This window comes from Balaenoptera ricei, chromosome 11 (genome assembly GCF_028023285.1).
Source record: "Balaenoptera ricei isolate mBalRic1 chromosome 11, mBalRic1.hap2, whole genome shotgun sequence".
In the NCBI taxonomy this organism is placed as follows: domain Eukaryota; kingdom Metazoa; phylum Chordata; class Mammalia; order Artiodactyla; family Balaenopteridae; genus Balaenoptera; species Balaenoptera ricei.
Genome location: NC_082649.1, coordinates 10,022,509 through 10,094,597, shown reverse-complemented (window position 1 = coordinate 10,094,597; position 72,089 = coordinate 10,022,509). Strand labels below are relative to the sequence as shown.

Genomic DNA, 72,089 nt, shown 5'->3' with positions numbered 1-72,089 from the left:
AGTAAACTGTTATTACTTCCTTTCCTGTAATTATCCCATGTGCACCACAATCCAAGCTTATCAAAAGTAAAATGCTAGATTTATAGACTTAGGTGGAAAAAAATTTATGCCAGTCAATATTTTTATGAAAAACCTTAGCCACATCCGCAATATTACAAATCTTTATGAAAGCATTAGAAACTGGATTAGAAACACAAGCTGGATTGTATTTCTTCCTCATGAATACAGTCTTCTTATGGTCTGACATTATACCGGAAGGGTCAGTCATGGTACTTGCCACATCTAATGTGCTTTCTGAGGACATCGGTTGCCCACATGCCCTGCTGGAGAAAGCAGCCTTAGGCAGTACCCTGTGCAGGGGCTCACGTTCTGTGCCATGTTTTAAATCTCCAGATCTAATGAATTGGACCAAGTAGGGGAGGCTGACTGCCAAACCTTAGGTTGACCAGAAACCTATGAGATGACTTAGTACCGAAGCTCAGCCCCAGTAGAGTCAGTATTCACGTGTTAGGACAAACACGTTCTTTCTCCTGGGATTTTGAAAAGAAAAATTTGAAATAAACAGCCAATTGGTAATGAGAGAATAATAAGAATTTATTGCCTAGCTCCCTCCAGGAAGAAGTAGAGATGGCCAGAAGCAGGGCACCAGAGAAAAGGCTCATGAATGCTCTTGCAGCTGAAGTGGCAATGAGATGGGAAAGAACTGCTCTGTCCTGGAGGACCCACCATGAAGATGCATAGACAGTGATTGATCTTGGTCTACCTGCCTCCCTATACCTATGCTTTTCGTTAAAATAATCTCCCATGAATTGACATTATCATTTTGAGCTTTTCTGTTCCTTCCAAATGAATAACCTAGCTAACAGTGGACAGGCTTGATGAAAATGTTCTTTTGAACAGGGCAACCCTAGAACCTTTGTGGACCTGTTTGGGAAAAAGCTTGCCAAACATCTGAAGGCAGCAAACAGTTCTTTATGAGTGAGCATTGATTTGAAAATGGTTTTGTCATTAGAGGCTCATATGCTGGGTGGAATGACTATTTAGCAGTGAAGGAACAATCACAAACTTGATCATCAACAGCAGGTGCGCAAGGGGTCTGGATTCTCCACCCGAAAATTATCATGGGACTCACAGTGAAGCCAGAATCATCCCAGATGCAGAATGTGGGAGACAAGGGGAAGACTTAGAGCCACCAGCCTCTAAGTTCATGTACAGAACATAGTAGGGGGGACTCCAAAATATTTGAAGAATTCATTAAAAAAGAATCTCCTTTCTTCAAGTCTCCCAGTCTTCCTGAGAAGAGTTACAAGGAATGGGAGGCCTCTACATCCCTCGTTGGAATGAAGAATTTCAGTTTTTCATGAGTGACTTCCAGCAATTGCCTGAGAATAGTGTGAGTGTCAAACTGTGCTAAAGGTCCTTCTGTAGCTAAGGGGGAAAGAGAGCAAAACTATGCCTTTCCCTGATCCTTTCCCCAGTTTATCTGTCCTCCAAAACCATCTGTCACATAGGGGATGACAAGGATGAAGTTTGGAGTCAGTTTGCACTCTAGTATTTCAGAAATTATCCATTTAAGATTTGTATACCTTTTTAAAGTTTTGGAGATCCCTTTCCATAACTTTTGCTTAGGTGTGTTTAGAGGACCTTAAGGTACCTTGAACGAATGTATGAAAACACCAGGAAGGCAGCATGTAAAAGTACCTGCCTTGAGTGTGCAGGAGTGTGCAGTTGTTTATTTGCTCGACCCAAGGAGGTCATTATGTGTGCAAATGAAGGTATCTGGGATATAGCCAAGGCTTTGACTCTACATGGAAGGCAACTCCTTGTGCTCTATGCCTTATGAAGGGATCTGGCAAAGACTTAGTCTGTGATAAATGGCTATAATCCACTAAGTAAGATTGCCTCTGCATAATTCTGCTGGATCTGAAGCTTAGAGAAGAAAGGATTTACTATATAAACTCACAATCGCATAACAGCAATTATCTGTTTCTGTATATCAGGCCCTGATGCTCATATATAAAGTTGCCACTGCAGAATGTTTAAGTATGTGCACATACACACACACACAAAACGGAATGGCTTCTCTCTCCCCAAACCCCCTTCCCCATACAAAGTGGAATGCCTCCATTGCTCTGTCTTCTAGATATTGGGCTTTTATTAGGCATATACCTGTCAAAGATTTTAAATATTTAAGCAACAATAACAATAATTTTTATTATTTTAAAAATATTTTCACAGTCAGCTTCTTGAAATCCTAAATCCTGCTAAACTTCCTGATTTCTATCCCCAAGGTGTCATTTGAGGGATCCCTGCCTCAGTTTCTTGATACGTTTCTCTCTTCCCTCCTCTTGTCTGGGCTAGAGCAGGGTGGGAACACAAGTGGGTTTGCCCATTGAGAAATGACCTGTAAACAGCACTTAAAAGCTCAGTGAGTAATAGTCAAGATAACAGTATTACATAACTCTCCATGATGCATTCCTGTTCGAAATGCTCTATCTGTATGAAAAGGCCACTTTATTTAAATTAAGCTATATATATATTGAGCAAATGAGAGAAAAAATATGTATCCCTGTATTGCTGCTGAGAAACATTGTCATAGAAGATAGTAAAAACATTTCTTTCTAGCCCCTATCATATAATAAATCAGTGGTCTCATGACCAATTCCAATGTGTGGAAGGGGGTTCCCCACACCAACAAGCGATGCTTGGACACCAGCTGGGTGTCCTACAATTCAATTCAATGTTGATACTATCTACCCTGGAGATAGCATCAGATCCCACAGGTTAAGGGCTCAATTCTACAAGACTGCCCCTCCACCCCTGTTTCCCACCAACTTCAGAGGGAGTCGCAAGCCCAGGTTGTCACCTGTGTGTCTGACCGACTGGCTATAGATTGGAGAGTCCAACAACCCACTCCTTGGGTTCAATTTATTTGCCAGAGCAGTTCACAGAACTCAGAAATATTTTACTTACTGGATTACCAGTTTATTATAAAAGGACATGATAAAGGATACAGATGAACATTCAGATGGAAGAGATGGAAGGGCGAGGTATGTGGGAAAGGGTGTGGATCTTCCATGCTCTCTCTGAGTGTGCCACTCTTCCCAAATCTCCATTCTCCCCAAGTCTCCTTCAACCTGGAAGGTCTCTGAATCCTATCCTTTTGAGTTTTTATGGAGGCTCCATTACATAGGCTTGCTTGACTAAATCATTGGCCATTGATGGATTCATTCGATCTCCAAGCCCTCTCCCCTTCCCAGAAGTGGGACTGAAAGTTCCAACCCTCTAATTACATGGCTGGTTCTCTTGGCAACCAGCCCCCATCCTTAAGTTACCTAAAGACTTTCCAAAAGTCACCTAATTAACATAACAAAAGAGACCTTTATTGCTTTTATCACAGGATATTCCAAGGGTTTTAGGAGCTATGAGCCAGGAACCCTGAACAAAGACCAAATATATATGAGAAATATATTTTGGCTGTCTGAATGGCCAAATATATATTTCTTATAAATCACAATATAACAGATAGCAAGGAAATAGTATCTTCAATAAATAAAAAGCAACCAAGAAGGTGTGGGGAGTTTGAAATTACGGTTTGGCTACTTGGTCAATTATATCAAACGGAAAAGAATGGGAAGAATGCAACGAAATTAGGGAAATTAGTAGAAATGGATCTCACGGGTAGAGGTGTCTTTTATTTGAGATGAGGTTACCAAGAATAATTTCCTGAAGGAAACTGCACGGAGTATCTCCCAGTGCATTTGCTTTAATTAACTGAAGTAAATATGACATTACAAAGAGGTTTATCTTAGCTAATGAGTCAGTTTGAGAGTCAGGATTTCTTTCTTTGGAAAATAAAATGAAGAAGAGGCTTCTTGCTTCCTTAGCTTTTTAATATACTGGGTCTGCCATGTACAGTCGTGTAGGTTGTCACAGCACGAAGGCATGGAGCCAGGGGGCAGATCCTGTTGAGATCCTGCCTGGGCCCTGTAGCTAAGGCCCTGCCTGGGACTATGTCAGCTGGGAGGGGCACCCGGTTCTAATTTTCACAAAGGAACAACACGGGTTAGTAGTCAACCTGCAATATACTATATAGAAAAATCAAACTTCATTTAATGCTTTATAACATGACACTGAATTTCAAACTTTTGTGCTATTCTTACAGAGACTACCCTTTCACACAGTACAGGTTCAGAACAAGTTTACTATTGTTTTTAAAAAAAAGGACTACAGGCCCAAAATGGAGTCACTTGTGCTAAGCCCCATGTCAGCAAACCAAGACTTAACACCTAACCTAACTGCAGTTTCAACCTCTCCCAGGAATGTAACCTTTAACCGGACAATCTGGAATTTCTTGGTCAGCACTAATGAGGTACCTGCCTGATAGACCCCTTTTATCCCCCGAAGAAAGATGAGGGGGATAAAAGATGAGAAAAAATATGTATCCCTGTATCCCTGTATTACTATAGAAGATAGTAAAAACATTTCTTTCTAGCCCCTATCATATACTAAATCAGTGGTCTCATGACCAATTCCAATGTGTGGAATGGGGTTCCCCACACCAACAAGCGATTCCTTGTCCCCTTTTGCCTATAAAAGTCTCCCTTTCTGCGTAGCTCTCTAGAGCTTCTTTCTGTTTCCTATAGGGGATGCCGCTCAACTCATGTATTGTTGAATAAAGCCAATTAGAGTTTCAAACTTAGCTGAATTTTGCTTTTTAACACTATCTTCTAGGGCACTGGTTTCAAACAGGTGTCTGTGGTCATGGAGAATGGGGATGCAGGAGTTCTTGGACATGTTTTTAAGATTCTGCAAATTTTCTATAGGAATTGATTTGATTTGATGCTTTTATTCAGATGATAGTCTAAAAACAAACATAATCTCTTCTGCAATAGTAAAAGGTAATACTAAAGAGGACTATAAGATAAACCTAATAAGTCAATGATTTATCTGCACCAAGTAAATCCAAAGAAGAAATGAAGACTTTACTATGTTCTACCAGAAAACTATCACCTGGCCCTTGAAATACATAGGCATTCTGAAATCAAAATCCCCGTTGCTGTAATAGTTAATACCATAGTCACGTTTTGAGTGGTAATTTAATTTCAGCCCAACAACATATTTTGCCACATTAAATTAGTTTTGTTAATTTGATCTTAATTGATTTTGCATTCTCTATTTGATTGTTAATTTGTTTTGATTTTATGGTTGGACAAGGGCTCTGAGTATAAGGAGTTTACAACCAGGTTTGCATATGTACAGGTTGAACATGGCTATTATGTTGCGTGTGTACATGTCAAAAATAATTTAAGTCAATTCCAGTAATTTTGGTCCAGTAATCCAGTGGTCCAGTAATTTTTTTTCTTTTGAAAGGATCCATACATTACTCAACCTTGAGAACCCCCTTATACCTTCCATACTACACCTGGGCCTTTTGAAGTTCTGTGGGACCACAGAGTTATTACGAGCAGTCATCCCATCCATGTGTAGGTACCATTCATTAACTGTAGTCTGAATTATTCTCCAAGATATCCATGCTATTATTCTTCAGATGTACACAAATACTCTTGTATTGAATGAAGCACAAAAATGTTTGAGTATTACTCAATTCTCCATCATTTTCACAGATCAATGGATATTAAATACAAATGCTATATGCATACCATGCACATTTTTACAGTGGGAGCAGGGGAGAGTATTTGAAATTTTCTAACCTCAAAAGTGAGCATTTTTACTTAAAAATGAATGAAAATTATTATTCTGTGAGCCCATTGGCTATTTTGTGGAAAAAGTATGGGTCATAACTTCTTATTTCCAATAAAGATGATACTTTGCACCAGGCTGTATCATGTAAAGGACCCTACCTGGTTTTCCTCCTTTTCGAAAGAATCTAAGAATCTTTGATATTATTCTACAGTCCAGCATCTTATTTCCTCAATCTATGAGTGAGCAGGAAGAAGAAGACCAATTTGATTACATAACTAGTACTTGAAGTTTCTTATGTTCTTAAGTTAGAGAAGACAGTATGAATGATTAATGAAAATAAAAACAAACTTTAAAATAATATGTTCATTCTGTTTAAATAACTCTATTTAATGGTTGGGCAGGATTTTATTCAGACTATGTGAAAATGGAGTAAAAGAACTGATTATAATATACACAAGGCATTTCTGATTTTCCCTAGAACCGGAGCCCACATCTGCCCAATGACAACTACTGTTTAATGCTTTTCAAAGCTGAGTGGAAACCTTTGCAGGATGGGGCTATGCAAATGCCAGGACCACTGGGAGTGTCAGCTGATGGACATGGTCCAGCACCTGGTTTAACAGAGGCTGCTGAAAGCAGTGATTCAGGTTTTACAGAGTAAGTTTTTCAGCAGAAGTAGAAAGATTGTTTCCTTATGTTGGACTAACTTAAATCTGTAAATGGTAATGAGGCATTTGTTAAGACAACAGAAGAAATTCTCACTTTTTCCTTCAATCTATAAGTAAACAGGAAAAGGAAAATAAAGACAGTGTTGACTACATAACCAATACTTTCTGTTGATGGGGATATGTATAGTTAAAAGAAAAAAAATAAAGATTTATGGCCAAAAGATGGAGAAAAATACTCATGTTTGGTTAAAATAGTGTATATGCATTTTTAAGAAAAGAAATCTTTAGACAACAGCTCTTTTTAAAAACAATTTTCATACATCACTTGAGTAAAATTTGACTAAGGTGACCTTTAAGATTGTAAGAGCCATTAGAACAGGGAATATGGGGATAATGTTCATCACTGTTTTTCTACCTCCTAGAATAATGCCTGGCATAGGCTGGGCATGTAATAAATAATTGTTGAAGTAATTATTTTTAATTATTTAATTTCAATTGATTTTAACATAAAAATTGATGAATGGTTTCTTGTCCCAAGAATCTATGAAAATAGTTGAGAATCTCCTGTCTTCTATTAGATCTGGAAGTAGGTAAGCCTGGTGATACAGTATATTCTAGTCAAAACTATTGGCAGGAGAAACTCTTAGACTCTGAGATCTTAAAATACCAAGCTTCTAAAAAATTTGCTAGAGTAAGAGCAAAAGAAAACCACCTGCTCCTGGATTCCCATATGTACAACTGCATTTCATCCTGTTTTTCATCTCACATGAATTTGCATATTTTCTCCAACACAAGAGATTCAAAAACCCCAAAACATTGAATTTTATTTTAATTTGTTATTTGGCAATCACAAATAAATGACGTATCCCAGAACTAGCCTTTACCATCATAATCCAAATTTAAACTGCGAGTGGCGCTGTGCAGTTACATTAGGCCTCATGATTAATGAATTCAGTGAACAGAAATAGATTTATGTCCTCATATTGCATTTACTACATTACGAGTTAACTATGTGGCAACAGATGGCCAGATCCAACTTCCTCTAAATAAACGTTTTTTAAAAAATTTAAAACAAAACCACTAATTTGAAGAGATTCGTGCACCCCGATGTTCACAGCAGCATTATTTACAATTACCAAGATACAGAAACAACCTAAGTGTCCATCAACAGATGAATGGATAAAGATGATGTGGTATATTTATACAATGGAATACTACTCAGCCATAAAACAGAATGAAATTTTGTCATTTACAGCAACATGGTTGGAGGGCATTCTGTTAAGTGAAATAAGTCAGAGAAAGATAAATATGGTATCATATCACTTATACGTAGAATCTAAAACATACAACAAACTAGTGAATATAACAAAAAAGAAGCAGACTGACAGATATAGAGAACAAACTAGTGGTTACTAGTTGGGGGGTGGGGGAACGATATAGAGGTAGGGGAGTGGAGGTACAAAAAATCGGGTATAAGATAAGCTCAAGGATGTACTGTCTAACACGGGGAATACAGCCAATATTTTGTAGTAACTGTAAATGGAAAGTAACGTTTAAGACTGTATAAAAATAAAAATTAAAATATTTTAAAATTTAAGATGTTTATTGTAACTTTTTAAAAATAGTAGGTGTCATTTCATTAGGGGTGTTTTTTGGGAGCAGAACGTTGGTTTATCGTAGGATTACAAATATTAGGAAACTGGTTATTTGAAAAATTGAATAAGATGTGATGTAGCATGGGAGTTCCTGAGTAATTAATGTGTCAAAAAGTTTAAGAGACTAGGTTTGTCCTGGGGAGAAGGACAGTGAAATCCCTTGCCCATCTTTTTAACAGGCTACTCGGGCTGGTGAGGACCTGGGAGGCTCTTGCCTGGCACCTTCATCCCTTCAGCACTTCCTAAGTGGAAAGTCTCCTTGGAGAGACAATAAAAAGTCATGGGTCCTTCAGTTGCAGACACACACTGTAACAGTGACTCAGGAACTTCTTAGCAACATCTGCCCTTACTTTATTTGGAAATGACTTTGTTTTTGAACTAAACTGGATCTGATACCAAGGCCAGCACCTCTGTCTTGCAGCCTCCACTGAAAACTGACTATAATATGTCTGTGTTTGTGGGTGAGATATTGCACTTAAATACCCCACAGATACCTAACTGCTCAAAGAATTATCAGTCTGGTTACATTCAAATCTCTGTGATGTGTCAGGGAAATACAGACATGCCTCGGGGTTGTCAGGAGTTGACACTGCAGTAGATAAGATGATAGGATAAAATAGGATAAGATCTGAGAGCAGCTTTGTAAAGTGTAGGGGGTTATGCAAACATTCATCAAGAATATTACATACAGGGGCTTCCCTGGTGGCGCAGTGGTTGAGAATCTGCCTGCTAATGCAGGGGACACGGGTTCGGGCCCTGGTCTGGGAGGATCCCACATGCCGCGGAGCAGCTGGGCCCGTGAGCCACAACTACTGAGCCTGCGCGTCTGGAGTCTGTGCCCCGCGACGGGAGGGGCCGCGATAGTGAAAGGCCCGCGCACCGCGATGAAGAGCGGTCCCTGCACCGCGATGAAGAGTGGCCCCCGCTTGCCTCAACTAGAGAAAGCCCTCGCATGAACCGAAGACCCAACACAGCCAAAAATAAAATAAAATAAATAAATAAAGTAGCTATAAAAAAAAAAAAAAAAAAAGAATATTACATACAAAGAGAGCTAATAATACCAAAAAATAGGTAAATATAATACACAGAGTATTCCCAGTACAAAAATATGTATCCATCTAATCTGGAAGAAACGCTACTGTCTCAAATATTAAATTTTATTAATTCTCTCACCTTCCAGTTGAACCTCTTTCTTTTTACCCACCACAGCTTTCTCTTGTCCTTTACTTCTATCTATACTCTTTAATTTCCTAGAGTGAAAGTCTTGAGCAAAAATTCTAAGAGAAAAATGGTTTTTGTGTTTAGAATGCATTTTTGAGCAGTAATTTTGATTACCTAATCAATTAACCAATCAATATAAAATGGATGACAAGTGTGCTCTAGCCTAGAAATAGAAAGAAGAAAAACAAACTCCCCAAACAAAAAGAGATGTCTGACTCTCGGAATGTGATAAAATTGGATGTTTTAGTTAAAGTTTGATATTTGTGAGCATTATATGAGAAGTAGATATTCTGGCAAAGTGAAATGTCCGTGTGGTCTTAAAGATTTTTTTTTAAATGCCAAGTTGATGCCTAAAGCAAATATTCACAGCTCAGATATTATGAGATCCGTGAAATCTGAGGTTTGATATTAGAATTGAGATGTGACTTTAACTGACAGCATTCTGGTTCTGTTGCACATGGGTCTTAGGGCTAGTTTGAAATGGGGTGTTTTTCAAGCATCTGATTTAAAACAAGGTAATAGAATTAATAAAATTGCATTTCCTGTCCCTCTAAAAAGGTGACAAAATTGTGTAAGTCTGAAAAATACACTAGTGATTCAAATGAGACTAAATGGTACAAGTTATATTAACTGGAAGTTAATTGGGGAAAGTAGAACCAGTCGTCACAGCACTCAAAATATTAGCCGATGCAGAGTATACAAGTACAAATACAAGGGGCAACTTCCAGATACAAAACACCGTTAAGAAACCTTGGCATAAAATGGAATTTGACTGAGATAACCAGTCTTTTGATTGGCAGATTTAAGCATCTTTTAATATCTACCACCAATTTCATTTCAGGAAAATGCAAACAGAAACCGCCACACATTAATAACTATGTACTTTCAAACTTCTACTAATGAGAGGCTTCCGCTATGTATTCAATCAGTTCACCAGATTTTAAAGTTCTTTTTATTATTTTAAAGGGCATATTTTCTTACTTAAAGGTCTCTTTCTTATCATGTCCATATTGTACCTTTATATGAATGTCTGGAAATCCTACAAGATTTGGTACAAGCTTAAATTAAAAATGGGACTTGAAAATAGAGTCCATTTACTATGATCTGTAATCAGTTCTAACACTTTTCTGAGCTTAAATGACACATCCTAGTACAAACAGAAACTTTAAACATGTTTTGGGGGGCACACTTTACCCAATATAAACCAATATATAGCTTTCAATTTAAGAGCGAAGATAGGGTGTTATTTTTGATCAACAAATTGTTGCCCAGGAAGAGTTGATTTCGTGCTTAAGACCAATTAGTATAGTTACTTGGTATCTGAGAATGATGAGACCCGCCCCCAAGTACCATTTACCCCACCAAAAATAAGTCAAAACACTGCAGAAGGGGAACATATGATCCAAGCACTATGGTAGAGAAAATGTTACTTAACAGATGAATGTAGGAGAAAGGCCAGTGTGTAGAGAAAAGTGGGCACAAAACATCTTGTTACACCTTCAAGTAAGTCCAGATAAAAGAAGAGAAAGAATATAATTATCTATTGAATCACAATACTTTTGATAGATTCATTATTGTTAGTTAACTTCACAAAATCTGCTTTCTCGCCTTATGAAATGTTTCTATACATTTATTTGTAAATGTATTCAGAAATTACACTTGAAACTGATGCACACATAATTAATGTTGTTTGACTAATTCTGTGACAAAAATCAGCATGTAAATCTGCATATCCTGAATTAGCATCTGGACCATGCCCAGCGCTGTGGGCAACGCGGTTGCTTCTTTGGGGAGCTTGTAACCTGACCAGGGAAATCAGATTAGCGACAGCTCTGTGCATGACTGAAAAACAAAACCAGACCTCTTTGACGTTTGTCCCACTCTCGCTAGCTAGGGTACTTGTTCTCACCTTTCTTTCTTAGCCAACACCTTCGAACCACGAATCAATGTTTAGTAACTGCAGGTTCTCACCCCTGTTCACTCTTCCATGCACAGCAACTGGGCTTCTATCACTTGATAAACAACCTTTGATAAAGGCCGCAAAGGAAAGGACCACAGTCAGTCCTCCCTGGGTCTCTCTGCTGCGTGTGAACCTGCTGGCCACTGCATTTCCCTAGAAAACCCCTTTCTCCCCTGGCTTCCTCTTGATTCCCAGTCTGTCCTTCTGTCCTCCTCAGATGCTAGTGCTGGCTCCTCTTCTCTCTGAACCCCTTTAAAATGGATGTTCCTGGGGGGTGTGTTGCCAATTCTCTTCTGTCTCTCACCACGGCTTCCCTAGCATAAGGCTTCCTAATGTTCTGCTAGGTCATGGCAAATATAGAAAAGAATGGTGACGGACTAAACTTATCGTGCTGATCATTTCACAACATGTACATGTGTCGAATCATTATGTTGTACACCTAAAACTAATACAACGTTGAGGGTATCCATACTTGGGCACAGTGCAATCACTGATGAGCCGCTGAACAAGAATCTTTGACCTGGGAAATCTTACCCACCTATGAATTTAGTAAATATGAACATTTCGCCCTAGTTCCTGACCCATGTGTTCACTTCCTGAGGCATCCTCCACTAGGATGCCACACAGACACCCTAAAACACACCTGCGTATGTATAAGCCCCTTAACCTGTCCCATGAGTATCTGCCCCAGCCTCTGTTTCCTGAAATGGTGAATAGAACTTAGTAGGTCAAGGGAGAAACTTAGAGGGCCTCCATTCCTCTTCCTATAGTTCCATAATCAATTGGTTACTAGGTCGTGGCTATTCCACCTTTTAAAATATCTGGATTGTAAATCGATTTTCCATCCCTGCTATTACTGCCCCAGCTCAGGCCTCTATCGTGTTTTGCCAAACCCTAAAGATGAACTAAGTCCCTCCCTGCCTCCAGCTCTGGCCTTGGCCAATCCTTCGTCCTCATTGTTGTTGAGTATCACAGGGAGCCCTGCATTCTCTGATCTTCCCCAGTCTCCCCTCTACAATTTCAAGCTCACGTAATGTGCTCCGGTCCCACCCATCTTCTTGCTCTTTGTGGTGTGTGCACACAAACTGCCTTCGTGCCTTCACACACATTCTTTCCTCTGCCTTCCTGGGGGACACCACTCATTCCATAAGCCCTACTCAAGTACCACCTTCACTGTGAGTTTCCCCTGGATCCCAAATGCTCTGCTGGCTGATATCCCTACTTCCTGCTGACAGTTGGAGCACTTACGTTATGCCACAGTCTCCTTCCATAGCCGTCTTCTCTCTAGTCTGTGCTCCGTAATGGCAGAGGTATCCAGTTCAACGCACTGCAGATCATATGTGCGTATTTTAAGGAATACATATGAAACCTAAAGGCCAAATGTTACTTTGTGCAGACTGTTTCCTCTGATTAGAATGCTCTTCAATTCTGGAAACTCTTTCCCCGCCACGTGCCTCCACACCTGGTTTCATCCATGAGAAAAATCTTACTCATCCTCTGAGGATCAGCCCAAGTGTTCTCCTCAATAAGGGTTTCCCAACTCTCCCAGGCAGGGCTGGTCTCTTCATTGCCTATGTCCAGTGATGCTTTGTCTGTGCCCAGACTATGACACTGCCTCTTTGCATTGGAACCATCTGTTTACTCTTTCTCTACCTAAGGAGACTCAGGCTCCTAAGAATAGGGGTCCGCCTACCTATCTTTTTGTTCCAAGTGCCCAGCCCAGGGTCTGGGTGTTGGGTATGCTAAACAGAGGTAGGATGTAACACCTAGAACACTGGCCCCACTACCACCCCTCCGGGGTAATCGTGAAACCAAGTTTAAGAGTCCGCACGGTGGGAGGACACACCAAGGAGGCTTTCCAAATGAAAGGGCGAGAGGACCAAGTCTTCACCGACTCATACCCTGCTTCCCACGTCTCGTGGCATTTCGAATTGCATAATCATCTCAAGCAGTTAGAAGTGACTAAACACTGGTATGTCACATCTTTTACCTGCCTACTGAGTTAAATACTTAGCCCCACAAATTACCCAAATTACCTAAAAGAGGCTGGAATTCTGAATCTGCTTAGTCACAGCCTGAATGGCTTGGGACAGCTTGCCTCAGCCAACACTCAAACTAGGGGGTTAAAGAGGTTTTCCTCTGAGTCTCTAAGCAGATCTGTGCAGAACAGGGAGGCAAGCAAAAGCATCGACTCACAGAGGGAACCCACAGCTGAGCCAGCTCGCTCCGCTCACCCCAAGTCTGTCTGTGCTCCTCCCCCAGCAGGTGCTGAGGCCCTGAAGCTGATTAGCATCCTGGGCCAGCAGTTCCTACGAATAATACTAGTGAACCCTTGCCAAGTGCTTACTATGTATCAGAAACTCTTTAAGAACTTTATACCTATTGCCTTACCTAATCCTCACAACTGTAAAATAGATACTATTATTATTATCCCTGATGTATTGAAAAGGAAGAAAGGCATAGAGGGGCTCAGCAGCTAACTCAGGGTCCCATACTTGGTGAGGCCAGAATGGGATGCACACCCAGGGGGTCCCACTCCACAGCACACGGTCTAACCCACAGACGCCACCCAAGACCAAGATCGGAACTCACTGCTTTCTCAAAGAGAAAAGAAATTTTTTCAAAAGGTGAAAAGAAATTTTCTGGCCATCCATATGAATTCATCCTACCAAGATCTTAAACAAGGAAAAATCCAATCTCTTCTCAGGTTCTTTTGCCCAACAGGGTTTGATGGTGATAATCATTTTTCCCAGGATCTGTTCCCTAAAAGGGGTTTGACAGCATTCTAAGCAACTGTCCCTATAGAAAGAAACACTGTTGTGCCAAGTCGCATCAAACTTGTCAAAATCAGGTAATTACAGGTCCCAGCTGACGTATCTATAGTTCCAATCCACCAGGTCTCCCTCTTTATATCAAAGAAAGATGCCAAGCCCATTATGAGATCATTTTAGTCCACATAACACTAACGTTTTCTGCTTGATTTATGTATTCGGCTAGAATATGTTAAAGTAATTCAAACAGGATTTATTAATGCCTTTTGTCTTTTTTCCTGGAATTCTCCATCCTTTGGCCATTTTCTTAATTAATGACCTCTCCTTCTGAATCCCTTTATACGTTTTCTTCTATATGTCAGAATGCTCGGAAATGGCCCAGAGAGCTTTAAAATACACCAAGAGCGCAAACGTTCTCATTTAATACCATATACCACTCTGATACATAAATTGCAAGGTTCTAGTTTGATTTCTTAGTGTATGCACGCGTACTCCCTTATGATTGTCATTGAGTCACATTTTAAAAAGAAAGAAGGGTGTAAAGGGGGTTGTTCAAATTCCCTACCGCAAGACAGGTGTTCCTCTGGGACCCTCATTTCATCTATAGCTGCATTTACTATCCATTAACAACTATTCAGAAGACAACAGAAAAGCTTTCCCTCCACTGCTTGAAAAATACATGTGACCTGCAGAAACCGAAATATATTTTTAGAAGTGTCTCTTTGGAAAGCCTACATGTGATGACTTTAAAAAAAAAAAAAAAATTCTGATGCATCTAGCAATTGTGCTAAGGACAGAAAAGCTGGGAGAATTCTAAATAGCTGTTGACTCTTGCTTCAAGATGCACCTTTCCAGTTGGTAAGGCTGGTATGGGGACATTATAACTGATTCACCATTTGTTTGATTGAAGCTGGATTCCAAATCGAGTTAATGTATTACATTAGCTGGGAAATATGGAAATGCTGCATAAAATGTTGGAATGCTGACCACGTGATCTTATTATTAAATGAACTGCAAAAAAAAATCCACTTTCCTCTTCATAAGTGTCCAAATGACAGGGTAACAAGATAAAATATTTTCTATGAAAACCTGTTAAATTGTATCATACATATTTATATCTAGTTTAAAGATGAAAGCATATTTTCAATAGACATGCTTATAGCCTTCACCGTAGCCATATTGATTATTCCATATTTAAATAACAGTAAAGCAATAATATAGTAATTTGACCTATCAACATGTTCCTAGAGCCACTGAAGTAAATAAACATTTGAATGTTAAAGTTGTCAAATTAAATTGATCAAGCAAAACCCGTCTGATACTTTTCCTTTGATATTCTCAGCATCTAATAAACCATGCCTAAACCACTTATGTATTATACTTAGATGGTGATTAAAGTATGCCTATCAAATATTAGGCTCAGTTCTGTGAGTTGAGCAGTGGTGTGCTGGTAAATGTTTAACAACCAGCTCTCTAAAGAAAGTTCTGATTTGTAGGAGTGCTTGCTGATTTCCATGGCTGTAAATACTCCCTCCAAGGCTGATTTCAAACTACTGATATGATGTCACTGAACGTGGAGTTGGGAAGACAGGTGCCTAGTTGGCTCTCACGACCCTACATGAGCTGGCTCCAGCTCTCCCCTGGGACTAAGTTATTTTTAAATGTCTAGATTCTGGGGAATTTCACGTTCACTGCCTTTTTTTTCTCTTCTTGGGCACCACAGAGTTCTCTGGGATGTAATTTCCTTACCTGCAAGATATGTTAATTGGAATAGATAACCTCTAAACTTTCTTTAAGCTCAATTCGTTAAATATTTCAATAATTTCCCTGCTCTGAATTTAAAGGCAGCCTGAATCTGACTCCAAAATTTAAAAAAATTCTGTTGAGTCCAAGTTTATTCTCTAAGAACTTGGAGATGAAGGATGACCTCCAACACAGAACATGTTATTCCTATTTTAGTAAGGTTTATTTTATAAAATTTAGGTATACTTTTCAGAAATATGTAAAAAGGGAGGATCCTATGATCTTGTCAGAATGATGTCAGTTCCTATAGTTCGGCTCAAAAAGAAAAAAAATGCTGGGTCAGTGAGGAGAAACACATTAAGATTGGCTGTGCCTGCTTCATTTCTACTTCCGCATTTTCAAAATCGGCAAAATCAAAGGCATTCCTATTTCTGATGCATGCGAGAAGAGACAGCTCATTTCCTTTGCAAGAACTGCACTTTAAACCTTTCTTCCTGTCTAGGGAATTACTTGAGAGGGGACCATGAACTGAATATTGATGAGAAAGTTAGTGGTATCATCACAAGTACTATTGCAATGACAATGGAGCAGGAGTAAAAATCAACATAACCCTTTTTCCCACATTTTTCAGAACCCAGACATAAACTATAGAGAACATCAGGCTTCTGGACCTTTCTCCAGAGGCGGAGGGGCTGAAGAGTTGGATATAGCAAGTCTGAGAGGCCTGACTGGTTTGGAGGCAGCTCTGGGGGGATAAGTTAAGGACCCGATATTTGAAGATGTGTATAGATGTTACTAAAAAAGGAAAAGAAACTTCATTCATTGTGGACGGGAATGCAAAATGGTACAGCCACTTTTGAGGACAGTTTGGAAGTTTCTTATAAAACGAAACATACTTTCACCATATGATCCAGCAATCACACCCCTTGGTGTTTGCCCAGAGGAGTTGAAAAATATGTCCACACAAAAACCTGCACACAGATGTTTATAGCAGCTTTATTCATAGTTGCCAAAACTTGGAAGCAACCAAGATGTCCTTCAGCAGGTGGATGGATAAATAAACTGTGGTACCTACAGACAATGGAATGCTACTCAGTACTAAAAGCAAATGAGCTATCAAGCCATGAAGAGCCACAGAGGAACGTGAAATGCATGCAAGTGAAAGGAGCCATTCTGGAAAGGCTACACACTGTATTATTCCAATTATATGACATTCTGGAAAAAGCAAAACTCTGAGGGCAGTAAAGAGATCAGTGGTTGCCAGGGGGTTTCGGGGGGAGGGAGAGAGATGAATAAGCTGATCACAAAGAATTTTTAGGGCAGTGAAAATACTCTATATGATACTATAATGGTGGATACTTATCATTATACAGTTGACCGAATCCATAGAAAGTGCAACACCAAGAGTGAACCCTGAGGTCAACTATGGACTTTGGGTGAACATGACGCATCAAAGTAGGTTCATCAGTTGTAACAAATGCACCACTCTGGTGGGGGATGTTGATGATGGGGGCATCTGTATGTGTTGAGGCAGGGGCCATAGGGGAAATCTCTGTACCTTCCCTTCAATTTTTCTGTGAACCTAAAACTGCTCTTAAAAAAATAAAGTCCTTTTATCAACACCTTGTACACCTTAAACTTACATGATGTTATATGTCAATTATGTCTCAATAAAAAAATGAAAAAATGAAAAAAATAAAAATAATGTCCTTTTAAAAAATATGTAGAAGAAATCCAACTAGTTTGGTATAAAGATGACTGACTGATAGCAAAGTGGCCATTACCCTGATACATTTCTTCATGACAAGTACTTTTTGAGCACCTCTTATGGGCCACGGCCAATGCTAGGCACCAAGGATTCAGGAGCAAATCAGGCGACACAGTTCCTTCCCTCAGAAAGCTTGGAGTACAGCGGATGTTAATGTTCCTACTGATGGATTTAGTGTTTTTTTCCTCTTTTAATAAACTTACTTATTGATTTTTGACTGCGTTGGGTCTTCGTTGCTGCACGCGGGCTTTCTCTAGCTGCGGCGAGCGGGGGCTTCTCTTGTTGCAGAGCACGGGCTCTAAGCGCATGGGCTTCGGTAGTTGTGGCTTGCAGGCTCTAGAGCGCAGGCTCAGTAGTTGTGGCACACGGGCTTAGTTGTTCTGCGACAGGTGGGATCTTCCTGGACCAGGGCTCGAACCTGTGTCCCCTGCATTGGCAGGCGGATTCTTAACCACTGCACCACCAGGGAAGTCCCGGATTTAGCTGCTGATGAAACTTTAAATCTATGTTGAGCCTTTGATGAATGTTTGTTTTTTTGTTATTTAATGAAATAAGTCACAATAAACTATAACGAGTCATCCTTTCTTTTTCTAAAATTTTGTCCAGGTTTGAGAAGGGGTCTTTGGTAATCTAATAAAATATTTATCACTGTGATACAACATCAAGATTTTATGTTAATAAACTAAACTGAGCATGTTTCTGGCTTGAAATGTTTGAATGGTGTTTATCGAGCACCTACTATGCCAGGTACTTTGCTTTATATCCCCCTTTCATGTAATTCTCACAGCAACTCTGAGAAATTAGTATTCCCATTTTATAGGTAAACAAGCTGAAGTTCATAAATATAATAAACTTGCCCTAAAATTGCCCAACAGAGTCAGAATTCATACCTAGGTCTGTCTGACACAAGTCCATGGTTATTCCTCTACCCGCAATGTTTCAAGAGCTGTCAGAAGGGTTGTTACATCTTACCTGACCTGAGGTTCCCATGGGGACCAATACTCACTAGACATTTTTCTCCTTCTATGTATGATGATGTATTACAAATCTGTAGGCACTCTAGGCAGTTTACCCCTGGGAAAACCAGAGCTCTACCTTTTACTTGCCACCGTACTTTCTTTATCTGCTCCTAACTGTACGGCCTCTAGACCTTCATGACAGTGAGGCATTTTATTCTAACACTAGGCAGAGATAGGAATGTAATGGGAGAAATTATGTGGACCTAAGGCCTGAAACTGTTTTCCCACTTAGGGGGAGAAAATAATGAACTCCAGCAACAGATTTATGGAAACTGAGGCCTTACAGAAAAAAATTTATGTTTTTACGAACTCACATAAATAACACAATTGTTTTTCCTTAGGTCACTAAAGAGCAAGGATGAGAGAGATGAAAGGAGTTATAATCTTAAAAAGACACTAGCATGCACTCAGGATTCATTGTGGTTACTGGACCGTAGTTGAGGTTTCTAGAGATTGACAGAGAACAAAGTCCACTGAGAAGCAGCAACTGGAAAGAAATTGACACCAGCTTTAATATCCACCGGTGTTGAGTGTTTCTGCGCACTTGCAGTGAATGCACCAAATATTTGATTCAATGTACTAGTAGCCATAACATGCTTCTCATTTTTCCCCAGTTCTGAAAGGTGAGTCGTGCTGCAGAAAAGCTTTCACTTGAACATTACATCTGTTTCTCTACTTGATCCCTTTCTAGGCTTTATTATAACATATGTGACTTCTTCCCAAAACCAGTATCACCATTTCAACTGTTTGAGATAACAAACTGAATATGAATCCCTGCTGGTCTGAGCCTTGGTATGAAGTTAAAAGGAATTACATCTTTCACAATTGGACTTTTTTTCCCCAAACAATATATTTTTATCAATTTTTAATTAATGATATGTTTTATTAATTGTTATTCTTATTTTGCTCTCTGCCACTTGCCACCAAAGATCTTAGTTATCAAAGTACTATGATGGTCGAATGGAAATGAAATAGCCAACTAATACTTTTGAATTAATCATGTACAATTTTTTGCAAATAAGTCAGTGAGATATTGAAAATATGTTCATATTTGTGTACAAAGGGCCTACTTATAGTTTTTCTTTAGACAAATCACCTATTATAAATGAAGCTGACGACATGGCAATAAGAGAGAACGAAAGTTATGCCTGATTGAGTGATTATACCAGCCTTTTCTGTGTTGGCTAAATTCAGTCATTGTTTCTTTCCTCTACAATATTTACAGTTCAGTGTCTTTAATAAGTGGAATCAAGAAGGAGATAGAATGCAGATCCTAGTAGCTATAACTCTGCTGAATTGTTCCTGTAATTGGGTTTATAAAAGGAGTCTGTAGATGATGTATTTCTTTATGAGGTAACATTACAGCAGAAATCTTTCATACAGATCATATTATATGAGCTGTAACCGAGAGGCCAATGAAGTGACTTTAAGGCTGATTTGAGCTTACTTTGGGTTGACCTGGTATTATTTTTATGGATGGTTCTAGTTGGTCTGAGACTTAACACACACTTCCGTTTATGTGGTTGCCATCCTCTGAGACAAGTGGTGACACGGTTTGACTCAGACCTGGTGGACAAGGAAAATAAGAGCATATCTTCTATTTTGAGAGATACAAGTGTTCTTAAGATACCTGAACGGATATGATCTGAACTACAGATGCAAACATATGAATAAACTTTGATAAACAAAGACAGATTTTCAAATCAATTAAACAAGCAAATCAAACGTTATTTACAGTGACCACTGCCCATGTTCTCTGTTTGCTTCATAAAATGGGGAGGATTTTTGTGGTGAGAATTGAGTGGTACATGGGGTTATAAGGGCCATCTTTGGCTAAAATGTCAGAAACCACACTAATGATTTATTCCTGAATAATGAGAATGAACTACCTACATGAATGGATAAAAGAAAACTACCTCAGGCACTTCACAACCTGAAGAAAGATTTAGTCACTGTGAAGTTTTACAAAACTGTAATAACGTATCAAGCATTCAATTTGCTTAAAGTCTATTAGCTAAATATCTTTTCAGGTCAAAATGCAGTAAAATACACTCATGAAAGTCATGTGGTATCATAAATTATGTATAAAGGGAAATCTATGATTAACCAAAATTTGGTGTGGTCTGCATTACCCATCATAGCTCCAGACCCAGATATCGGCTGAAAAATTTTGCTTTTATATGAATGAAATCCATAGCTTAGAAGGAGCCTCCAAACTGTAAGAGTCAAAGACAAAAAAGAATAAAAATAAAAACTTTGCCACTCCTAATTTTGTTTCTGCCTGTTCTATTTCTATTGAACAAATTGAACATGGAGAAATTGTTTCTAGAACTGAGAAGTTTCCTTGCATGTAGGGCAGCTCTGAGCCCAATGCCAAAACTGCTGGTAGAAGTCACTTTTCTTACTGAAATAGTTGCCTCTTAGCTGATGACTACCAGCGTCATGACCAGATATAGCAAGGATGTTGCTGGAAGGCCGCCTGGTGCGAGGTCTGGAGTGAATGCGGAGCAGCTGGTCTCACAGCTGTGCAAACTGTAATTCTGTGGTTGGAGGGGGAGGTAAGGAACAGCCCTAGACTTCCAAGGGGAACACTGAGGACATTTAACCCCCTCTCTCTCTCTTAGAAATGAAGGTTTTGCCTTGAAACCTCTGGTTGTATTTTTTAAGGTCAAAACAAATAAGTAGGACATTCACTTGGGGGAAGAGGGAGAGGGTGAAGAAAAGGGGAGAGGAGATTGTGAAAGAAGAGCTATTTGGCTGAGAGTCTGCAGAAGGCCGAGGTGACCTAATACCCCTGGCTAGCCCCTGGCACTGGCTAGCAGTTCTGTGCGGTACAGTTACTTGTAGCTTGAATACGACAGGTACCTTCTCGAGAACTACTATCAAGTGGAAAGTTGAAGTGAGCCTGGGACTACACTAAGAAGTGAAAAACTTCTGCAATTCACCAACACTTGTAAAAATTCAAGCACTTTGTTTCTTATGGATGGATAATAGTATCCTAGAGTGACTGCATTTCATACGATAATGAGATTGACAGTGGAAGCATGAACAGAGCCTAAATTTATAAATTGGTAGATGCTGTATTCAGTCTTTCTGGACTGTTAGGCTATATTAAATTTTTGGCCATGGCAGAGGCATTATTTTAAGTAGAATTAGTCTATTGTTCATATTTCTATTCTTGTGCTTTTTTTGTGTCAGAGCTAGGCATTTAAGCTGTCCCATTCACCCAGACTACATCTGTTTCTTGCCTTTTTAGAGCACTTTGCTATTGGCAAAGCATTTTCACATTTGGTCCTCAAAGTAACAATGGGGATTAGGCAGAGAGTGTTATCCCCATCTTACAGGGTTCAAAGATTCAGAGATGATTCAGCTCATAAGCAGCAGACTCAGGTTTTGGAACAAGCAAATCTCCAAACCCAGCACAGAACCCTTGTGTTGATTGATTACTCAAAGAAGAGAAGATATTCCTCTTGACTCTCAAAAGTCAAGATTCTATGATTTTTGATGTGCTCTCCTGACCTATACGGATGCCTTTCTCAAACTGAGAAGTTTTGTTTTCTCTCTGTCTCCCTCCTCTTTTGTCCCTGTATTTCTCCCTTTGCTCTTCTTTTTTTCTCCTCCCCTCACACCACCTCCTCCAAGTTCAGAGGATTGTTGGAAAGTCCAGTAGGTTTTTCCTCAGGTGGCCATTTCCACGTGGCCATTTGCCAAAGACATTTCAAAGATGACCCATTTAACTCTAGTTGGACAATAGACTGTCTTTAAGGTAAATTTCCTTAACTTTCAGAGTTTGAGGGTGACTTTCTCATTTTGGGCAAGTTCTATTCATTCTGTAGTGTAAGCAAGAAGGATTGAATAGGGGTAAAATTTAGTAAAGAAAATTTTTTCATTATGTGAGACTTTCTGAATCTGTAGCTCATTTGGTCTTGTAAGATGTGGTACCTAGAGAGGCATTTTTTTTTTTTTTTGGTAGTATGTTAGAAGAATAGAACAAAGGTGAGGCAGAACACAGAAACAGAAAGGAATAATGGAGTTCATTCTTCACTTTGTGTAGTGAATACTCACTATGTGGCAGGAATTATTCTAAGTTTTTCCACGTTTTTTAAGTTAATTTATATTGGAGTATAGTTGATTTACAATGTTGTGTTAGTTTCTGCTGTATAGCAAAGTGAATCAGTTATACATATACATGTATCCGCTCTTTTTTAGATTCTATTCCCTGTAGAGTATTACAGAGTATTTAGTAGAGTTCCGTGTGCTATACAGCAGGTTCTTACTAGTTATCTATTTATGTATAGTAGTGTGTATATGTCAATCCCAATCTCCCAATTTATCCCTCCCCCCTCCAAGTTTAGCAAACCTCCAAGGTGGTCTCCATTATTCGTCCCATTTTACAGGTGAGAAAACTGAGGCAGGGTGAGGTTAAATGTCTCGCCCAAGGCCACACAGCTAGTAAGTGATAAAGTAGGAATTTGAACCTAAAAAAGTCTAGCTCCAGAGTATATCCTTATAGCCACTATCCTACGTTGAAAAACAATTTTTTTCTCACTGCTTCTCTTTCCACCCTTTGTAGAGCTTCATTATGACTTTTGTGGGTCCTATGCACATTTGTCTTTTACCACAAAACATTTTTAAACTATACTTTATAAGTATTACAAAATATTATGTGTTTGTAAAGACATATGTACAACAGGCTGGATTATATTTATTTTTTCTTCTGACTTTAAAAGAAATTAAAACATTTTTGTGGGCCTCTAAATGTATTGTGAGCCTGGGCTCTGTGTCTACTGTGTCCGATAGCTAAGTTGGCCCTGACCTTAGGGTTTTTCTCTTTTAACTTGATTCACATCCAGGTAAGAGAATGAATTGACCACACTCTTACGGGGATAGTGGAAGTACTAAAGAGGGATTTCCTTGCAAAAGCTTTTTCCGAGTTCAGAAATCACTCCGAGAAAACTATCAATTAAGTAATGTTTTTTAAACTGGGGGTTATAAAACCATTTAGATGAGTTAAAACTAGCATTTTTATAACTAAAATATGTTAGAATAAAACAGAGTGGGAAGGGATGGGATAGGATAATATAGAAAACATCAGAGTACATTTGCAACTTATAAGGGTATTTTGAGGAACATTTTATTCCAATTCTCAATATGTACGTGAGGCGATATAAAATGCACTTCTTATAGTGAATCCTAGCCAAACGTTTTATAAAATACTGAGCTAGGATGCACGCCTAGTTCCATCTCTTTCTTTCCCTTAGCCATGTTCAGCTTCAAATGTAACCTCAAAGCAAAGCTGATAACATAAGCTTGCTCTCTTGTAATAAATCGTGTCCATTAAAAATACAGATTTTGAAGTCATATAAAACAGGATGTGAATTCTAATTCTTCCTCTTACTCCCCTTATTAGCTTAAGTTACTTAACCTCTTTGTGGCTTAGTTTGCACATGGATAAAATAAGGAGAGTAATAATAATGTCAATCTCATAGGGTCAATACGAAAAATAAATGAGCAAATGCTGATGAAGGCCTCTGTAAGGGTTCCCTCTATATATGATGACAACTCAAATATTTATTTCTGGGCCAGACTTCAGTTTAGACCTGTATAACTGCCTGTTGGATACCTCCACTTGGATGTATATATAGTAGACATGTCACACTTGCTATGCCTGTATTTGCACTCCTGACCATCCCCCATGCCCCTAAATGGCCCTTTCTATCCTTTCGGTTGCTCAGGCTGAACCTTAAGGTACTCCTTGCTTCTCTCCTGCTCTCACAACCCACATTCAATCCACCATGAAAGCCTATTGGCTATACCTTCAAATACCTATAGAATCTGACCACTGCTCACTGCTTCTGCTGTACCCTGCTGCCGAGCCAGCACCATCTTTCTGGATTACTGTAATAGCTTCCAATCCAGCTGCCCTGCTTCCTCCTTGCCCCACTATAGTCTGTCCTTAACACAGCAGCCCAAGTGATCCTTTTAAAATCTATTTCAGATCATGTCCTCTTGTGCTCAAATCCCTGCCTTGTGCCACATTTCACCATGAGTGGGCAATGGCCCACAGGATCCTCTGTAATCTAGTCCCCGTTCCTTCCTACCACTTGATGCACTCCTCTCCAACCAAGCTGGGCTCCTTGCCAGGCCCTAAACACACCGGGAACACTCCTGATTTAGGGCCTTTACACTTGCTTTCCCTCCGTTCTCTCCGCCTTGTCTTCCACCCCATATTGACATTGCTCATTCCCTCCTCTACTGTGGAGAACTTTGTTCAGATTCCCTCTTCTCAATGTTGCCTATCCTGCAATCCTTCCCTTTCTTTGCCCCCATATGCCTTATACTCTTAGTTTGCTTTATTTTTGCCTTAACACATAACCTGTGAAATACTATACAACTTACTTAACTATGGTATTGTCTACTGTCCATAACTCACTTTTAGAAGTGAAAATTCATGAAGGTAAGATGTTTTTGTTTTCATCACTAATGTATCCCAAGGGTCTAAAAAACTGTCTCAACTTCTAAATTAATATTTGTTGAATGAATGAATATTATATATTATTATTTCTTCTCACCTTCCTCCATCCTCCCCCCATCTCCAAAACAGGCCCAGATGGAATAAGGGATAAATTCAAACATCGCAAAAGCTTTTTCTATATTTTTGAATAAACCATGATGGAGCATTAAACCAACTTGTTGCCTTTTGATTGATAACCATCCAGAAATAATGTGCTCTCAATCTGCAGTTGGTTGAATCCGTAGATTCAGAACCATGGATACAAAGGGTTGACTGTATATTGAATCCTCATGTCTGCAATTACAGCCCAGGTATTTAATGTTCAAAGATTCTGCTACTGAATTGTTAGTATAAGGTATACAAATGTGAAAAGATCAATAGGAAACCTACAGGCTCTTACACAGTACTTGCCTTCATAAATATTAAATAACTACTAGCATGAGATTATTCCTCTTGTCCTTTGATAACCTGTGTGAAAGTCATGCAAATGAATCCATCATCATTCACTAAGGCCATAAAATCGATTTTGCCTTTTATTTTAACTATCCTTCATTATATAAAAGACTTATAAATTAAAGCAATTAAAATGTCAACATGGCCCACATTTCCCCCCCACACCCCGGAAATCATATCCACTTTATCACCTACTAAAGTGGATGGGGGGGATATGAAACAAAATATGAAAATTCTAGAGTTTTTCTTGTATCATACAACGAGGAAAAACTTATATTATTTGTTCCTTCAGGCCCTCTTCAGTTTATACGTAACACTGGCTATAATGTATGTTCCCTCTGACACTTTATTAATCAAAGAGAAAAATAGCTCTATAAGTTATCTTCTCTTCCCACTTGAATTTTAATTATTTTACTTGTGCAATAAATTATGACGAATTGAAGTTGAGTATATCAAAGAATAACTCCATAAGGAACTTAAAAATATTTTTGGTTAGTATTAAAATGTACGTATGTAAATCTATTAATGTGCACTTATTCTGACCAAGAGTTTATTTGCTCCTGTCAGCTTATATGCCTGTGAAGAAAAAGGAAGCAAAGTTCTTTGTAGTTCATGGTCAAGTTTCACAGACAGTGCCTAGAAGTTAGGATTATTCTATTTGTGAATTCCAAAAGGGTACATTGCAGCTTAATTGAATCTTGCCATTTAGCTAGTCTGCATACTTATTTCCCTTCCCTGGTAATTTAAAAGGATAAAGGGAAAATATAGATCTTATAGGTATACTCATTTCATTTTAATTATGAAAGAACAGGCTACAAGACTTAAAATGCCAATTGGGAAATGGATTAATATTTAGTTTCCTGACTTTCCATTTATTGCTAAGCTTTCTCTAATACCATATTCAACCATACAACAAACACTTATGGACCATCAACTGTGTTAAAGACTCTAATCCCTGAATATTCAAATTTAAAACATTTTGATTAATATGGTACATATAAATGTGCCTTCTGGCAATTCTTAGTTATTATTAATAATTTATTTTAAATTACTATAATATATATTAATTATTCTTTTAATCAAACTTATTTTTATAACTTAGCTTTGATCAAATATTTTAATTCTTATCGTAATTATGCTAGTCTATAGGTTTTATACCATAAATTAGACTCTACATAAAATCAGTGGCATAGTATGTATCCATTAGCACAGCTAGAGTTAGAAGTGCCAATTATTCACACAAATTTTTTAGATTGGATGGGACTTTCGAGATTTAAAAAACTAGAGCTGAGTGAATCAAACCCACAAAGGTTAAATGACTTGCCTACGGTCTTAGAGGAAGAGATTAGAATCAGTTCTTCTGACTCCTGATTCTTATTTTTTATATAAGACACACCTCCATCGTCTTCCATGAAATTAGAATATATGGGCATATACAGACAAACCAAACAAGAAACTTAGCATTTAGTGATAATAGTAAATACAATACTTAGATGTTAAAAAAAATTTTTTAACAGTGCCCAGATCAAAAGATCCTAAGAAAATTGAACCATGCAACTCAGATTTTATGTTTTAGTTATCTCATAAATGTATGAATTGTTGTTGAAACAATGACATCGTAAGCAGCCAAGTTAAACATTTACGGCAAAGGGTTTCCTGTTTTCTCTTGGTGTTAATTACTCACTTTTCTGTACCTCGTGTATATTATTTATGTTATCTGGAGTGGTCTTCATTAGTACCACCTTAATGCATGACATAGTGAGATTACCGGGTTAGCTAGCTTTTCCAATGACACAGAAGGAGGACAAACCTTCAGAGAGCCCCACAATAGAGGCTCCTGGTCAGCTACATGGTCAGCTACTTGGATTCTGGCTACTGAACGCTAGAAGCAATACTTTAAAGGAGATTTTGGGTCCACCAAATAAAAGCCAGACCCACATGCTCTGCCTTCAATTTGAAATCAGTAACAAAAATATTGTGAGGGATACATGCATAGGCATTCCTCAGAGAAAGAGTGATGGAGAATGTTTACCAAGACCTTCAGATTGGTTCAGCATGACAATATTCACAATTTTGCCTAGAGACAGTCCTCATTGCTAAATGACAATAGCACATTCTGAGATGTCACTTCTCAATATCAGGACTTTTATAATTTAGCTAAGGGATAAAGGGTCTTCCCCCTCAAGAGAGGTAGAAAAGGGATCTCAATTTAAAACTTAATATGACTGACCCAGCCATTCTTAAAAGTAGTCAGAGAAAGCCACTTCTGACTGCAATTTTCTTCTAGGCCTGAAAGAGTAGAGGAGACCAATGGGAGTCAGAAACAAATACTCCTGGCTAACATCAGGGACAAAAACAGATCTCAGCCTTCCAAAGAGGATAAGTATTCTGGAGTTGACCATGCTATTAATTTAAAATCTCCTCCATACATACAAAGCAATTCTGAAATGTCAACAAAGGTTAAACATGCTTATGATTAGAGAAGTACTTATTCTTCTCAACAGTGCAAAATATTGGTTTTGTGTTTTAAACAATCCTATATCATCCTATGACTAGCTTTCCTTCTTTTGACATCCCTTTAAGAAATTTTAGATGTGCTTAAATCTTCTATTTATCATAACACTTCCATTCATTTTGGTGTGTAATTATGGAGAACCTTTCCGTTTCAGTACCTTCTATGTATCAAATATTCTTCTATATACTGTCAATATAAAAATAAACAGAATAAACTAGCCCATGGGGAAATATTTGCCAGATGAGCTGCAAATCTACATTGCATTCACTTCAATGCAGTGAATGAATGACCTCATGAGGCAGGGTAAGTTCTTACGAGCTAAATGTCAGTGATGTTCATTACTGAGTGAGAACACAATTAGAAACACTTGCTACGAAGTGTGAACATACTGTTCTGTTACACGATGTCCTTTTAACACATTTGAATTTCTCAGGAAAAAAACTTCTTCCAGTGTTTTAAATGAGGTCTAATGTGTCTGAGTAACTTTCAGCAAACACGTTGGCTTAATTCTCTCTAGCATGTATACTATCTTCAGCATACAATCATCTATCAATGTTTGCATATACTAAATGCTAAAGAGAAGTTAAAAAGCCTACAAAAGAGGCTCTTTTAGAAAAATAAAGTCATGGTTCAGAAAAATTTTTGTTCTCTACTCTCTCAATTTAGGCTGAACCTAGAAATTAGCATCTTCATAAAGTGATGAAAGACCCACATTTTGGTGCTATTCTTTGACTGACTTGGGACTGTAGGATTATATCCTTCACTCAAGCTGTGGAGTTATTTCTGAAATGATATTATTAAGTACCATCAGAGACAGGGTGTAGTTGAAGGAATGCTTAAGTATTGAATCAGTATTCAAAATGCCCAGTCCGCTTTATCTGGCAAGTGTACACATTAGTTTTCAGGGAGTTGGTCCCCAGATGATTTCATGATATCATGATTTCCAAGTAAAATGAATATGTGTATATTTATTTCCTTGAAGCATTACTAAACCTCTCAAATATTAGACATGGGCTTATATAAAATGAGTGGGTGTGAGAAAGGGAATGCTAAACATAAAGAGTTTAAACCTATAAAGAATTTCTCTGGAAAGAATCAAGAGTAAGTCACTAGGGGTAGGAGAGGAGTGGGAAGAAAGGGCAGATGAAAGCTTCCTTGCTTAATCGTTTATAAATTGTTGTTAAGAGACAAACAAAATTCTCTCTATGCCCAAATTATGTAATTTATCCAGAGTATGCAGGCTCCGCTCTTCAGCAATGCTGGTAACGACACTAATAGTTTAATTACAAGTTGCTGCTCAAGGAGATAAACAAGGCTGTTTGCTTTTTAAACCAGGGGTTACAATTACTTTTAAACGCGGGGGAAAGACACATCTGCGCGTAGATGTTACTATGTCAGAAAAGCAGCCAGAAACCAGCTGGAAAATCAACAAAGCCCCAGGAGTGAGCAGCCGGCACAGAATTAGAGCAAAACCTCCCGATTTGAACAGTGCAGCAGTAGGCGTGAGGCGTAGTAAACAGGCGGCAAACGTAGGTGGGCAGGGATAGAAAAGTTTTCGGTGGCCAGACCGTGCGCGTTTCCCCTGGGATTCCATCACAGACAGGGACTGAGCATCCCTCCTTCTGCTGTCGGGCTCACAGTCACGCCTCTCACACAGCCCTTGGCTTCAGCACCACCGAGAGGACAGCTCCCCTAGTCGCAGAGCAGAACCCCCAACAACTGCCCTCCTCCGTCCTTGAGAAACATCCTCTCCCACCGCATTTCTCTTTCTTGCTGCTGTCTTTCTTGACACTGTGCTTTTAAGGCTATTCTAAGGAACATATTCAGAGGGGACTGGGAGCTTGTTTGGCTTGTTTATTTCCAGATGGAAGGGAGACAAGTCTTGTCTGAAAAGTCCAATCTTTTCATTGGCCTCCAGAGCAATTTAAGCAGGATAAAAGACTGCAAGTCACTGGCTTTAATCTGGTGGCAAAATGGTTCAGCCCAACTCAGCAGTAGCAGAAACTTGCAACTCTTTTTTAGTGCTTTATTTTATTATTTTGTTGTAAAAGCACCAGTAGTAGGTAAACAACCTTATTAACTGCCTCTTTAGCCCCTTTCCTTCTCTGCTAAGCCAAAGACCCCAAGGGAATATACCAGAGTTTGATAGCAAAGGAATAATTCTTAATTTCTCTGGGTCAGAAAACAATCTCGATCCTAAAAGGGACTCTTCTCAGTCCTTTCCAAGACCCCTCACATCATATTCTGAACCTGGAACATACAAGTGAAGGATTAATAGTTCCAAACGGAGACCATAGACTACTACAGCATGCCACAAAAACTGTCACAGCCTCCTCCAATAAAGTCCTCTTTCCCCAGTGCCAAATCCAGAGGCAAACATTTCAGGGGTGACGAGAAAACACAGGGTTAAAAAAATCAAAATCACCAAGACAGGAAAATTACACTCCAAAGAACTTGGCTACCTTGGCACATTCAGTTACCATCCCATCGGTCATAAAATATGGTTCCTTAGCCAACACATCTTGTTTCTTTATGCAGAGTTTTCTCTTTTGTTCAAACTTCTCAATAATGTGTAAAATAGTCATTATCTGAAGTTTCTCTTTGTTCCAGCACACACACACACACACACACACACACACACACTTTGTTTGATTTAGTTCCATTTTCAGGGGTTGAGTTTCCTAAAGAAAAAGGTATTGATATCATGTTCTTTTTAAACTTATTTTGAAGGAGGATCTTCAGGAAATGCCCTCACTCTTTTTGCACTGGAGTTGCTAGAATACCAAGGGATTCTAGAAAGGAAGAGACACAAGCTTGGAGGGAGAGACTTAGCAGTCTTTCAGAAAAGGCAGCCCCGTGAAGTAAGTGGCGAACCACTTCCTCTGGGTGATAGTGACCATCTACTAGTAACAGGAGGTGAGGTCTGCCTGTGAATCTGCAGCAGAGTGGAGACAGCGGACACTGGGTGCTTCCTTTCAGGTAACCCTGACAGGTCTGTTTGACTCCCTGAATCCCTTAGTCTTCTCTGTGGTTCATTTCTTCCTTCTTTCTTTCTCCCTCCTTTCCTTTTCCTTCCTCCCTCTCTCTGGCCCTCTCTCCTTCCCTTCCTTCCTCTATCTTCCTCTCTTCTCCTTCCCCCTTCTTTCTCTCCCTCCTCCACATCAGTTACCCTTTTCACTTAATTCCATCTGGGCCCTTTGGGCACCAGTTCCAGGGACAGCTATCTATCATCAGCCCATATGCATCCTATAGACCATATTATTATTATCATCACTACGGTTGCTTGCCAAGTGCTTGGTCCTGTTCCCAGCTGTGAACCCCGCCCCGCCCCTCCTCGCTCCAAAACCGCAGCAGGCGCATCAACCCGGCAAAATCACCAGAGTCTGAATGTCACCAACAAGTTCCACCCTGCAGTAGCCCCACCAGCAAACCACACCAGCGGAGCCTCGCCAAACCCTCTGCCCCACAGCCGGGGTAGTACCCCGACCCAGCTCTCGGCTACGCCTACGATCATTGTTACCGGTGACAACACATCCTTCTCTTCGAGGAAGGGGAAAGCCCGCGTGCGCCTCCCCGGCGGAGGCAGGGCTCCACGCACGACCCTCCCCCACCTGCTCAACACACACACACGCGCGCACACACACACACACACACACACACCCCTCCTTACTCGGCACACAAAGGGAGCGAGCGAGCGAGCGCCAGGGACCCGGCTGGGTAGGAAGCGGGGCGGAGGGGAGGGCACGGCCGGGAGGGGGAGACCAAAGGAGGGGCTGGGGGCTGAGCCAGCCGGGGAGGAGGGAAGGAAGCGGGGTGGCGGAGAGAGCAAGGCGAGAGCTTCGTCCTCACCTGCCCCCAGGTTGAAGGAGATCCTGGCCTCCGCGAGGTACGGCGTGTCGCTCTTGGAGCGGACTCTTCTGATGGGCCGCCGGTCGATATCGTCCTCCGAAGATGCCGCCATTAACGTGGGAGGCAGGAGCAGGGTCGCCCGGCGAGCTGAGAGGGAGAAGGAGACGGAGAGGGAGGGAGGGAGGGAGGGAGGGAGGCGGCAAAAGGGGAGGAGGGGCAAGGAAGAGGCTCACCCACAGGGCAAGGGGGAGGGCACAGGGGGATGGGAGAGGAAGGGAAAGGGGACGGGGAGGGAGGGGGGAGAGAGAGGGGAAAGGAAAGAAGAGGGAGAGAGAAAGAAAGAGAGCAAAGGAGAGAAAAGGGTGAGGGGAGAGAAAGAAAACCCGTTAAGGATTTGTGGACGGGAGCGGGGCTCAGCCTAGCCCCGGCTTGCGCTCAGGGCTCCCCCTAATTCCACTCGGCCGCAGGGCCAGCGGGTCAGGGCCCCGGACGGACACCCCGCCTCCTGCCCGCAGCCCCGGTTTTCAGCTCTTGGCACAGGTAAGCTAATGCGAAACGGAAGACTCCAAAGCAAGGACGCCCGGTCAGCACTGTGCCCTCTCCCGCCAAGTGCACCTACTCCGCTTGCTTTTCAAGTGCACACGAGGGCCTCCTTAACCCCCAGGGTTCTCTGGGCTGAGGATGCCCGACCAGATAGCCCAGCTTCAGCTTTCCTTGCGGGAGTTATTATTCCTGGGGTGCAAGCCTAGGCCCAGCTGGTCATGGAAGAGAGCACGCTATATCCAGTACCCCTCTGCTCCCTCTTCCCCAGCCTGGAGCTCAAACAGAGGTGGAACCAGATCTGGACTCCCTGGAAGCTCTCTTGCAGGTCCCCGTTGAGCCCTAGAGGTGGAGGACAGAGGGAAAGTGTACATAACTTTGGGGGCAGTTTGGCAGTAAAGTTTCTAGAGTTGATATTCTGAATGTAGACTAGACATATTCATGCAGAATCGAGTGGCTTTCTTACCACCACGGGTTTCTAGGATATGTTTATCTCTACGCAAGTACCCATTCAACTTTTTATTTGGCGATCTAGAGCATGAAAATAGTCTTTGGATTGGACCTGTAATCTCTATAACTCTCTACCATTGTTTCTGAAGGAGAGGGTGAAGATCAAGGGCACCTTACATTTCTTTGAATGTTTGCACTGCAACCTTCCCATGTTATACAGCAGACAAACCGAGAAAGGTTTCTGGAGTATGAGTCAGAATGCTTTGCTTCTCCTACTGAACCTACTGATGGGCTCAACTCTTTGATGGCAGCTTCAGTCACGTCTTTTTGTGCCCTGATGTTGCCACATTTCTTTCTAATAAGAGCCCACCTGGAGTACACAGATAAATGTTACCTTGATTCCCTCCCTGCTACAAAGGAAATCTCAGTGTCAATTCATGCCCTTCAGTCTCAGAGGATGAAGTGCTGCTTCAGCTCTGCAAGACTTCCCTCTCCATTTCACCTGTCATTTCTAATTCTCACCCTGTGTCCTTGCGCCGGCCCTAGAATCTTCAGTCTCTTTACACTGGTCTCTTACTTCACACATAGGTAGTAAATCTCCATCTGCCCTATCCTTGCTGCTTCCTCAATCTCTACCATGCTATTTCTCTCCCATTCTGTTTACCCTTCCTGTGGAACTCTTGGCCCCACAGGCTGCATTTTTTCACTCTTAATCCCCTCCTTGCATCCCTACCACTACTTTTTATCCCCACCACTCAGACAAAGTTACTTTAAAGGTCATCAACATCCTTTCAACAGTTAAATCCATTTCTTTCTTGAGTAATCTGTCCTTCTTGAAATAATCTCCTCCTTTGGCCTCCCTGTACTAGACTTAACTTCCTAACCGCTAGATTTCTAATAGCCGTTTCCCTGCGTGTTAATTTGAAAATGCATATCCTGGCATTCAGGGCCCTTTATGACCTGATTTCCATCTGGCTTTCCAAATTCATCTCTCATTATTTCCCTACCGTCTGTTCAGAGTTGTCCAAACAAGCCTGACTTATTTCTGCATCTGTACCTTTCCTTCTTTTGTACACCACGAATTTCTCCCCCATAAACTTTCCATGTTCTCCCTCAGGAATGTGAGATAACTGGCCCACTAGTCTGTGGCATGAATCCAGTACATAGTAAATGCTCAATAGATATTCTTTTAATAAAAAAAGAGAGGAGAGGGAGAAAGCAAGGGAACAAGGAAGGAGAGAATAGGAAAAAAGGAGTGAAGGAGGGTTATGTAACTAATGAGTAAATGAGTAGCTAAATTGGGGACCAAATCCATGCCTGACTTCAAATCCTGTCTTTAACCAGTATATTGATTTGCGAAGTATATATATTTGGTTGACTATCCAAATTTTAAATTCATTTTCTATGATATTTGCCTCCTTATTTCCCATTTATCTCTGTTAAACATAGATTAAAAATGGATGCCTCCTATCCCAGGAGGAACAACAGGGGTACTTGGCTTGTCAAATGAACCATGAAGGTTAATGCTTTTCGATGATTAATCAGGCTGCAAACCAATGTGATTTTAACATTTAGGTGCAAGCTCTAAAGGACGTGCAAAAGTAAGGAAATAAACTCAAACAGTTCTGAATATTGTATAAACTATACCTCTCTTTGAATTAATGCAGTGCTATTTGATTGTTCAAATTGTTTGGGATTCCCCAACCCCTTGTATTTTCATTCATCACCCATGTCTTTAAAAAAAACAATAAAGTCATCTGAAGGAATACCTAGTCTTAGCTTTCTCTATGTTTCTTTGATATTACATAATAATGGTTCTTCATAAAGAGAAGTAAATATTTGAATTTCTGTTTCTTATTCATTCAACATTTTAGAGGATTAGGAACTAATAATGCTACAATTTTAGGTTTACCTTTCTTCAAAAGAGTTTAAATGTACTTTCATATTATCTCTTTCATATGGACTATTGCTATTGAAATAATTCTAGATATATTTTTTCAAAAGAGACATAAAAATACTACATCTATCCCCGTGTTCTTGAATTATTTTATGATATTTTCATTTCTGACTATTACCTTCCATTTTTTTGGCTTCCATAATTTACTGTCTTCTTTGTCTCATCTATGTTTTCCCATTATCTTTTCACTTTGCCTCTTTTTTTCTCTCCCATATTTCTTAGTTTTTTATAATTCCCCTACAAAGTCAATCCCAGATCATGTATCTCACTCTTATCCTGTATGAAGGATTCACTCCTTTATGAAGTTTTTACTCTTGTGGGCTTGTCCCAATGTTTCCACATTCTTTATTCTTGGATTCTTTTCATATATATGACCTCTTGTCATAAAATATCAGACTAAGTAACATCAGGGAAAGAGCCCTGGGGTGGGAATCAGGGCTGCTGGAGGCTGTTCCCAGTCCTACCACTACCTCACCAAGTACCACTGGGTAAGTCACCCTGTCCCCTCAGCTAGAGAAGTGCAAATGTCCTCTGGCACAAAAGCAGACACATAGGTTGTAGGAACAGAATAGAGCACCCAGAAATGAACCCACGCTTACACAGTCAATGAATCCATGACAAAAGAGGCAAGAATACACAATGGGGAAAAGACAGCCTCTTTAATCAGTGGTGTTGGGAAAACTGGACAGCTACCTGCAAAAGAATCAAACTGGACTACTTTCTCACACCATATACAAAAACAAAAACAAAAAACAAAACCCAAAAAACTCCAAATGGATTAAAGACCTAAACGTAAGACCTGAAACCATAAAACTCCTAGAAGAAAACATAGGAAGTATGCCCATTGACAACAGTCTTAGCAATATTTTTTTGATATGTCTCCTGAGGCAAGGGGAACAAAAGCAAAAATAAACATATGGGACAGCACCAAACTAAAAAGCTTTTGCACAGTGAAGGAAACTATCAACAAAATGAAAAGGCTGCCTACTGAATGGGAGAAGATATTTGCAAATGATATATCTGATAAAGAGTTAATATCCCAAATATACAAAGCACTCATACAACTCAACATAAAAAAATAATCAACTCGATTAAAAAATGAGCAGAGGATGTAAAATAGACATTTTTCCAAAGAAGACATACAAATGTCCAGCAGGTCCATAAAAAGATGCTCAATATCACCAATCATTAGGGAAATGCAAGTTGAAACCACAGTGGGATGTCACTTCATGCCTGTCAGAATGGCTTTTATTGGGGAGACAACAAATAGCAGGTGTTGTCAAGGATGTGGAAAACAGTGTGGAGGCTCCTCAGAAAGTTGGAAATAGAACTACCATGCAATACAGCAATTCTACTCCTGGGTATTTGTCCAAAGAAAACAAAAATGTGGATCTGAGGAGATATGTCCAACTCTATGTTCATTGCAGCACTGTTTACAGTGTCAAGGATGTGGAAACAACCTGGGTGCCCATCAGTGGATGAATGGATAGAGAAAATGTGGTATATATATTCAGTGGAATATTACTCAACCATAAAAAAGAATGAGGTCTTGCCATTTGTGACAACATGGATGGACCTGGACGGGATGGAGAAAGACAGATACCATGTGATCACATTTATATGCAGAACAAATGAACAGACATAACAAAATGGAAGTGGAGTTGTAGATGCTGAGAACAGACAGGTGGTTGCTGGGAGAAGGGGTTGGGGAGTGAGAGAAATGGGTGAGGGAGATTAAGAGGTATAACTTCCAGTCACAAAATAAATGAATCATGGGTAAGATATGTACATTGTGGGGAATATAGTAAGTAACTATGTAGTATCTTTGTATGGTGACATATTGTAACTAGACTTATCAGTGGTGACCAATTTGAAATGTATAGAAATATGGAATCACTATGTCATGCACCAGGAACTAACATAGTGTTGTAGGTTAATTATACTTCAAAAATAAACAAACAAATGAACTCATAGAAAAAGAGATCAGATTTGTGATTACCAGAGGTGGGAGTGGGAGGGGGAACTGGATGAAGGTGGTCAAATGGTACACACTTCAGGTTATAAGATAAATAAGTACTAGGGATGTAATATACAACAGGATAAATATAATTAACACTGCTGTATCTCATATATGAAAGTTGTTAAGAAGTAAGTGCTAAGAGTTCTCATCACAAGGTAAAATATATTTCTTTTATTTTGTATCTATATGAGAGGATGGATGTTCACTAAACTTATTGTGGTCATCATTTCATGATGTATATAAGTCAAATCATTATGCTGTGCACCTTAAACTTATACAGTGCTGTATATATCTCAATAAAACTGGAAGGAAAAAAATGCAAGCATCAGACAACATGACCTTAAGGCCCTACCGAACTCTGATACTCTATAAGTATTTACAGCTATTCTTGTATCTCTACTTCTTTCCATAAATATCCATGGCATATTTTGTCTCTTACTCTAAGAAAATACATTGTTCCTTTGATTTGTAACCAATCATATTTAGGAAACCACATGGTATCCATACTTCTCTCAAGTGATTTCATATCATACAACTCTGTTTTATGTAACTATACATCCTTTAGAATCTGTTTCTTTTTCCTCATACTGTTTGCATCAGGTGGCAACACCCATATGATTGTTGGTGGTTTGCCTGTGTGTGTGGATGTGTGGATGTGAGTGTGTATATAGAAAGGATTGAATTCAACCATGACCTCAACAACTTCCAAATACAGTGGGTTTTTCTGTTTGTTTGTTTTTTGTTTTTGTTTTTAAGATTGCTCTTTTTGAATGTGATTGCTGACTCAGGATAAGGGCCGTTTTTGGTTTTTTCTGGTTTTTTTTTTCCCCTAAAGCCAGTCAATATTTTAACACTAAAGACACTTATATGCATGTTATATCCAGAGCGAGTCAGAAAAAGAGAAGCAGCACAATAAGGGGCTCAAAAAATAACATTTTATAAATCTATCACCGGCATGGAAGAGGATGGAGATGGGGAGGGGAGGAAGAAAGAAGAGTGTAATATTTCATCCTGACTAACTCTTCAGGTGAGAGAAGCTTATCCTTTAAAAATGTTACTCAAAGTGTGCTTCTAGGACACCTCTGCATCAATATCACTTGGAATACTTGTTAAAATGTACATTTTCCAGGCTCCCAACGTGGATCTATGGAATTTTGAGGGGATGAGACCGGGGTACCTAGATTTTCAAAATATTCTTAACTATGTCCACTCACATCACTTGTGTTCAATATTATACTGGACGTCTTGGCCAGGGCAATAAAGTAAGTAAAAGAAATTAAAAAGGTATAATAACTGGAAAGCAAAAATACAATAAAATTGTGATTAGACATATATGTTATAATTGTATATGTACATAATCCATAAGGATCTGGACTATTATAAATAATAAGTGAATTTTACAGCATCACTGGATATAATAGCAGTATAAAATAATGATTTGTTTCTATATACTAGCAAAATAGAACATGTAATTTAAAAAGGACCATTTGCAATAGCATCAAAACCATCAAATATCTATGAATAAATCTAACAGTTGGTGAGCAAGACTTCTACATGAAAACCTACAAAAAAATTCCTAAAGGAAATTAACACAACCTAAGTAAATGGGGAGTGGGGTGAATATACCATGCTCATGCTCACGGATTGAAAGGCCCACTACTGTTAAGGCATCAGTCTCTTCAAATTGATCTATAGATTCAATGAAACGCCAATCAAAATCCCAGCTTTTTTTTTTCCTTTCAATTTGACAAGCTGATTTTAAAATATATATGAAAATGCAAAGGGCCAAGACTAGTCAGGACAATCTTGACAAATTAAAAAATAACTGGACTATTTATAGTAGAAGATACCAAGACATTATAAAGGTATAGAATTCAAAAACAAAGTAAGATACAGTAGTTCCCCCTTATCTGTGGTTTTGCTTTCTGGGTTTTAGTTAACTGTGGCCAATTGCAGGCTGAAAATATTAAATGAAAAATTCCAGAAATAAACACTTCATAAGTTTTAAATCGCATGCTGTTCTGAGTAGCATGATGAAATCTTGTGCCCTCCCATTCTGTCCAGGCCAGGATGTGAAACATCCCTTTGTCCAGCATATCCCAATCTTAGTCACTTAGTAGCCACCTCAGTTATCAGATCTACTGTTGCAGCATTGCAGTGCTTGTGTTCAGGTAACCCCTATTTTACTTAATAATGGCCCCAAAATGCAAGAGTAGTGTTGCTGGCAATTTGGATCTGCCAAAGAGGAGCCATAAAGTGCTTCCTTTAAGTGAAAAGGTGAATGTTCCTGACTTAATAAGGAAGGAAAAAGATTATATGCTGAGGTTGCTAAGATTGACAGAAAGAACAAATCTTCCATCCTTTAAATTGTGAAGAAGGAAAAAACAATTTTGCTGTTTTACCTCAGACTGAATAAGTTCCAGCCATAGTGTGTGATAAATGCTTAGTTAAGATGGAAGAGGCATTAAATTTGTACAATAAGATATTTTGAAATACAGAGAGATAGATCACATTCACATAAATTTTATTAGTCTATTGTTATAATTGCTCTCTTTTATTATTAGTTAATGTTTTTAATCTCTTACTGTGCCTAATTTATAAATTAAACTTTAATATAGGTATGAATATATAGGAAAAAAACAGTATATATAGGGTTCAGTACTATCCAAGGTTTCAGGCATCCACTGGGAGGCTTGGAATATATCCCCCACAGATAAGGGTGGACTACTGTAAATGGGCCAATGGAAGAGAATCTAAAACTAGGCCAATATATAAATAGTCACCTGACTATGACAAGAATCCCACTGCAGTACTGTGGGGGAAAAGATGGACTTTTCAATAAATAATGCTCAATCACTTGAATATACATAGAGTGGAAGAAAATAAACTTTGATCCCTACGTCACAGCATACACAAAATTCAATTCCAAACGGATCATGGACCTAAATGTGAGAGGTAAACAATAAAGTTTCTAGAAGAAAAATTTTTAGGAGAAAAATATTTTGTCACATCAACAAAGATTTTTAAACAGGACATAAAAAGCACTAACCATAAAAGGATAAATAGGTATTTTGGTGCCATCAAAATTAAAAACTTCTTTTCATCACTAGACAATTAAAAATGCAACATACCAAAATATGTGGGATGCAGCTAAAACAGTGTTAACAGGGTAGTTTATAGTTCTAAGCATTTATATTAGAGAAGAGTAAAGGTCTCAAATCAATTATCTAATTTCCTAACTCAGGAACTTAGAAAAAGAAGGGAAAAATAATCCAAAGCAAGGAGAAGGAAGCAACTAATAAAGATAAAAGCAGAAGTCAATGAAATTGAAAACATAAAGAAAACAGAAAAATAAATAAAACGAAAAGCTCATTATTGAGGAGCTTCAAGATGGCAGAAGAGTAAGACATGGAGATCACCTTCCTCCCCACAAATACATCAGAAACACATCTACATGTGGAACAACTCCTACAGAACACCTACTGAACGCTGGCAGAAGACCTCAGACCTCCCAAAAGGCAAGAAACTCCCCACGTACCTGGGGAGGGCAAAAGAAAAAAGAATAAACAGAGACAAAAGAATAGGGACGGGACCTGCACCAGTGGGAGGGAGCCGTGAAGGAGGAAAGGTTTCCACACACTAGGAGCCCCTTTGCGGGCAGAGACTGCGGGTGGCGGAGGGGGGAAGCTTCGGAGCCACGGAGGAGAGCACAGCCACAGGGGTGCGGAGGGCAAAGCGGCGAGATTCCCGCACAGAGGCTCGGCGCCGAGCAGCACTCACCAGCCCAAGAGGCTTGTCTGCTCCCCCGCCGGGGCGGGCAGGGCTGGGAGCTGAGGCTTAGGCTTCGGAGGTCGGATCGCAGGGAGAGGACTGGGGTTGGCGGCGTGAACACAGCCTGAAGGGGCTAGTGCACCACAGCTAGCCGGGAGGGAGTCCGGGAAAAAGTCTGCAGCTGCCGAACAGGCAAGAGACTTTTTCTTGCCTCTTTGTTTCCTGGTGCGCGAGGAGAGGGGATTCAGAGCGCCGCCTAAACGAGCTCCAGAGACGGGCGCGAGCCGCGGCGATCAGCACGGACCCCAGAGACGGGCATGAGACGCTAAGGCTGCTGCTGCCGCCACCAAGAAGCCTGTGTGCGAGCACAGGTCACTCTCCACACCGCCCCTCCCGGGAGCCTGTGCAGCCGCCACTGCCAGGGTCCCGTGATCCAGGGACAACCTCCCCGGGGAGAACACACGGCGCGCCTCAGGCTGGTGCAACGTCACGCCGGCCTCTGCCACCGCAGGCTCGCCCCGCCTCCGTACCCCTCCCTCCCCCCGGCCTGAGTGAGCCAGAGCCCCCGAAGCAGCTGCTCCTTTAACCCCGTCCTGTGTGAGCGAAGAACAGATGCCCTCAGGTGACCGACATGCAGAGGCGGGGCCACATCCAAAGCTGAACCCTGGGAACTGGGCGAACAAAGAAGAGAAAGGGAAATTTCTCCCAGCAGGCTCAGGAGCAGAGGATTAAATCTCCACAATCAACTTGATGTACCTGCATCTGTGGAATACCTGAATAGACAATGAATCATCCAAAATTGAGGAGGTGGACTTTGGGAGCAAGGATATATATATATTTTTTTTCCCTTTTTCTCTTTCTGTGAGTGTGTATGCATATGCTTCCATGTATGATTTTGTCTGTATAGCTTTGCTTTTACCATTTGTCCTAGGGTTCAGTCTGTCCATGATTTTTTTTAGTATAGTTTTCAGTGCTTGTTATCATTGGTGCATTTGTTTAAGTGGTAAATTTAAGAAAATTGAAATCGTATCAAGTATCTTTTCCGACCACAACGCTATGAGACTAGATATCAATTACAGGAAAAAATCTGTAAAAAATACAAACACATGGAGGCTAAACAATACACTACTTAATAACCAAGAGATCACTGAAGAAATCAAAGAGGAAATCAAAAAATACCTAGAAACAAGTGACAATGAAAACACGACAGCCCAAAACCTATGGGATGCAGCAAAAGCAGTTCTAAGAGGGAAGTTTATAGCAATACAATCCTACCTCAAGAAACAAGAAACATCTCAAATAAACAACCTAACCTTACACCTAAAGCAATTAGAGAAAGAAGGAGAAAAAACCCCAAAGTTAGCGGAAGAAAAGAAATCATAAAGATCAGATCAGAAATAAATGAAGAAGAAATGAAGGAAACGATAGCAAAGAGCAACAAAACTAAAAGCTGGTTCTTTGAGAAGATAAACAAAATTGATAAACCATTAGCCAGACTCATCAAGAAAAAAAGGGAGAAGAGTCAAATCAACAGAATTAGAAATGAAAAAAGAGAAGTAACAACTGACACTGCAGAAATACAAAGGATCATGAGAGATTACTACAAGCAACAATATGCCAATAAAATGGACACCCTGGAAGAAATGGACAAATTCTTAGAAATGCACAACCTTCCGACACTGAACCAGGAAGAAATAGAAAATATGAACAGACCAATCACAAGCACTGAAATTGTAACTGTGATTAAAAATCTTCCAACGAACAAAAGCCCAGGACCAGATGGTTTCACAGGTGAATTCTATCAAACATTTAGAGAAGAGCTAACACCCATTCTTCTCAAACTCTTCCAAAATATAGCAGAGGGAAGAACACTCCCAAACTCATTCTATGAGGCCACCATCACCCTGATACCAAAACCAGACAAAGATGTCACAAAGAAAGAAAACTACAGGCCAATATCACTGATGAACATAGATGCAAAAATCCTCAACAAAATACTAGCAAACAGAATCCAACAGCACATTAAAAGGCTCATACACCATGATCAAGTGGGGTTTATCCCAGGAATGCAAGGATTCTTCAATATACGCAAATCAATCAATGTGATACACCATATTAACAAATTGAAGGAGAAAAACGATATGATCATCTCAATAGATGCAGAGAAAGCTTTCGACAAAATTCAACACCCATTTATGATAAAAACCCTCCAGAAAGTAGGCAGAGAGGGAACTTTCCTCAACATAATAAAGGCCATATATGACAAACCCACAGCCAACACTGTCCTCAATGGTGAAAAACTGAAACCATTTCCACTAAGATCAGGAACAAGACAAGGTTGCCCACTCTCACCACTATTATTCAACATAGTTTTGGAAGTGTTAGTCACAGCAATCAGAGAAGAAAAAGAAATAAAAGGAATCTAAATCGGAAAAGAAGAAGTAAAGCTGTCACTGTTTGCAGATGACATGATACTATACACAGAGAATCCTAAAGATGCTACCAGAAAACTCCTAGAGCTAATCAATGAATTTGGTAAAGTAGCAGGATACAAAATTAATGCACAGAAATCTCTTGCATTCCTATATACTACTGATGAAAAATCTGAAAGTGAAATTAAGAAAACACTCCCGTTTACCATTGCAACAGAAAGAATAAAATATCTAGGAATAAACCTACCTAAGGAGACAAAAGACCTGTATGCAGAAAATTATAGGACACTGATGAAAGAAATTAAAGAGGATACAAATAGATGGAGAGATATACCATGTTCTTGGATTGGAAGAATCAACATTGTGAAAATGACTCTACTACCCAAAGCAATCTACAGATTCAATGCCATCCCTATCAAACTACCACTGGCATTTTTGACAGAACTAGAACAAAAAACTTCACAATCTGTATGGAAATGCAAAAGACCCCAAATAGCCAAAGCAACCTTGAGAAAGAAAAATGGAGCTGGAGGAATCAGGCTCCCTGACTTCAGACTATACTACAAAGCTACAGTAATCCAGGCAGTATGGTCCTGGCACAAAAACAGAAATATAGATCAATGGAACAGGATAGAAAGCCCAGAGATAAACCCACGCACATATGGTCACCTCATCTTTGATAAAGGAGGCAAGAATATACAGTGGAGAAAAGACAGCCTCTTCAATAAGTGGTGCTGGGAAAGTGGTGCTACATTTTACATTCATGTAAAAGAATGAAATTAGAACACTCCCTAATACCATACACAAAAATAAACTCAAAATGGATTAAAGACCTAAATGTAAGGCCAGACACTATAAAACTCTTAGAGGAAGACATAGGCAGAACACTCTATGACATAAATCACAGCAAGATCCTTTTTGACCCACCTCCTAGAGAAATGGAAATAAAAACAAAAATAAACAAATGGGACCTAATGAAACTTAAAAGCTTTTGCACAGCAAAGGAAAACATAAACAAGATGAAAAGACAACCCTCAGAATGGGAGAAAATATTTGCAAATGAAGCAACTGACAAAGGATTATCTCCAAAATTTACAAGCAACTCATGCAGCTCAATATCAAAAAAAAAAACAACCCAATCCAAAAATGGGCAGAAGACCTAAATAGACATTTCTCCGAAGAAGATATACAGATTGCCAACAAACACATGAAAGAATGCTCAACATCCTTTATCATTAGAGAAATGCAAATCAAAACTGCAATAAGATATCATCTCACTCCGGTCCGAATGGCCATCATCAAAAAATCTAGAAACAATAAATGCTGGAGAGGGTGTGGAGAAAAGGGAACCCTCTTCCACTGTTGGTGGGAATGTAAATTGATACATCCACTATGGAGAACAGTATGGAGGTTCCTTAAAAAACTAAAAATAGAACTACCATATGACCCAGCAATCCCACTACTGGGCATATACCCTGAGAAAACCATAGTTCAAAAAGAGTCATGTACCACAATGTTCATTGCAGCTCTATTTACAATAGCCAAGCAACCTAAGTGTCCATCAGCAGATTAATGGATAAAGAAGATGTGGCACATATATACAATGGAATATTACTCAGCCATAAAAAGAAACAAAATTGAGTTATTTGTAGTGAGGTGGATGGACCTAGAGTCTGTCATACAGAGTGAAGTAAGTAAGAAAGAGAAAAAGAAATACCATACGCTAACACATATATATGGAGTCTAAAGAAAAAAAAAAAGGTCATGAAAAACCTAGGGGCAAGATGGGAATAAAGACGCAGACCTACTGGAGAACAGACTTGAGGATACGGGGAGGGGGAAGGGTAAGATGGGACAAAGTGAGAGAGTGGCATGGACATATATACACTACCAAATGTAAAATAGATACCTAGTGGGAAGCAGCCGCATAGCACTGGGAGATCAGCTGGGTGCTTTGTGACCACCTAGAGGGGTGGGATAGGGAGAGTGGAAGGGAGGGAGACGCAAGAGGGAAGAGATATGGGGATATATGTATATGTATAACTGATTCACTTTGTTATAAAGCAGAAACTAACACACCATTGTAAAGCAGTTATACTCCAATAAAGATGTTAAAAGAAAAAAAAAAAAGCTCATTATTAAAAAAACAAAACTAATAATATTGATTAAATTCTAGCAAGGCTAACAAAGTTAAAAATAGAGAAGATACAAATCACCAATATCAGGAATCAAAGAGGGATTATCACTATAGGTCCTATATCCATTAAAAGGATAACAAGATTGTGACCACCTAGAGGGGTGGGATAGGGAGGGTGGGAGGGAGGGAGATGCAAGAGGGAAGAGATATGGGAACATATGTATATGTATAACTGATTTCACTTTGTTTAAAAAAAAAAAAAAAGGATAACAAGAGAACACTACAAAAATCTGTATGCTCATATATTCAACAACATACACTCTTTAAAATAAAAACATCACTAGGAGAGTGGAAAGGCAAGCCAAAGAATGGGAGAAAATATTTTCAATTTTATATATGACAAAGAAATTGTAACCAGAATATATAAAGAATTTCTAAGTCAATAATGAAAAGACGAACAATTCAACTCAAGTTTCTAATAAATGGACAAAAGACTTGAATAGACACTGAACAAAAAGATGATATCCAAATGTCCAATAAGCATAAGAAAAGATGCCTAGCATCATTACTTAAAGGTAAATTCAAATAAAAACCTCAATGAGATGTCACTACACATCCACCTATCTGGCTAAACCTTAAAAATCCTTCAGTGCCAAGTTTTGGTTCAGATGTGGAGGAATTGGAGCTCTCATACATTGCTGGTGGCAATGTAGAGTTGTAAAATCACTCTGGAAAACTGTTTATACACATGGTATACCTATGTTTATACATAGGTAAACTTACATATACCCTAGGACATGGACAAGAATGTCCATAGCAGATTTATTCATAATGTCCCCAAACTGGAAACAAAGCAAATGACCATCAATAGGAAAATGTACAAAAATGTAATATCTTCATACAGTGTCATACTACATAAAATTGAAAAGGAACAAACTATCACTATAAGCAACAGCATGGGGCTTCCCTGGTGGTGCAGTGGTTGAGAATCTGTCTGCCAATGCAGGGGACACGGGTTCGAGCCCTGGTCTGGGAAGATCCCGCATGCCGCGGAGCAACTAGGCCCGTGAGACACAACTACTGAGCCTGCGCGTCTGGAGCCTGTGCTCCGCAACAAGAGAGGCCGCGACAGTGAGAGGCCCACGCACCGCGATGAAGAGTGGCCCCCGCTCGCCGCAACTAGAGAAAGCCCTCGCACAGAAACGAAGACCCAACACAGCCAAAAATAAATAAATAAATAAATAAATAAATAAATAAATAAAATGTAAAAAAGAAAATAAACTTGTTTAAAAAAAAAAAAAAAACACGGATGAATCTCATAGTCATGATATCAGACCTGAGAGAGTATATACTGTAAGAATATGTATATATTCCATTTATGAAGTTCAAGAAAAAACAAAGCTAACATATAGTGATAGAAGATTGATTACAGAGACATTGTTTTGGAGGGGCACAAAGGAACCATGTGGAATGTTGGAAATATTCTATATCTTGATCTGGGTGGTGGTTATACCTTTTAGAAATGGTGGTTACTTTTGTAAAAGTTCATCAAGTTATACATTTTATATTTGTGTACATCATTCTACATAAGTTTATATCATTAAAAATAAATTTTAGAAAGCTTCCAGCTCACAGAATTATGCTTACTTTAACAAAAATTTGCAAGCTACCATCAGCTACACGTTTGGGAATAAAATAGTTACATCATTCTTATAAACAAATACATCCTGGTGAAAATAATAGTATGTGGAATATCATACTTATTTGATATCAACCATTATCAATTTAAAAATAAATTATCAAGCTCTTTTTTGACAGTGAAAAAAGCTTCCAGCTTATTAAGATACAAAATGCATTTGAGAATTATTGCATTTAAGTACCAAACAGTTATAAAACCACACTACTAATAACAATTAATTTAATTTAATTTGACTTGATTAATTAAAATAATTTCTTAATGTCTTGGGCCATCTTTGTGAATACCAACCTTCCACGGTGTTGAAATTCTATAAGTTTTGTTTCTGTTTCAGCCTTATTTTTAGCCTATCATCGTACTTATCTCTTACAACCATAATCTTTTAGATATTCTGCTCCCAGCATTGTGTGCTGCATTAAAACCAATGAAAAATAACCAGATTGGAAATGTATACAAGGAATAAAGAAAGAATGTTGACAGTGGACTTCTTGTTATGCCAGAAACAAGGCAGCATTCCCCCCAAATAATGGAGGCATGTCACAAAAATACAGGAGCCAGCTTGAAGGTCTTGCATTGGGACAGTTTGAGCACAAAAAACAATTAAGTTCACCAATGAATGATAAACCATTATTATAATACACAGATATTCTCTCTCTTCCTCTCTTGTTCCTCTCTGTCTCTGTCTCTCCCTTCCTCTCTCTCTCTCTCTCTCTCTCTCTCTCTCTACCTATCTTTACATATACAGTTTTATACTCCTCTCTGGATAGATCAATTGATCCATCTATCGATAGATAGATAAAGAGACATTAGAGACGAAACAGCAAATGATAATCAAATGAAGTCAAATGTTATCAACAGGCAAATCTGAGTAAACGGTACATAAGTATTTTGCACTATTTTATTTTTGCAACTTTTCCATAAGTTTTAAATTATTTCCAATAAAAGTTTAAAAGTACTAGTAAAAACATGTTTATTTCTTTCTATTGACAAAAGTTTCCAAGGGTTAGAGATGATGTCCCATCTTGCTTTAAATCTTTCTGAAAAATTATCATTGTCTTGCATCCCCCAGGCTGCGGATAAATACAGTATTGATCTTAAGGGTAACTGATTCTGCATTTATGCTAGAGGTGTTTGAATTTTTGTTAAAAAATGGATTCTGGTATAGTATTGTCAAACACATGAAGAATCTGGGCTGTATAGATGAAGTATATATGTTACTATTTGCATATCTAACATGAGTTAGAAATATAAGAACCTTTACACCTTGCAATTAAACCCAGTATGATGTCATTATTTAGAGTGATGTTACTGAAAATCATTCATGTAGAAAATACAAAATGCAAATAATGAAGATGAATGTTATTAACTACACTATGAAGCCAACAAGATTGCAGCAGTAACCTGCATATCTTAAATAGGTTTAACACAAATGTACCAAAAAGGGCTTTTGTGCTTTTTATTATAACTAAATTTAGTATGTAGCTGCTGAGATATTTTTTCTTTTCTATACATATGCATGCTTTGCTAGAGAACCAAGAATCTGAGGAACTGTTATCGGTACATCTTAGTTCTCTCTGCTTAAACTTGTAATTAAGGGAGCTGTCCATTCTACACAGTTGTGGTGTTGATTCCTTTTTCTATCTGGCTAATTTTGCGGGGTCCACAAAGGAGCGGGGATAGCTGCCTAGTTTTTACCACTGCTCCCCAACATCCCAGCTCCTCAGTGCTCCTACTGGCCCCAGTTTGGGTCTTCAGTGTTGTGCAACTTCGGGTCGCTGTGCACCATTCACGTCCTAGTCCATGGAAATAGAATTATGGAATCGTGAAGGCCACAACTTGTGCAGTCATACCCCAAAGGTGGTGGCTTCCCAAAGAGATGGTTCCATGCCTGGGCACTCAGGCCAACCCTGTTTCCTATACCCATATGGGTCTAACATTGACTTTGTTCTGACTCTTCTTTTAAGGCTTGAACACCTAGCTCTCCTTGAATTGCTGCCTGGCTAAAGATGAATGCAATACTATTTAATACTATTGGATAGCTACCATAACAACGCATAGTGGCTTCTCCCCCAGAAGGACTACTATTTTGGTTTATGTAAAATTGTGCCTAATTTGAAAGCTACTTAACTGATATGAGATATATTAGCAACACCTGTTCAAGGATGGAGACCCTGTTCTCTATGTTTCTGGAGATTTTTCTGCTTCCATAAAAACTCGTATGTTGTGATGGCCAGCCCCCAAGATGGTGCCCAGTGATCCCCGACACTTGGTATTCACGCCCTTGTGTCGTCCCATCCCACATTCAATCAGTGTTGGTCTCTGTGACCATTAGAATATGGTGGAAGTGATGGTGTATCATAAAACGCATTGCAGCTTCTGCCTTGCTTTCTCTCTGGGTCTTGGGAGAAGCCAGCTACAATGTCACAGGGACACCCAAGAAGCCTATGAAGAGGCTCATGCGGCAAGAAACTGAGGTCTCCTGTCAGGCGCCGTTTGCACGAGCCACCTTGGAAGCCCCAGCTAAGCCTCTGTACGACTGCAGCCCTAGCCAGCGTCCTGAGTGTGAACCACCCAGACTCTGAGCCAGAACTGCTTAACTAAGACATTCTTGAATTTCTGACCTATAGAAACTGTGAGATAATAAATGTTGCTGTTTTAAGCCACTAAGTTGCGGGGTAATGTGATATGCAGCACCAGGTAAGTAATACACATGGGTTCTCAACAGACTGAGACCATCAATATGAATGCTTAGATGCCATCTATGTCTACCACAAAACCCAAATCTTAACCAGTTTGATGGATTATTTGGCAAGTTCTAAGACAGAAGATCCAAACAAAAATTAAGAAAACATTATCAAATGACGGTACAAATGTTTCCGCTGGAAAACCTTTCTATTCTTTCTCCTCTCCAATCACTGCCTGTCTAAACTCTGCCCATCTTTTATGGCTGAAATGTTTTTATTCCCATCCCCAATCCAGCACCAATGTGAGAAGGTGGTATTTTCCACTTTATCTCTACCTGTGGCACTTTGTAATTTTCCCTTTGTATGAATATATAAATAATGTGGATGTTATTTTCCTTCCAGACAATATGAAATAAAAGTTAACTACACAGGCTTTGAGGTTAGCCTGCCTGAGTTTGTACTCCAATTCCATACTTCATAGTTGAATGATTTCATGCAAGTCACTTACCTCTTCTCCATCTATATGATGGGCCTTACATAGTACCTACTTCTTAGGGTTGCTATGAGGATTCAAACATGTAAACTATGTAAAGTCTTTAGCAAAGGAAATTCCCAATAAACATTTATTATTTTAAAACTATTATTCCTAGCCAGCTCCAAGTAAAGCTGTCACTGTGAAATTAAACCTTGGCATAATTCCCAAGCTTAATGCTTATTAGATGTTGGAAAAAAGTTAGTGAGCTCTCCAAGCTTTAGTTTCCTTATATGTAAACTAGAAATAAAATAAACTCTCTCACTGGGCCTTGGGAGGATAAAACATTACATAATAAATGTAAAACACCGAACACAGAGCCTGACAAATGGTAGGCGGGCAACAAATGTTCGTTGCTTCCTTCGCTCTCAGCTTCTTAAAGTAGATACTGTGCAGAGTGGCTGGGGGCTGGCTGCTAAAACATGCTAGATGCAAAAAAGAAAATGTGTTTCAGGCTTGGTGTGTTGAATTGAGTTGGACATAAACCTAAACAGCTTTCTATTGTTGAACATGCCTGGTTAAGATACACAAGTCACTTCTCCAGTCTTGCTTAATAGTACAGGTAATGTTAAACCTTATTTATTTTATTTTCAGTTATTTGTATTTTCTGCTTGGTCAGTTTTCAATATAGTTGCTGTAATTAATGACATAGTTTGAAATCTAAAGATTCTAATATTTCTAATTCTTGTTCAGTGAACAAAAGGGTGACAAATACTTGGACATATCTTTGTATGGCAAACTGCTGGGCTTGGTCACTTGCAAAGTGATCTTAGGGGCAAAGACTACGGGCTTGAATCCCATTTGAGCCTCATGTACAATAACAGGATGTAGAGATACGGGCATCAGACTACACAGTAGGAGACCAGGTTCTATCTCCAGGTCTGCCATCATTCTTGCTGTCTCTTTTAGATAAATCACCTCTTTCCAGGAAGGCAGGATGTTGCAGGGGAAAGCTGAGTCAGCATTCATGTTTGAATCCTGGCTCTGCCTCTTCAGAGTTCTGTGATTCTGCTGAGTTTTAGTTTCCTATAAATTGGGGGCAGTCATATCTAACTCATGGTTTTGTGATTTTGAATGAAATAAATATGAATAGCTTCTAGTATATGGTAGGTATTTCATAAACACTTTATTGCTTTTCTTTTCTTCCCTGAGCCTCAGTTTTTCACCTGTAAAATGGGCCGGTTGAATTAAGTTACTGCTGGTTCTAATGTTCTGTTACTACAGGGACTACACTGTTAAATGGCACTTGATATTGGAATGCAACGAAGTGCTATATTTGGCTATAATAAGAATAAAAGCATATTTTTGGTGGTGGAGAAGGGAAAATACAAAAATTCCTAAATGTATGTATCTAAGAAGAAGGCCTGCCCAGTACAGATTCAGCAGTTATTTAATTTGCATTCTGTTGTGTGTACAGATGTGCCAGTGATAGCAATCAAATCACAGGGTATTAGTCAGAGACTCTGTCTAGTAAATAATAGCAGAACAGACCCAGTGACATCAACCCAGCTGGCAAGGTCACCCTCTAGGCAAAAACAATGCGTGGGTTGGTTGACCTTTTCCTCTTTTCTCCCAAACCATGTCCCAATTATTTTCTATGTCAGTTAGAATCAACTACCCCAAGATATAAATTATTCATTTATTTTAAATTAAGACAGAGTAAACTAAAAGTAATAAATCTGAGGAGCTTGATTTAGGTTGAAAAATATGTATGTGCATGAGTGTGTGCCCATGTGTGTAAAAAGGATGTAAGAATATTCACAAGGTTGTAAAGAGTATCTATTTTTAGATGATGGGGCTAGTTGAGTTTGTGTGTGTGTGTTTTGTTGTTCGTCTATATTTTCTAAATTTTCTGTAATTATTATGTGCTACCTTGATAGTGAGAGGGAAAAACGAGTTCTGAGTATAATAAGAAGCTCCCATGGGGACGTAGGCAACTTGCTTCCCTCTTCATCACCCACTCCTGCAATTCAACCTAGAGGACAGAGATCTCACCATCCCCTACGGACAGTTTCCCAAGTAAATAAGGTAAAAATTCACTTTAAGAAACTGAATCTAAGGGTCTAGTTACATAGAATGACTCAGTTGCCCCACTTATATCTTACAACATTGAGACATTCTACCATTTGAATGTGTGGAGATACATAAACTTCTTCTCATCCTTGCATCTCTGTTCATGGAAGTCTTTCCTACTATTGCCATGGACACCAGTATCCTACAGGACGGCAAGATGTAGTAGGAAGAGTCACAAGGTTCAGGATTATAATTCTGGCTCCATTCCTAATAGCTGTGTGAATTTGGGAAGTTACTTGATGATTGGAAACATGGATTACTTCATCTGTAAAATGGGGATAATAGCAAGTATGTCACAAATTTCCCATTCTAGGACTAAATGAGACAATAAATACCAAGCCCCTGGCACTGAAAATGTGGGTCTTCTTCTCACTGTCATTTCCTTTTGCAACTTCCGTGTGCATGTCCAGATTATTGAGCAAGCATAGGATATGGGGCTAATGGGAAAAATCAGCCTTCCAGTATGATGTGTGAAGTGTGGTCTTGCTTTCCAGAGACAAGGATTAAACTGGGACTAAGCCAAGTAACTTTTTCTCCACCTGTCACCTATCAAATTTAGTCACCAAATAGTGCATAATCAACTAAATGGAACAGATCTTACTGCGTAGGTTCAAAAGAAAAGTAAGGTCTATCTTTAACCAGCTATAGCTGAATCTCTTTTTTTCTTCCTTTGCAACATTCTGTGACAGCCTATAGTTCTCCAACGTGATTGAGCTGCACTGAGATTTCTTTTTTTTAAACTTGTTTTCTTTAGATGCTCTTATAAGAGTTAACCTGGAATTTTCTTCTTATGAAAACACAGGCCAGAATTTGAATAATATTGGTAACTTCAGACATTTGGTTCATGTAAATATTTCAAATGGACTATTAATTTTAAGTACTAGTTCTAGGGAGAAAATATTGTATTTACAGGAAAAACTTTTAATTTAGAAAATAAATGTTTCCTTTAAATAATCTCCCTTCAAATAAATAGGAAAGGAAAATTAAAGGCCCAGAGGAACCACATATTCAGAGGCAGTTGTAAAACATGTTAGTGAAATTATCTTAGGAATTACCTAGGCACATAGAATATTTTGAATACTTTTCCAAGCTTTATATCTATAGAACTTACTCCCTGCTGGTAATCTATGTTTGGATATTTTATAGGGTCCGAATTCAATATATTCTATATTCAATTTATATTCCCCTTCCATCTTTTTTTGGCTGCACCATGCGGCATGTGGGATCTTAGCTCCCCGACCGGGAATGGAACCCATGCCCTCTGCAGTGGAAGAGCAGAGTCTTATTAACCATGGACTGCCAGGGAAGTCCCTCCCGCTCCATCTTTACTCTCTCCTTTATCTTCTTTCTCAGTGAACAGCTTCATTATCCATCCAGTGAGTCCATGTAAAACATCTGGGGATCATGGCCTGTACCCCCCTTCCTCACACTCAGTGTATTCATCTTACCGCCAGGTAATCTGGACAGAACCTTCCTAATATTTCAAAGACCCCTCTTTCCTGCTGGATTCACTCTGTCAATTCCCTTTTCCGACTGTCTACACTTCTTGCTGGGATTACTGCAGTAGCTTCCTAATGGTTCTCTTTTCCTCTAATCTTCCTCCCTCCAAACTGTCCTCCGTATTTACGGTCTCGATGAAAAACAGATCTGACAACAGACCTCCTCTGCATGAGATTCCCTAGTGGATTCAGTGTCAGGTTTGGAATTCCTTAATTAAGCATGCAGAGTCTTACATGTCTTTGCTCCTGCCTACTATTCTAGTCTTTTTTTCTTGCCAGTCTAGATATCGACAATTTACCTCTCATTCTGTACCGTGTACAGCTCCCCTAAGATATTATACTCAATATGTCCATGCCTTATCACATGCCATTTCACACTGACCGAAACTTTTTTTTTTCTTCCTTCTACCTAAATCTAACTCAAAGGTAGATTAACTGTCATCTCCTTTTGGACACTAACTTGGAATCACATCTAACTTTCTCCCCAACACAGACACACAGACACACACACACACACAGACACACACTTCTCTCTCATTTGGATGCCCTCATCTGTGCTTACAAACCTCCCAGTGTGCAGATTCTCCTAGCATTTATCTTTTGGAACTGAAATCATTGCTTTATCTGTCTCTATATTAGATAGTTAACTCCATGAGGCCAGGGGGTTTATCTGTTTTGAGTTTGAATCCCCAGCCTATAGATAGTGTTCAAAAAAACAGTGAATTTTGAATGAATATAATCGAATTTTTACTGCATCATTTACCTTTCTGGGCTCCATTTTCCTCATTTATGAAAGTGAAGAGTAGACTAGTCAATGGGTCTCAAATTCTACATCTCACACTATTTGCATTAAAGCATCTGAGAGCTACAAAAATAAAACAACCCCTTAAAAATAGGAAAAACCCATGGAATTCCCTGGCTGTCCAGTGGTTAGGACTCCACACTTCCACTGAAGGGGGCATGGGTTAGATCCCTGGTCGGGGAACTAAGATCTTTCATGCCACGCGGCATGACCAAAAAACTAGGAAAAACCCATATTACCACACCTGACTCTCAGAGATTCTGATCAGTATACCCGGGGAAGGGCTGTAGAATTTGTTTCCGATATGTAACCAGGTTTGGAATCACCTGGTCTAGAAGCTCTCTGAGCTCTAGAAATCATTCAAATGCTCTGTGTTTCCTATGGAACAGATGCCAAATTTCTTAATCTGGTGTTCAAAGTCTCTTTCCCTGAACCCTTTTTTTCCCCTCCAGTCTCGGGTATCACTTTCACCTGCTTGCATTTTCCGATCCAGTCATACTGAGTTGCTTATAGAAAGACCTATACATGCTGGCTTTTTCTGCAAGGAAAGCCCCATTATTGTGCAAACTCCAGGATGAAGCTTAGGTAACAACTCTTCCACGAGTAAGTCTCTGATTCTTCCTTTTCCCCTTTTAGATCTGTTTTTTGCTTCTATAAGGGTATTTGGTATTGTATTATATCGTCTTTGGGCTTCTTTTTCTTTTTTAATTTATTCTTTTATTCTTTTTTACTTTTGGCTGCTTTGGGTCTTTGTTGCTGTGCTCAGGCTTTCTCTGGTTGTGGCGAGCGGGCGCTACTCTTCGTTGTGGTGTGTGGGCTTCTCATTGCGGTGGCTTCTCTTGTTGCGGAGCACGGGCTCTAGGTGCGTGGGCTTCAATAGTTGTGGCATGCTGACTCAGTAGTTGTGGCTCACAAGCTCTAGAGTGCAGGCTCAGCAGTTGTGGTGCACAGGCTTAGTTGCTCCGCAGCATGTGGGATCTTCCTGGACCAGGGATCGAACCTGTGTCCCCTGCATTGGCAGGTGGATTCTTAACCACTGAGCCACCAGGGAAGCCCCCATCGTCTTTGAGCTTCTTGAAGACACAGAACAATTTTTCAATGAGTGCTCTTTCAATTCTTTATGTGGCAATTTACTTACTCCTTAAACAAATATTTATTGAGAATCTGCTATCTAAATTGAGAATCCACCAATCTGAATTTATGCCATTTTATCCTCCTACTAGTAATATTGCAAGCATTGTTACCATTTTGCAAATGGGGAAACAAAGGCTTATAGAGGTTCACTGCTTGAATAGCCAGCCACATGGCTGTTTAATTGTTGGAACAGAATTAGCGTCCAGGAGTTTCTGATGTCACTTTCTTCACACTACCATGTTTTTCTTAAGGGAACAAAATTTAAAAAATAAAGAGAAATATGATTTAAAGTGGATTCTCCCAAACCTATTTCCTCATTCCTGGGCAAATGCTGACTCACTTTTAAAAACCGAGGCAACATTGGTCCATAACATTATATAAGTTTCATGGGCATGGCATTGTATTTTGACTTCTGTATACACTCCAACGTGTTCACCACCAAAAGTTTAGTTTCCATCCATCACCATACAGTTGACCCCCTCTACACATTTCAACCTCCCTAAAGCTGATTTAAATCACTTCTTGGAAGCCACATTCCAATAAACTAGAGTTTGCTGTAAATTCAGATGAAATCAGTACAGTTTAGCCCTTGTTTTAAGAGAGTTTGCAGGAAGAAAATTCCCAGTAGTAAAACCATAAAGAGGATTGCTTTGGGATTTGCTAGCAATTTAATTTAAAAATCAAAGTTTTTTTTGCTTTTTCTTGTTCTTGTGTTTTAAGACTGGCTCACCTTTCCAAGGGCTTGGAAATTTGAATTAGGAATAAATGGTGGTAGAGAAGACCAGAGATGGGACAGGATAGAAGTTTCTCTTGGAGAGCTAGAGGCCCTGCCACTTTCCTCTGAGGCTTGACAAGATTAAAAAGCTAATTAAGGGACTTCCCTGGTGGTGCAGTGGTTAAGAATCTGCCTGCCAATGCAGGGGACATGGGTTCGAGCCCTGGTCCAGGAAGATCCCACATGCTGCGGAGCAACTAAGCCCGTGAGCCACAGCTACTGAGCCTGTGCTCTAGAGCCTGCAAGCCACAACTACTGAGCCCGTGTGCCACAACTACTGAGCCCGTGCACCTAGAGCCCGTGCTCTGCAACAAGAGAAGCCACCACAATGAGAAGCCCGCGCACCATAGCCCTCACTCGCTGCAACTAGAGAAAGCCCGTGTGCAGCACAGAGACCCAAGGCAGCCAAAAAAACCCCAAACAAACAAACTAATTAACATAAGAGCTAATATTTACCTAAATGCATATTAGGTACTTGACATTTTGCTTACTTCCGTATTTATTTGTTCAGTGTTTCCAACTGTTAGTCATTCCTGCATCACTTTTATGGATTTTTCTACCTCTAAGTGTCATCTACACTATTAACTACTTAATGTTTTTCCTTAAATGGACTTTAGTCATCCTTCTTTTTTCCTTCTTGTTCTAAGCAGTAGTCCGTAAGTATGAAGTCTAGTTATATATTTTTATATTTCAATTAAATATTTCTCAATTTACATTTTCCTAAAACATAATAAAATAAATACATTATTATTATAAAAGAGTTCAATTATTACCTGAAAATCATATATTGGACCATAGTTTGTGAGACACTTTGTTTCATTTAAATCCTCAAAATAACCCTTTGGGTTAAGAATGCTCATTATCATTTGCATTCAAAAGGGAAAAGTGAGGCAAAAAGAGATTGAATAACTAATGTTATAAGCTGAGAAGTGGAAATCACAGTTTGAACTCAGATCTGTATTATTCCAAAACCCAAGCCCTACAATATTATGACATTCTTCAGCCAGCCCTGGGAAAGATTTCACTCATACTTCCAATTTTGTATATGCCGTAACTGTAACCGTAAAAATATGAATGTGCCTGAAATTGACTGAAAGTAAAATAAAAAATTAAAATACATGTGTAGGGTTGATTTTCCTTTCCATTTTTTCCCCAAAGACATTAATGTTACTCTTGTTTTGCTCTTATGATTGAAAAAAAAGGTACAGAGTTCTCTAAGATAATCTCTCCGTTCAGTCCCAACATTTCAGAAGTCCAATTTAATACCAGTATTCATTCAGTGGTTTTGTATAATTGTGTGAATCTAATTGCTTATTAAAATATTCTTAAACATACAAAGAATGGCATCAGCCATGAGCTGATTTTGATGTGCTAGGCTCCCCATCCTTGCCTCTGCCAGCTCAGTCACAGAGGGTGGTACTGAAAGTTTTTAGGAAAACAGATTTGTTTGAGCAATGAGGAGTGAGAATTTTTTCCATGCACCTGTGAATTGTTTATGCTAATTGGGTCATAGCTGATGCTATGTGTGGCTGCATCTTTAATCCACTCTCTATGTGCTGTATGTGAAAGCAGGAGTTAGTGAGTGAAATTAGTTTATTGTATTTTCATATGACTTTCTTCCTCTGTCTGTCATCCGCTCATCTCCTCTCTCTTGTTTGTCTCTTGTCTTCATGCCCTTCTTATGAGCCCTGAATCGCAATATGTGACAAAGCAGATGCTTGCTGGGGGCAAAAGCACAAAGAGCATTGGAAGGCCGTGTGTGGGTAAATGGTCAACACCAAGAATGCTCCTTTGTGTACAGAGAAATGTCCTGTTCAAGGGCACACTCCAGAAATGGAAGGCTGGATTTCATGGTCATCTGTATATGGACAGAATTGGCAGCCTGGCTAGTTCCACAGTGTCTTTTCTCCTGATCTGCCTTCACCCTCTCCTTCACAATGTTCCCTGCATTAAACACAGGTTTGGAGAGCCTGAATGTGAGCAATTAGAGGTCGAAAATGGAGTGTGTGGGAAGTTAGGAGGAAAGGCTTGGTAGTTAGCTTGTCATCCATGACAGAAGCACAGTGGGCTGCTTCCTGGCTAGAGTTATAGAGAGAAAAAGCAACCAAAAAAAACCCCCAAAGCAAGTATTTGTTGCAGGTGATGACTTGAGCACCATAAAAACAAGGCTGGAAACTATATAAGAAAAGCATCATCTGAAGCACATCTTAGAGGCAAGGGTCTGAAAAATAGTATGACGACATGTAAACTACTTGGTTAGGACATCACAGTGAGGGGATGTGGCCAGTTTTGCTGTGCTGGGCCTAGCAGGACTCTGAGGGGCAGATCGGTGAATGGAAAAGATTACAATCCAACTGGCAACTGTGCCCCAAATGAGGATACAGTTGCTTTACGATCACTGTTTTCGCCTCAATCCTTAAGGAGCAAATTAGATATGAGGTCCTGATATCTAAGGTCCGGATATGAGTCACATGTAAGACCATGACATTAAAGTTTCGGGGGATAGGCCAGGAGAAGGAAGACAACTTGCCTCCCACTCAGCAAGACTCCTAGAAACACCACGGCCAGGTTTTCAATGAGTGGTTCTCAAGGTGCGTGGCTCCTGTATGGGGCTTAGGTGGGTATCTACGGTCACCTTTCATTGAGTCTTGTCGGAAGCAGGAGCGGGAATGGTAGCTGGTTTGAGGATTAATCGACCCCAAAGGATAAGGAATAGACTAGGCAGTAAAGGTCTAAAGAAGGAAGGGGAAAGGAATCTCAACTAAGGTACAGCTCAGAGCTAGTTTCCGGAAGACGTGCAGAGCAACTTTTGAATTGATCTCAATTAAGTTCATCAGAGTAACGTTGAGGAGTTCACCTCTTCCAGAATTCTACTTTTAGGCAGAGTCAAAACTCAGCCTCACAGACTATTGTACATTAAAAAGTCCTTCTAAGAAGGGTACTCTTCAGGAACCCTTGGAAATCTATTCTAAAAGGTTAATTCTCTTCAATAGTACACCAACTCCCTCCTGCTGTATTTTTTTTCTTCTGCTTTTTTTTTTTCTGTTTTATAGAAGATATATCAGCGTTGATGACTTTCCTCCATTTCCTGCATCTCCATGTATTTGAAAATTATTTTTATCTGTCCCTCTCTTCAGCCTCAAGCAGAGTCTCTATTTCCAACTAAAGATTTTAATTCTTTAAAGGTCTTAGGAAGTTCTATTTTCTCAATCATGAATTGTCAGAAGTCCTTTCCCTGAATCCCAAGTTTCTCTTCATGATGCAGATTTAAGCATTTTCATTCCTTCAGTTCAACAGAGACCTTTAATAAATCTCAATACTTCTACTGTATACCAAGGATGGTACTAGGCACCCAGAAAATGGTATTTAAGGAGATCATCATGATCTAGGTAGGTAACAGGCACCTAATAACAAAACGATAGCATCAGTAGCTAATCAATAATAACAATGTACTAAACACTTCATAGGCATACTTACTTTCATTCTCAAAATCCCCTATGAATTTGGAGCCAGAGTTATATGCATTTTGATTAGGACCCTGAGGCTTAGAGAAGTGAAGCCATTTATATGAGCTCATGCATCTAGTAAGTGGTGGAAGCAAAATAATACAGCATGCTAGTGGCTAGAATGTAGGCTGAACAGAATATTATGGGAGAGAGTCCTGGAAAAGTCAGGCAAGATTTCACAGAGGAGGTGACATTGGGGCTGGGTCGTAAACACAGGAAAGAAAATAGCATGAACTGGGGAATTCCCCGGCAGTCCGGTGGTTAGGACTCGGTGCTTTCACTGCCAAGGGCGTGGGTTCAATCCCTGGTTGGGGAACTAAGATCCCACAAACAAACAAGCAAACAAAAGAAGCGGGGGAAAAAAAGCACGAACACATTCTGTGCAGATGACTATTGTCAACGATTTGCAAATAACTGAGTGCAACCAAATGTCTTTGTCTCCGGGGGCCATGTGAAGAAGTCCCAGAGGTTTAGAGTTTAAGTTTAGAGTACATTTAACTCAAAGCTAAAGATTGAAAAACCGGGCGCTTCCCTGGTGGCGCAGTGGTTGGGAGTCTGCCTGCCAATGCAGGGGACACGGGTTCGAGCCCTGGTCTGGGAAGATCCCACATGCCTCGGAGCAACTGGGTCCGTGAGCCACAACTACTGAGCCTGCGCGTCTGGAGCCTGTGCTGCGCAACAAGAGAGGCCGCAATAATGAGAGGCCCGCGCACCGCGATGAAGAGTGGCCCCCGCTCGCCGCAACTAGAGAAAGCCCTCGCACAGAAACGAAGACCCAACACAGCCATAAATAAATAAATAAATAAATAAAAACCCATTTTAAAAAAAAGATTGAAAAACCAGCTGTTCTGACAGATTTCCCAGGGTGGAGGAAAGGTAGAGCTGGAAGGTGGTTGAGGGGAGGGGAGGGGAGGGGAGGGGAGGGGAGCGGAGGGGAGGGAGGAAATGGTTGAGAGGGGATTTGAGATGAATTTCTATTTCCAAATACAACTTGGAGAGACTCTTCGCTGCCCACTGTGGCATTCATCAGTGGTCAAAACTGGCATTTCCCTTTGTTGAACAAGACAATGTAGACGACAGAAAAGATGCATTATGACGAAGTAACAATGACTACAGCACCTTGTTCCAATGCCCAGAGTTATTTAAAATGACAAAAGAGGGGAAATTGTGAGCAGGAGTCATAAATTTGATTGTCTAGTAACGTTAGTCAAATGGCTGCCTTTTAATGTGTTTTCCCCTTTGCATATAATTTATCTTATCTTATTTATTTTTTTAAACATCTTTATTGGAGTATAATTGCTTTACAATGGTGTGTTAGTTTCTGCTGTATAACAAAGTGAGTCAGCTATACGTATACATACATCCCCATATCTCCTCCCTCTTGCATCTCCCTCCCACCCTCCCTATCCCACCCCTCTAGGTGGTCACAAAGCATGGAGCTGATCTCCCTGTGCTATGCAGCTGCTTCCCACTAGCTAACTATTTTACATTTGGTAGTGTATATATGTCCATGCCACTCTCTCACTTTGTCCCAGCTTACCCTTCCTCCTGCAGGGTGTCCTCAAGTCCATTCTCTACATCTGTGTCTTTATTCCTGTCCTGCCCCTAGGTTCTTCAGAACCAGTTTTCTTTTTTAGATTCCATATATACGTGTTAGCATATGGTATTTGCTTTTCTCTTTCTGACTTACTTCACTGTGTATGACAGTCTCTAGGTCCATCCACCTTACTACAAATAACTCAATTTCATTTATTTTTATGGCTGAGTAATACTCCATTGTATATATGTACCACATCTTCTTTATCCATTCATCTGTCAGTGGACACTTAGGTTGCTTCCATGTCCTGGCTATTGTAAATAGTGCTGCAATGAACATTGGGGTACATGACTCTTTTTGAATTATGGTTTTCTCAGGGTATATGCCCAGTAGTGGGATCCCCTTGCATATAATTTAAAACACCCAAAGATACTGACAGTCTTGGAGAAAAGAAATCTAAAGCAGTAGAATGGGCATTCGTTGGTAAGAAGAGATCTAATTCTAGTCTCCACCTTCTCACTAGAAGCTGTGTGATTTGGGCATGTGGCTGAACCACTCTGAGCTTCACCATCTCCGGAAGTGTGATTTGGTCACAAATGTTACCCTTACTATGTGGGGGGCTGTTGGAGTCAGATATACTTGAATTCAAACCCTGGCTATGCTATTATCTAAATGTAGAGTCTTCTCTAATCTGTGAAATGAGCATTATCATTCCTGTTTCCCCACGTTCCTCTGAGGACTAACAGATACAGTGAATCCGCAGAAGGTAGCACCTGATACATAGTCCGGTCCTTTTTAAAAAAAAATCAGTCCATTTGCACCTTTCCAAGGGTTTGGACTTATTTAAAGGGAAAGACCTAGGTAAAGATACTCAGGCAAGAATAGCTGCATGATGTGCTAAAATCTCCTTTACCATAAAATGGGAGGTCAGCAGTTCATAGCCCTGGTTGCACCTTTGAATCACCGGGGACAATTTAAAAGATTCCCAAGTATGGGACTTACCACCAGTGATTCTGACTTAATTGCTTTTGCCCTGGGACTCCAGCCTTGAGGTCATAAAGGCTCACCAGGTGTTTCTAATGTGCACTAGATTCAATCATTGCTTCTCAAGCTTTGCCATAAAGTACCTGGCAATCTTGTTAAATGTAGATTCTAATTCTCTAGGTCTGGGGTGTCTGAGTTCTGCATTTTTAACAAGCTCCCAGAGGAAGCTGATGGAGCTGATGCTGCCAGGCCAGAATCAAACTGAGTGATCAGGGCTCCATAACAATTCTCAACCTTCAGTGTCCATCAGGATGACCCAGCGGCTTGTGGCAAATGTAGCACTGGGACCTGGGTCTGGCCGTCACAAATTCTGTTTTACTTGGTTTAGGGAGGGGCAAGAAAAGTCACAGAACTATAGTGTCCATTTCAACCTGAAAATCCTATGATGCCAATTTTGTGATTTTATAATATGATTTCTCTCCCAGTTTAACTGTTCTGTAAAAAGAATCACAGCATCTGAAGTTGAGCGTGTGGAATATCATCGTCAGAAACGTGAAAGATGGGTGAACTCAAGGTATGTGATGTCAAGACACGGTTGATCTTTACATCACGTGTACCTTCAGCCTCCAAAAGTCTCCTTCTGAGTTAATGGGGATTTTTCACAGGACCCTCTGTGTGAGCAGGATTTATTGCTGACGGAGCACTCCCAGATGAACCGGGAGAGCATCCTTCACTGACAGGAGATGAGCAGAATGACCCTGGACTTTTTTCTGCTCTTTGCCACACATCATGCTTTCTAAAGCAGAATCCCCAGAGAAGTGGGCTCACCTTCCTTACCTCCAAGGAAAAATGGAGATGGGAGAAAATAACAAGCTGCTTTATTCAGCAGGGCAGAAGACTGACTTTTGAAACTCTCTGGGAATTTCAGCAGAATCTGTCCCAGGATAGAGATTAGATCATTTTCCTTCTTTTTCTTTTTCTTATCCTCCTGGATTCCTCTTGCTTTTACTAGCTCAAAACATCCTCTACCTAGCGACAGGATTTTTACCACTTTCCAAGAATAATTGAAAAACAACCATGATGGGGTCAGAAACATTGTAATTCTGGTACTGTTGCTTTGGATAACCATTTTGCATTAACTAACATAGAAGGGGCTGGTTCCCCAAAAGTATATGAATTTGTAAATCAACTGATGCATGGATAGTAATATGGAAAATGCAAGTCTGATTTTCTTCCTTTCCCCTTTAAAAGTACTTACACCTGTCCTTGATCAGTCTCTAGAAATGTCTGCATTCCCTCGAGAATGGACATCTCAAGAAGGCAATAATCACACATCAGTTTAGCCAAGGGAGTCCTAGGTCATCCACGTTCCAGGTACTTAACTCAATACTATATTTCCATTTGGGCCTTTCTCATAGAAGAGGGTATCCAATGGGGGCTCCTTGACCTCATTAATATCCCCCTGAACCTGGGCTGGGCTGGCCAAGTAGAAAGCTACCATGTGCTGTGATTTAACAGCAGCACAAGGCCCTAATTGCCTCACATGCCTTTCTCAAGAGCCAGCCACCATGCTGCCCTCCTTCCACTGGTTCTTGGGATCTTGCCAGTGGTGAGATATGGGCTTTAGTCACCTACACGCACATTTGGTTCAGAAAGGGAGGGGTGTAAGCCGTGGTCCTCAGCAGCCCTCTGCTTATTCACTGGGAGCCCTTTATCAGGCTGAGGGGCTTGTTATCCAGGAAAGACTGTGGCGTTGGTGCTGAGTGGAAGGGAGCTGCTGTGAAGGAGGTGGAACAAACGCAGTGAGAAGCCTCACATCATAGTGGCAGCAAAACTCCAGCAAGGAGACCCTGGGGGTGATTGGTCCTAGGTGGTGGGGCTCTGGGGAAGGTGTTGGTGGGAGAGGGGCTCTCAGTTTTCAAGTGATGTGAAGGACTAGGTAGATAGTAGAAGTTTGTCTTGGTACTCCCTATTTTTCAGTTTTGCCCCAAGTTAGCTTTTGATGTGACAATAAAACAATCACTGTTTTTTTCAAATTTTTTTAAAATTAATTTTTCTTTTTTTTTTTTTTTTTTTGCTAAAAATAGGAGGTTCACTCCTATCAGGTAACATTCCTGTTTGCAAGGCAGTGAAATCTCAGAGGAGAGATGGCCTTTTGCAAAGATGTTTATTTCATTGATTTGCTTATGTATGGCGTTTCCCATGTGGCAGTTTAAAGCACTTTCAAATCTTACCTCGTTATTGCTCTTAACAATTTATGAATTGGGCACTATTATTGTTTCCATTTTTCAGAGGAGGAAATTAAAAATTCAAAGGTTAATTTTCCCAGTTTGACTGTGGCAGACCCAGGGTTTGAACCTAGGCAGGCAGGATCTGGTTGTAACCACTGTGCTATCCTGCCTCTGATGCTGGGGACATCCCGTTCTGGGGTGGAAGGAGAGAAATCAGACAGGATGGACTGGTTCTTAAATGCTGGTCCCCAGAATAGTGCGAGAGCTGGGGAATTGTCATTGGAGCTCTTGCTTAAAAGGCAGACCTCTACAACTTATACCTGGATTCTGATTCAGGAGGCCTGGGGGTTTTGAAAAATTGACCTGGGTGTTGTTTAGGGAACCCTCACTCTTACTACAGAGCCAAGATTCCTTGATTGCAACATCTTTCTGATTACCCTAAAATGAACGTGCTATGATCAGGGAGCCACGGTCAGTAGCTTATGCTACCACCTCCCATGCATTTTCCAGTCATTCCAGCTCTGGTGTCAAAACCATAGTCACTGATGGCGACAATTCTGTCCACTCCGCCCCAAACTCCATCTGGCGACAACCACCAGACTGCCTTGTGTCCTCTGAGTCTCCCACACCCTGACTGCTTGCCTTCCATAAATGCCTGGAGCCCACAGTCCTCTTAAAGGCTTAAACTGTGTCTACTGCAAGGCAAAATGGACATCTTTATTGTCTATAATTCACTGCCACTCCCCTTCTCTGCTCTGCCAACAGAGACGCGGCTCAGGTGTATGACCCCAGCACCAGATATTATTCTCCTGTTCAAATGGAAATGGACAGACGCAGCAATGCTTAAACTCAGAACCAGAGACGGGATTGAGCCCCGCCTCAGCCCCCTTTTCCTTCTGGCCTCCGTTCTCCATCTGCTCCCAGCACCTTCTTACTTGCAGACCCAGAAGGGGCTGGAAGTTCTGGCCAGTCTCTCACCCTTCTTCTACTTCAGTAACATTTTCATGTCTCTTTAAGTGGCTGAAAGGAGCAATGCTGATTACATACACCCACAGGGATGAGGAGAATTAGCTACTGTATCACTTTTGCTAATGTAAGCTCTGCTGACGAGCATACTGACCCCAGCCGATCAACCAGGTGATTACCAGCCCCTCTTGACTTTAAGAAGACTGGGTCCTGCCCAGGAAACTGGAAGTGGAGAAGGAGGAGGCTTGCAAGCCCTTGAGGTTGCCACGAGAAATTGGCTTGAGAGCTAGGGCAAAACCACTTCAGACAAGACAACTGGGAAAGCCAACGCGGAATATTATAAGTGCCCTGTGTGAAGTACCCATTACCACGTAACAGTGAAAGATGCCAGCATTATCAAGACAGCATTTCCTTTTCTGTTCTGCCTCGTGGCTTTGAAGAATCCAACTACTTCTCTAAGAACATGAAAGTTGCCTTTCTTCTCAGTGCACTACTTGTACCATTTGGGATATGCCCATCATCAGGTTGCTTTGACTGAATACCCTAAATATTCTATGGAGAAGAGAAAATAGGCTTTAAAAAAAATCTCCTGCCTGTCAGGAGAGCCCATTAAATACCCCAGCTTCTTCCTGTACTCTAATATGCTGGCAGAACATTCTAAGTGCACCCTGGAAGAGAGGAACAAGCAAACTGGAGCCTAACTGACCATCTTGAAATCTGTAATAAAAATGTACCTATCAGCCACACTTCACAACAGGCGTGTTCCTTCGTGCTCCCCAAGCACACTGTTAATTCCTTGAGGCAGTAAGTGATTTCACCTAAACTAGATAAGACAGCTGTAGAAGCTCAAAGCTTATCTCAGGAGCCCCTCATCCAGCTGGATTTCAATCGATAGGTCAGGGTGCCCTAGACCTACTTCTCCAGTGCAGTAGCTGCGCACTCAACCTTTTCCTGTGGCTAAAAGCATTCTCGAAGCCTTTCAAACTTAGACTTTGGTTGCAAGGAGTTGGGGGAATAATTTTCTAACATAGCTTTCCAAGGGTTGTTTGTGTGAAAGCTGGGCAGGTTGCTTTTTAACCACATCAAGAAGTTTAGATTTATTCATTCTACTACATGCCTGCCTCAGTTCCAGAAACAGTTCGGTAGAGGTTACCAATTGGGAAATCCCAGTTGTTGAACTTCTGCAGTAGAGCTTACACTGCTACAGTCCACACTGCACTGTTAATATAAAACCAACATGCAAATGAGAGGAGTGTCCTCTCTTTCTCCCATTTAATTACCTTGAGCTCCTTGGCTGTAGAAGAATCTTTGAGCCGACTCAACATCCAAGAGTCTATGAGCAGACTCGACATCCAGAAAATAATCCATTTTGGGATAATCCATCTTCGATGTTCCAGAAACAGAGTTTTAAGACAAAATAGTCACTTGTACTGCCTATGGAAGAGGAAAAAAACCCACAGTATTTTAGACTGTCAAATATGATTTTGGAAGAAGAGATACCCCATTATAATATCCCATTATATTTGACTGACATTTCCCGTTTTAAGTCCATCCCTCAACAGAGCTTTCCTACTGTCGGAGAAAATGCAGCCTTTCACCAACATTTATTGAAAGTAATATATGCTACACAGAAAATACAGATGATCCAGGCTAAAGAGAGATACCACACCAGTCTTTCCTTGCTGTGTATTCACTGGAAAATAAACTTTAAAATGCATATGCTCTCTGTTTTCAAAAGGTCTGTCTGATAAATGACATCATTAAGTATCAGCCATTCTGAGTATTGATCTTCAATTGATCCAGGGAGTTCCAATTCCCCTCGAGCAGCAAGCATCTCCTGGGAATCAGAGCCTCCACCTATAGATGCCTTGCGTTTATGACACGTGCTGCCATGTTTGCTGTAACAATGCCTTGCATTCCTTCCTTTTAGCGAAAGGAAGCACGTTTTATAAAGTGCCAAGGATCATCACCTGCTTCCCTCTGACACAGGCTGCTTTTGAGAAAGAATTCTGGTTTGTAGAGCAACGACAATTATTTCAGAATTGCAGTGATCCCCATGATATTATCAGGCACTAGCTTGTCAGGAAGCTAATATGCTTCATTAAAAAACATTCAGCCTGTTCGGTTCTTTCTAGCCTATGTAGACTTTCCCCCATGCTTGCACAAATGAAGTATCTCTATTTCTGCAGGATGTTTTTGGAAAGAATTAACAAGACAAAGTCATTAAAAGCAAACTCAGAAGGATAATCCAATTGGTTTCTCTTTCTAACAGGGCATATCTTCATTTAAGAAGCCAAGTCTGGTAGGCGGAAACTTTAAAAAATATCCAAAGCTACCCCAACGGCAAATCATACTTACTGCAAAAAAGAAAAAATAAATAAATAAAATCAAGGGTTAACTGCCGGCAGTTAGAAGCAAGAGCAATTTCAGCCAGAGTGCCTTTGATCTCACTGAACATTCCCGGTGAAAGTAAACAATTTTGATTGTTTGATTAGATCGGCGATGAATAATGTATACCGTCCGCTGGACTTCCTTCATCAGATAAAATGGCCAGAGCACGTTACCTTAGCAACGGAAGGTGACGCCAGCCTCAGCCTCTTTGTATCCTCCACTGCGAAGGAAGGAAATGACCAGGTTCTCGGGTAAAACTTTGGCAGAAAACCATCACCGTCAAAATCTACATGTCACCGTCACGCGGGTCCGATGCCCCATCCCGCCCCCGACCCCTACCCCTACCTCCATCCCCCGGCTGCCGCCGCCCATCTCTTAGGCAGAGTACTGTCATAGTCATTTAAAAAAATGGTTTTGGTTTAATTATTTTTATAGCTCCAAGTCCCAGTTTTACTTGCAATTATAACAGAATTAATTACACGATGATGCAGTTAATATGGTAGAAAAGTTGTTGGGGCACCAGTTCCTACCCTAACGCAGGCTAAGGGTGGTGGGGAAAGGCAGTTTTAGCTAGCATCAGTTACACATTCCCCTGTTATAATTAATACACGGATCAGTCACCAGCATCTGGGCTGAAAATAACTCTCTCCCCTTGCGTAAATCAGTCACTGGAAGAAGCTTAGAAAGCTGTCTGAAATTTCCTAGGTTTTGAAAGCTGCATTATAACATAAATCTTTTGGGAGATTTCCCCTGTGGTAAAGGAAAGATAACCCCAAAAGATATAGATGAAAGAGTCTTGCAGTTAGCAGATACTCACCAGCACTTGTTCGCCCCTTTCAACAGGACACCGTAGAGCATAAAACGAAGCTGCCTAACGCGGCTGAGCCCACAAGCCCAAATGAACAGCTTCTAATTTTTCCTTCAATCTCAGTTCAAGAGCACCAAGCAGAGGCAAGTGATGGATTTGCCCATTTTATATTGTGATGAAATACAACCCCTAAGAAGAGATCTGAGGGGAGGTGTTCTTTAGAACACACTAGACTGCTAATTTAAGAACATTGAAAGGTTTTGTTTTACTGTCTTTTATGTGTTCTCTCTGCTACCCCCTCAATTTAATTTGCATTTAAAATTACGCTCGTGTCTCCTCGGTTCTCCAAGGTGTGGAGTACTTTCTAATCACAATGGCTGCTTGGGCAGGGTTTGGTGCAACGCCACTTTTATTCTGAGCTGCAAAACAAGGTGGGTAATTATAATTAACAGCTGTTTTCTGGAGTGAAATACAGAGTGAACATTGGATTTCACCCCCTCCCTCTTCTCTGGCCTTTCTTCCTCTTCCAGCCTCTGATTGCTTGGTCAAATCTCCAGCCCCAATCATGCCAATTTGTCTAAATGAGTTTCTCTCTGTCTGAATGTAACAAAATAAACCTCACAGCAAAAAGAAACTTTGGTTTGATACCTGAGCTTATTCTGGTAGAATAGCCTCCCTACCAAACCTCAGTAAGGACTTTTCGGCATAATACTTTGAGATCCACTCATGAAAGGCATAATGATAGCCAAATACAAGATCTGTAGTGGGTTTTCCATGACCCTCTTGCACCCTTTGTTGACCAAGCAGAATTAGTAATAAGTGTGGTGTGGTGTGTGGCATGTTGTATTGTTAAGAAAAGAGAAGCTGCATTTAAGAAGCCTTGGAAGGAAAACCACCAGACTCCCTTCTCCCATATACACAGCTTTGTGGACTACTCTTGAGACAAACCTGAGCATCTCCTTCTGTTTATCTTATGGGCTCTCCCACCCAGTCAGAACAAATCAGACACCAAGCTGGTGCTGCAGAGTTAAGCCTGATGAAAGAGGAAGCTGAAACTACCAATCATATGCCCTTGTAGGAAGAGCCAACTTTGGACTCAGAATACTCAGAGCTTTGCCCAGACCCAAGGACTGACTTCTCTAAGGTTACATTTCTGTTCAGCCCCCAGTGGAGACATGCTGAACACTTGACATTTACAAAAGGAGAAAGCTGTCTTCTGGTTCCTTTAGCTTACAGTAAGGTGTGGGCGACAGGTTCTGAACTCTCTATTGTGATTCTACAGAAATTGTAATGACTCAGAGGTGAGAGAGAGAGAGAGAAAGAGTGTGCACAATCCACTGTCGGTGAGCCCAAATGAATCTGTGATTGAAAAGGAGATGCTAAATTGGAAATGTGAAAAATAAAGTTGATTCCCAGGGGTTGGGGGATGGGTTTGGAAGTCAGTCATTCCTGGAGAGTTGACCAAGAAAGGGAATTTGAAGTCTTACAAAATGAACATATAATGTGAAAGGGCAATTTTTTTTTTTGGCTGTGTTAGGTCTTCGTTTCTGTGTGAGGGCTTTCTCTAGTTGCGGCGAGCGGTGCGCGGGCCTCTCACTGTCGCGGCCTCTCCTGTTGCGGAGCACAGGCTCCAGACGCGCAGGCTCAGTAGTTGTGGCTCACGGGCTTAGTTGCTCCGCGGCATGTGGGATCTTCGCAGACCAGTGCTCGAACCCGTGTCCCCTGCATTGGCAGGCAGATTCTCAACCACTGCGCCACCAGGGAAGTCCAAGGGCAATGTTTTAAAGAAAACTTGGAGAGGAAAATTTCAACTTAAAGAAATGTATTTGGGAAGGGGATGATTATTCACTTGCAAAAAGGGACTTTATTTTACTAAGTAATTAACGGCTGAGTTATTTAACATCTTATGACCAGGTTCAGAAATAGATTACAAAAGATGATTTTATTCTCTGGGGAGCATAGCTGTAGATCACACATAGCAATATCTGTGTGAGGCATTATTTTTAAAGGTGGGGAAGTATTGTAACGTTCAACACCCAATGTCAAGATCTGATCAGCTCAGCTCTGTTTTATAACTTTAATCTACTCAAAAGCAGTATTTATAATGGCCCATTGTTCTGAGATATAATAGAACCAGACAGAGAAGAAGGCAAGGTTACAGCAAGTATTCAGAATAACTCTTATACAGCCCTGAACGATTCAGCCCAAAACAGCCTTGAGACATCAGCTCTAAAAGTTAACTCAGACAGTGTTAACATATCTCAGTGAGCTAGAGATAAAAAATCATTTTTAAAAAGCCAGAGTTACGTCTTTTACATTGATGGCATTACAATATGAAAGTTTAGCATTGTAAGGCTGAAATCAATAATCTACTATTATTTAAAATACATGACTTGGCAGAGATGTTTATACTTTTCTGTTCAGTTTGGTGGTAACAGAATATGTGTGTGAGTATTCTATATACAAAAGGAAGAAGTGTTTGATTAATTAAAAAATGAAGGCATATTTCAAGATGGAATCTGGAGATCAATAAAGATAGCAGTTTGCATTAATTTATCTTTGAGGTGTACTTATTTATACATTTGGATGGCATAAGACCCAAACAATCTGGGAGAGAGGTTCACATGATTTGCAGTTAGACAATTTGCTCTTTTAATATCATCCAAACAACTTCCATCAGAGTCAGTCTGGGTTTACTCTGTTTGCTAAGAGATAAAGAAGTTTGTGTCATTGATAATTTTACAATTAATATTTTTTTGTTTAATTGCTTTACTATATTCCAGAGATCTCTAGAAGACCATGTTTTTATTTGTGTTGGACTACATGAAGTTCTGCCTTCTACCTGCATGAAATCTTGGGGAAGTTCCTTTTTTCCCAAAAGACTCAACTAACTATAAAAATATTAGGAGCTCTCAAAGTGTGAGAATATTTTGGATCCCTTGGGCAGGGGGGAGTACCTAGACTGAAGATCTTTGGTTAAGTGCTAGCTCACTAAACAAGTATAGAAAATAATATATTCATTTATTTTTGCAAATAGTTGACCTGAGAATGATATGCTTCAATAGCAGCCGGTTCTCTCTGCTCGGCAAGTCACTCTCTTACCTCTTGATCCAACACTCAAAAAGAATCTTTCCTTCTCTCCTCAATAAAGCTTGTCATTAGATGGTAGGGGTACTGCAGACACTTTATCTGGGGCTTTATTTTTATTGAAATCTCCCTGGGAAAGGAAACACGTTAAGCCATCATCAATTACTTTTTCTTTAGTATAAATTAATTTCCAATCTTTTCTTGTGAAAAGATTTTGATGATAGTCAGAAAGCTA

General features: G+C 40.0%; 1 protein-coding gene across 1 annotated transcript; it reads right to left on the bottom strand.

Annotated features, from left to right (window-relative positions):
* Window positions 1-30,205: 30,205 nt before the first annotated feature.
* LOC132374261 (phosphatase and actin regulator 1-like) lies at window positions 30,206-66,951 on the bottom strand. The gene is made up of 3 exons (XM_059937769.1): window positions 66,849-66,951; window positions 31,843-31,989; window positions 30,206-30,243 (listed from the first exon to the last, which is right to left on the bottom strand). Exons 1-3 carry the CDS (start codon window positions 66,949-66,951, stop codon window positions 30,206-30,208), a joined length of 288 nt encoding a protein of 95 aa, XP_059793752.1.
* Between the last annotated feature and the right edge of the window lie 5,138 nt (window positions 66,952-72,089).

Coding starts and splice junctions, on each gene's coding strand:
- LOC132374261 (XM_059937769.1), bottom strand. CDS start 66,951: ATGGATTATCCCAAAATGGATTATTTTCTGGATGTCGAGTCTGCTCAT. Junction 31,990..66,848: donor CTACAGCCAAGGAGCTCAAG/GTAATTAAATGG, acceptor TCTCCCTCTCAG/CTCGCCGGGCGACCCTGCTC. Junction 30,244..31,842: donor CTCCTTCAACCTGGGGGCAG/GTGAGGACGAAG, acceptor TGTATGTTCCAG/GTTCAGAATATGATGTGAGG.